This window comes from Sander vitreus, chromosome 9 (genome assembly GCF_031162955.1).
Source record: "Sander vitreus isolate 19-12246 chromosome 9, sanVit1, whole genome shotgun sequence".
NCBI classification, from domain to species: Eukaryota; Metazoa; Chordata; class Actinopteri; order Perciformes; family Percidae; genus Sander; species Sander vitreus.
The window spans coordinates 4,982,588-5,054,676 of record NC_135863.1 but is presented as its reverse complement, the minus strand read 5'-3'; the positions used below and the strand labels follow the sequence as shown (position 1 = coordinate 5,054,676).

At 41.1% G+C, this 72,089-nt stretch overlaps 3 protein-coding genes and 2 long non-coding RNA genes across 7 annotated transcripts in view; 3 read left to right on the top strand and 2 right to left on the bottom strand.

Annotated features, from left to right (window-relative positions):
• Window positions 1-18,036: 18,036 nt before the first annotated feature.
• ttc14 (tetratricopeptide repeat domain 14) lies at window positions 18,037-34,215 on the bottom strand. Of its 3 annotated transcripts, none has more exons than XM_078258416.1 (13): window positions 34,057-34,215; window positions 33,543-33,691; window positions 32,901-33,031; window positions 31,163-31,362; window positions 30,332-30,416; window positions 28,449-28,578; window positions 27,934-28,089; window positions 26,273-26,344; window positions 26,007-26,126; window positions 25,162-25,284; window positions 22,611-22,728; window positions 19,997-20,100; window positions 18,037-19,858 (listed from the first exon to the last, which is right to left on the bottom strand). In XM_078258416.1, the coding sequence occupies exons 2-13, from the start codon at window positions 33,674-33,676 to the stop codon at window positions 18,841-18,843; spliced, it is 2,391 nt and encodes a 796-aa protein (XP_078114542.1). In that variant the 5' UTR covers window positions 33,677-33,691; window positions 34,057-34,215; the 3' UTR covers window positions 18,037-18,840. The 3 variants fall into 3 exon arrangements, with proteins under 3 accessions (XP_078114542.1, XP_078114543.1, XP_078114541.1); XM_078258417.1 differs by having other exon boundaries at window positions 33,543-33,677; XM_078258415.1 differs by having other exon boundaries at window positions 33,543-34,215.
• Window positions 34,216-34,715: 500 nt separating this feature from the next.
• Window positions 34,716-40,575, top strand: LOC144523102 (uncharacterized). The gene is made up of 2 exons (XR_013502479.1): window positions 34,716-34,953; window positions 40,314-40,575. It is a non-coding gene; the product is annotated as an uncharacterized LOC144523102 (long non-coding RNA).
• Window positions 40,576-40,602: 27 nt separating this feature from the next.
• On the top strand, window positions 40,603-47,350 carry LOC144523101 (uncharacterized). Its single transcript, XR_013502478.1, has 3 exons — window positions 40,603-40,984; window positions 42,241-42,326; window positions 42,437-47,350. It is a non-coding gene; the product is annotated as an uncharacterized LOC144523101 (long non-coding RNA).
• Window positions 47,351-55,572: 8,222 nt separating this feature from the next.
• On the top strand, window positions 55,573-59,879 carry LOC144523097 (uncharacterized). The gene is made up of 3 exons (XM_078258412.1): window positions 55,573-59,131; window positions 59,553-59,638; window positions 59,790-59,879. Exons 1-2 carry the CDS (start codon window positions 55,662-55,664, stop codon window positions 59,611-59,613), a joined length of 3,531 nt encoding a protein of 1,176 aa, XP_078114538.1. The 5' UTR covers window positions 55,573-55,661; the 3' UTR covers window positions 59,614-59,638; window positions 59,790-59,879.
• A 1,701-nt stretch (window positions 59,880-61,580) lies between these two features.
• The window catches only part of LOC144523099 (uncharacterized), a 21,340-nt gene continuing 10,831 nt past the window's right edge, over window positions 61,581-72,089 (bottom strand). Inside the window, exons 12-15 of the mRNA XM_078258414.1 lie at window positions 65,876-66,021; window positions 65,304-65,545; window positions 65,021-65,130; window positions 61,581-62,096 (exon numbers count right to left, since the gene is read on the bottom strand). Of these exons, the coding sequence (XP_078114540.1) occupies window positions 61,899-62,096; window positions 65,021-65,130; window positions 65,304-65,545; window positions 65,876-66,021 (696 nt within the window). The 3' untranslated portion in view covers window positions 61,581-61,898. The remainder of the gene's footprint in view (window positions 62,097-65,020; window positions 65,131-65,303; window positions 65,546-65,875; window positions 66,022-72,089) is intronic.

Sequence of the window (72,089 nt, the reverse complement as noted above, 5' to 3'; positions counted from 1 at the left end):
TGCCTTGCTCCTGCTGTAGTCACACGCACACACGCACACACGCACGTACACACACACACACACACACACACACACACACACACACACACACACACACACACACACACACAGGAAGACAGATACACATGTTCCACATGTCTGACCCTCCACAGTTCTCACATCCCCTTTCACCAGTTTCAAGGACTATTATTTGGCCTTGATATATTCTCTACAACATCATCCGTTAGAGATGCCAGTTTGAAACACAGTGTCCCTCAAGTGGTTTAGAGAGCTGCAGACAGGCAGTTCTCCCACACACACACTTCAAACTCTCGCCTCCTCTTTCGCCCGCTTTTGAAAAAGGCCCACACAAATGTTCTTTTTCCAAACAAAAACATAATTTTTTGAAATTAGGCTAAATTAGATAAGAATGCAATTTTGTCTTTTTGGCCGTGATTATACTCAGACATAAAATCAAATGTAATGAGGAGACATCATTCCCCTTCTCTCTTTCTCTTTCCATCTCTGTAGAGTAAAATCACCAGTGAGCTGCTATATTAAACACCATGGCATTTATTGCTAATACACTCTGGATAGCATAGGCTCTTAGAAAGCTCACAAACAGAAAGAGGTGTATTGAGCATATGACTGTTTGCTCTCCTCCACACATGTCCAATTTCTCTCTCCAATCGGGAATGCATTATAGGTGTAATTGAAAATTAGTAGTACATCTTTTCTGTATGAGTGTTGTTTTTTTCGCGGGGTAATTTATCAGGCTTCATTGTTCCTGTGTGACACCTCCAGGGCCTGTTTCTAACAAGGAGCCTGTAGCACCGAGAGGCTTTCTGCTTGCCCAGGCCCCGCAGCACTTTCTCTGCTTTGTCACTAATTGTGGCCTCCTCTCCACTGAATTGGGATTCGGGTAAAAGAGCTTGTTGGCTCGATGCAGTGAAGCTGCCGGTGACGCTCTCACCATTATCAAAGATACTCTTGATCTTTTCAAAAGCAGGAAATAGATTTTTTTTCAAGCCCCTGTTCAATCACATGGGGGGGGGGGTAGTAATTTGCAATGCGTCCATTAGTTCTTCATTAAAGCAAGATTAAATTGCACCTCAAATCACATCTGCCTTTTCTAGAGTAAAGGGTGACAGTTTTAGGGCCAAAACTAATTACTAGTGCCAATGAATGAGAGAGGAAAACAGGGCTGTTTTTACATGAGATAGTGTGGCCTGTCATTATATTCAGACTAATTCCACTCTGCCTGCTCTCTTAATGAGACCAGAACGTCCTCACATCTCTCCCTCTCTCTGTATCTGTATCTGCGCTCGCTCCAAATGTATAATTTTGATAGCACTTGGAGTTTGCATTAATTAATTTTTCTGCGAGACCTGCTACAAGTGCCAAATCTGTGATGTTCTGAATTATCATTTAGAGAGAAAGAAAAGACAGACAGACAGACAGACAAAGACAGACAGACAGACAGACAGACAGTTGCTGAAACAGTGACAGAGAAGAATAAAACTGAGACAAACTCCAAATACTGACTTTAACTAGTTCTTCTTTTTCTTTGTCTGCTAGTTATTAGGTGTCATGTCACTGTGAATGCCTTAACTTTAACTTACAAGTGAGTAAATCATTTAATGTTTGGTGTCTTCAATAAATACAAACTTTGTGGCAGATACATAAAACAAAACGTAAACAGAAGGTGACGTCATCATTCATCTATCATTTTGCTTCATATGGATGTAGGATTTACTGCAGTTTAAAGTCAAACTCCGGACTATAGTAATTCATTAATGAAATCAAAGGCATTCTAACTCTACACCCCTTCAGATACTTCTGTTTAAGTTGCACATATTCTCACATTGCTATATCTTTGAGGAAATTACCATTGCATGTTTTGCAGAGAGTTATTGTTTTACAGCATCATTTGACAGTAATGATCTTGTGCAACAATGATTAAGTGATGGACATGTTTAATGCTCCAAAGAAACTTGATGCATAATGGTTTACTTTATTTAATAGAGCTGTGTCTTTAGCGTGCTACATTAGGTTGTGAAAGCAAAATTAAGAGTACAGCATTTTGTGTTCTGTTTTGCACAATTCTCTAGTTTCAGATTCTCAAATGTGAAGAATTGCTAATTTTATGTGTTTTATTACATATTGTTGATTGAAAATTTTGGACTGTTGGATGGACAAAACAAAACATTTAAAGATGTAACCTTGGGCTTTAGAAAAGTGTGATGGGCATGTTCTTAATATTCTGACCTGTTATAGAATAAATTATTGAAGTAATCGAGGAAATAAGCCCTAAACTCCAATTTGTCTCCAATTGTTGCTTTTTTATTCTTGTAAAGGTGACATGAATTTCTCATACAATGACAATTATATGCATTATGCAGACCGGATATGCAAAAATGCAAACCAATGCACAGCTAATGGCTACATGTGAGTTTTTATGCTATGTTATGTCATGTTAGGTTTTGTTAAGTTAGTTTTGTTGTGTTGACTATGTTATGCATTAAAAGAACTATAAAAGGTCAGCAGCAGATTCTGACACTTGATGATCTGAATTATGGGAAATGAAAGCAGTCTCGCTTTCCTTATGCAGTTAGCACTGCTGCCTTCATTAATGATTAGTTAGGCTATACAATCAGCTTCACAGTCACTTCATTGGTTGCTTTTTCATGTAGAGTAAATTCACTCTCTGTGTGAAGGACTTTTGTCTATTTAGTCAATTTTCTGCAAGACACACCGTACCATCTACTATTGTAAACTCTTATGAATGTACTTCAGCTTCATGTAAATCTAACAAAAATCCTGTTTATAGTAGTGTTACAAAGAACAGCTTTATTTTAAAATTTCACTGCACCTCAATACCAATACTAATTGTTTGGCCTCTTCCAAGCTGTGAATTGCCCGTCAGATGCTTAGAGGCAAACTACCTTTGCACTTTTCATTTGCAAACTACGCTGTTTCCTTAACCTGATGGCAATAATCTGAATGTACTGTAATGTATACGGCCCAGCGCCCCAGCTCTTTTCTCCCTCTCCTCTCTCCTCTTTGCTCAGATCGACAGACGCTCTTCTCCTGTGCTCGAGGTTCAGGGTGGTTAGATTAGAGCTAAGAGCTGAGAGCAGCCGAGTCTCACAAACAGGATTTATCATGTTGTCTCACAGTGGCAGCCCTGCCTGGGATCCCATGGCACTGATGAGCCCTGGGGCATAACATGCTTATGGCAGATACACTGCGATTTACAGAGACAGGAGAAGTGCAACGTACACCAACTTAACATGTGTGCATTTGTTAACAGTGCACAAAGTTGAGATGTTGGCATCTTTAAATGAGTCAACAATGTTGCGAGGCTTTACCTCTGCGCTGTGTATAAATCTCTTAATGCACATTACAGGCTTTTCAGAGTTGCCAGCTGATTAGCCCTCTCAAGAAGATTTTTGCCATCCTTAAAATATTTTTTTTTTTACATGCAGTGCATTTTTCTCTTCGTAAGGTACCAAACCTCCTTTCCTTGCAAAAAATATATATGCACTAGCACTAATTTTTTAAGCAGAGGAATCACCTCACTGGTTTCTGCTGAAGTGAGATTTGGCTGCAGAGACCGCGCTGGTTCCAGAAATTCAAACCTCATACCATTCCAGGCTGGGCTTATCCTAAGCTTGTTAGTATGTGTGATGCCGGGACCGATAGGGACCTCTACATTACCATAACGCTGCTGAATTAACTATGATCTTCCACTGCACCGGTAGAAAAACTGGCCCACAGAAGTTTTGCAATATGCTGTGCAGGATATTATGATAACATGCTATAATAAATGTTTATAATCTACTTAGTGGAGGACCAGGGTTCAAATATGTTTCTATATTAGGCTTATTAATGCTCCCACACATTTTCTGTTCCACCATCACAGTGGGCGAGTGAAATATGCTCACTTAACCAGAAATACAAAACCACGAAAATAAAAGCTCTCAGAGTGATGATTAATTAAAGTGGAGATTGTGCAGTGATACATGACCCAACAGAGAGAAGTGCTGCATCAAACACAACCATTGATGTTCTCTGTAGTGTCTCTGAGAGTTTGGGGGAGTTTACATTCTACTATTTTACATAAACTACACAAAATAAGTGTCTTAAAGCTTATATTTGGAGTAAATATTCATACTTGGCTGTTTTTAGGTCAAAAGTTAAATAAAAAGGGATTTTTTTATTTCTGCATCACGATTATATCCTGGCACTATAAAGAGAGCTCCCAGCCTGGTCTCACAGAATTCCGTGAAATGATCACGAACTGTTAACGAACTTGGTGGTGGCACGGAATGTGTGAAAATTCCGTGTGGCCACTACGGAAAACAATGCCAATGTAAAGTCAATGAGAAGATGACGTAGCATTAAGAGCGACTATGGTAGTGAGTAGTATGAAAGCCCAAAAATCCACGTAGGGAGGTTGGTTGGGGTGGTGGATGGGTCAAACAACACAGGACTTTCACCCAGGAGACCGGGGATCGTGTCCCGCGTGTCACATTTCCTAAACCCAACCGTTGCTTTCTTCTTTTACTAAACCCAACCGTCCCGTTGTTGTCCCGCGTCCCGTTATTGTTTTCCTAAACCCAACCATCCCGTTCTTCTTTTCCTAAACCCAACCGTCCCGTTGTTGGAAACGTAAGCCCACCCACGACCTTTTCCTTAACTTAAGGGGCCGTGTTCATTTCACGGAATTCTTCCGTGGGCCCATCACGAAATTTTTTGCGATTCTGTGAAGCTGCCACAGGTTTTGACTTAAGGGGCCGTGTTCATTTCACGGAATTCTGTGATTCTGTGAGATCAGGTTGGCATTTTGACCATCATGTAGGTAGGGTGATCACATTTACTGAAAATATAATTAATTTTTTAAAAATGTAATTAATATTTATAGAAATTACACAACTTTTTGAAGTGGCTAGTCGAAAATGTCAAGATATGTTGGCTGCACCATTGCATCAAATGGAAATTTTCTATATATAAGCACATTTCCTCAAGATTCAGTCTGACATCTTTGATATTTCTGGAAAGACTGGGATCTCCAGAAGAATTTAAAATAAAGTTCTGTGTGTTTGAACATTATTTGGCTGCACAGCACGGGTTTGTCAAGGCTAACCCATTGTTGGGTCAGTCAGGTTTACAGTATTGTTCAACATTTTGGTACATATGCGTATTTTATTTCTAGTCGATAGTTAGATCGGTACCGCTTTCAAGACACCAAGCTCACTATTTAACATGTTATATCTCTTTTGTTTAATCTGTTAAAAAAGGAAGTGTAAAAACGACGAGCTCATGGTTTTACGGGGGTTAAGGGTTAAGTTACTGACAATTTCCTGGCTTGACGCTCTAGAGATGCTGGTATCAATCTTCTCATCTAACTCCGCAAGAAAGCGAGTAACTGTATTTCCCAAAAATGTCAAACTATAGTTTTCAGAATTAAACAATGGCACTGTTCTTTTGTTTCATTTTGACACATTTTCAACACATTTATTCTTTACCTAAGGCTCACTGTTCTGACTGTATTTAAATGAATAATCAATCATTGCAGCAGTCCTCCTCTGACCTGCTTTGTTAATCTGACTGCTGGGTAAATGTTTCTGTAGAAATACCATAGGGTCTGTACACATTCAAGAAGCATTAGACGACACACTCCTAAAGTATCCTTATTATACTGCTCATCTTATTTTGATAAACAGTAATTTGGTGTCATGGAGGACAGTAAGGAGTGAATGGGACTTGTCTGTCTATCTGCCTCTCTGCCATTCACACCATTTGTCTGTTGGGTTAAGACTCTCCTCTCTCTCTCTCCCTCACTCTTTCTCTGTGTTGACACATATACATATCACACACCAGGATTAGTATGACGGTGACTGTAACAAACCTCTCTTTAGAAAAAAAAAAAAAAAAAAAATGAAAGAAAGAAAGGGGGGAAAAGCACCCTATTCTATAGTGGAGGTGCCCAGCCAGAAAATAGCATACTTAGACAACAATGGCGTGGTAAGTACCTTAGCAAGGATCAGCGCTGGCAGAGTGAAACACATTACAAAACAATGGCTGACTGCCTGCCTGCTTGGCTGCTTGGATGGCTGTCAGGATCTGTCGGGCTGCCATGAGCTGCCATGCTGTTATTTGTCAGGGGAGAGAAAAGGAGACAGAGACTCACATCATCATCTCAACTCCTCATCGCCGTAACGGCGAGTCTAATCCCGCCTGCAGACGGATCTCCCATGATCCCCCTCTGCAAAGTGTGGCGTGTGATGTTGTTGCACTACATGACAACAACATTGATGTGGATGCAGAGATGACAGGAAATGATTAAAAAAAAAGGGCCAGATGATGATCTTTGCATTTAAAGTAAAAGTGTTTTACGGATATAAAAAGAGATAGATTAGATAATACTCACAAGACAAGATGAACAGTAGAGCTACAGCAATTAGTCAGTTAATCTGCAACTAGTTAGATGATCAATTAATTGTTAAGGTCATTTTAAACAATACATGCCAAACATCCAGATTCATAAAAGTGAAGCGCTGGTGTTTCCTTTGTTTCATATCACCTTAAACTGAAAAGTTTTCGGTTTTCGACTGGTGGTCAAACGAAACAAAACCTTGGACTCTGAAAACATGTCATGGACATCATTCACTATTTTCTGACATTTTATAGACCAAACAATCAAACCGTTAATTGAGTTATAAAAATAATTGTTATTTGTAGCACTAATAGATACAGTATATGATGGCCAGAGGCCAGAATTTGATCAACTAGAACCAGCCCCAATCACTCTGTCACAAAAAAAGATTAACAATCCAAAACAAATTAAAAATCACAATCCTAATTTAAAAAAAAATGACAAATAATCCTGCTGTTGAATTATGCTAAAATAACACAAAGAATATCCAGCAATTATTAACCTCCATATCATGCGTTCAAAATTACACATTTATATTCCAATATTTTGATAGGATCTAAATCAGGAAGTCAAATATATTCCAGTTTTATTATTGGGCCAATAATGAGCAGAGATTGTTTAATGCCAGTTAAAAGAGGAAAACGGCTTCTGTAAGTAGAGGGGGGAGAGGGGCGTTACTAATGATATAAGCGCGAATGTTGGAGCATCTCCTGGAAATCTTGCAGAAATCCTAATGTCGGTCCTGTCCCCCTTTTAATGCAAACCAAATGAGCCTGCACTGTAATAAGAAGCTTCCCAGAATTAGTTTCCGTTTGCAGAAAATTGCAAGAAAAAAACCCTAGTACTTTTATCTATGAATTTCACTCCAGCATAAGCAAAGGGGCAGACCCTCCTCCGACATTATTTGGATGACGTTCCATCAGTAGCAGCAGCAAGAAATAACATTGTGCAAATTCTATGCATGTTAATGATAAATAGGAATCCACCTGCTCACAGATAAAATGAGTTTAATTTCCCCCCACCCACGCCCATGTGCCTGCCTGGCCTTTTAGAAATTACTTATGCACAGCTATTATTAAAATAGGGCCAGAGCAAATGAGAAAGAAGCGCTATCTCTGGAGAGAGTGGCTGGGTTTAGACTGCTGCTGCCAGGACTCTCTGCTTCACACAGTCAGCGTTTCCTCCTCACACACACACACACACACACACACACACACACACACACACACACGTGCACATATGCAAACACACAGAGTGATGCTTCTGTACACACACATACCTCACCACCTCTCAGCTCTTGTGGCATCTCTGACCCTGTGTTTACTAAATTAACCCAAATCCTTTTTTGGGGGGTAATTTTTGAAGTGTAATGGAATTTGCAAGCTTTGTGAGAACATCTATTTGTATGTGTGTCTATTTTGTGTGTATGCGTATGCTAATATGGGCTTGTGTACCAGTGGGCGTATGCATGTGTGTGTTCCAGTGTACATTTGTATCCTTGGGCGTGCATGCTTGTTTTGTATCTGAGTGTAACTTTGTTGTTGGAAGGAAATTTCCTTTGGGTGTACAATGTGCTTGTCCCTGCATCTTCAGAGTAGCTGAGGATGTAACAATTGAAATCTGAAGGCTTGGAAAATATCAGTCATAAGTGATGACTAGAATATTTATCTATGCATGGACAGAAAGGGAGGGAAAAAAGCAAAATTGGGAAAGAAGTGGAGAGAATGTAGGCTAGGTGTAAAAAGGGTAAAAAAAAACTTTGAAAAATAAGAGGTCAGGGCAGGAGTGTTTTTGCACACAGGATGCTGCTGTGTATTCTCTGCTATTACCATCTCTGGTCCATTAGCAAATCAACAGATTCCTCCCATCTCTCACTTTGGCCTTGAACACTTCCAGAACATTCATCCTTTTTATCCACGCAAACTGAAGGATGTTCTGATGGCTGGCTGCTCAGCCTCTCTCTCCAACCTGAACTCCTGCCTCTTCATTGCTCTGATTCAACAATGAGTGGAGGGAAGAAGGAAAAAAAAAACACCCTTAGGTGAAAAAAAATCTAAATTGGAAGTGAATCGAACACTGGAAAGTGACATCCTGACATTGTGTGAAATTAGAAACTGGCTGGCTGCTAGGAAAGACAGAAGAGAGTGTTCACCTACAGTATACTGACAATAGTGCTGTCAAAACTGTATGGCAAAAACAATGCTTTAAGCTTTGCACATTTTATATAAAAAAACAGTACCAAAAACAGTCTGTACGGTAAGAATGTTGAACACTGAAAGCCTCTGAATGAAAGAAATAAAATAATCTCAGAATACAACAATGCTGTGTGGACTGGTTTGCATTTTGTTTTGGGGCTTCCTGCTGTGTGTGTGCTTTCTAATGACTGCTCGTTGGGGGGGAAACAGCCTCTGGGGGATGTTAAGACTAATAAATGAGGTTCACTCTCCACTTCGTGCACTCTTAGGGCTCAGGGAAGCAATTATGTCAAAACAGTGTTTATAGTTGTAACAGTAGAGAACATTGCTTGACAGGTTTTCTTTATGCACGAGAGCACGAGAAGTTGAAATTACCATGGCACTTTGTGATGACACTACATAATGTTTCTAAATGATATACTACAGTTTACAAATACTATGGTTATTTTTATTACAGAGTGTGAGGACTGAACAAAAAAAAAACCTGGAGATATATAATTGGGTTGACACACTTCACCATTTGAGGCCTACAGCATATAGTTTAAGAAGGAATAATGTATGTATATACATATATTCTGTATGTAAACTGGTATAGGTACTGGTTAGGATCAGTATTTTACTCTGTGGCAACCTCTAATTCATCCAATGCAAGAGCTGCTGCAAATTAGTTCATTGAAGTGAATGAAGTCAAAACGTGTATGGACGGAAAGTGCATTTGTGGGTGTAAATACTGATTCCCCCAGTGCAACCCCCTCCCTCCCTATAAAACTCTGGCCAGTAGAAAAAGGCTGACATTTTCTTCATCTGTATTTTGTATATTAGTTTAAAATATGTATTCTGCAAATTTTCTTTATTCCTAGAAGACTTTCAAAAATGCTATTTCCAAGCCTTCCCCACAATAAACACAATTTTAGTGAAGACATATAAGAAAATCCCTTTTTTAAATTTAGTTTCAATTTATGTTTTCAGCCTAAAACAATTTAAGAATTTGGACCCCAGAAAGTATATGGATTAGTTTTAGAGACTAACCATGCATATTTTGTCTTGTAATAGTAGATTATAAACTCCTCCTCAGGTCGTTTAAAACCCCCAAATTTCCTTACAAAATACAGAGGACCTTAGTCTTCTCAATGCTATGGCCACATGTAATTATAAACCATATCAATTCTCCTGGATGAGTGCCCAACAGTATGAGAATTAAGAACAAGGCCAAGTACATGTTGGATTATAAAGTCAAATTGAAATTGTCTCTTGAAAATCTGTGTTGTGTTCTGGTTTTCAGAATGATGAAGATCGTTGGATAAACAATTTGATAGGATGTCGGCTTTTTTTCCCCTAGGCAACTGTCTACTAACTTTTTTTCGGAAAATAATCTTCCGGGCTGGGGGAGCATGCCGCCCGAAAGGTTTGGGCTGAGCCCTGAATGTTTCCAACATCTGGCTCCGCCACTGCTGATAGTTCTAATAAATGTAGTACAAGTATTAGTAGTAGAAGGTTAAGATTTAAATCCATCATGTAGACGACAGAAGAGCAATACGAATTATCAATCTAAATGGAAAAACAGAAATTAGTTCTTTATATGCCACGATTTTGAGTTGAAGTTTGTAAATATTAAGTAATTTACATTTGTTAAACTTTCATCAGGGATTCATAACGCTTCCAATTCAATAAGCAGATTCAGTGCTGGAATTGATAAACTGCTATTAAATCCAAAAACTGATGGAATAATGGTTGGCTATCTTGTTTCTGTTACTGGTGCTCACATTGTGTTTGTAAAGCCTTTGAGTTTCACGGTCATAGAAAATGTGCTATAAAAAGACATTTACTAGAGTTTCAAGAGTTTATTAGGAATATGGACCACTGACATTTTGACAGAGGGCTCATCTACAAAACAAGAAGCGAATACTAACCAGTCTATGATACTAACATTTACTGTTTGAGATTACAGTTTGATATTGTGCTTTGCAATGAATTAAGTGACTACAAACTCTTTGTCACACATTGTATTGCAAGTCTATAGGATGACACTGATAATAACACGGCCCCCCTTTTCCAACAAGACTTTTTGAACATCTTGAAACACTTTAAGACTTATCCTGTTGATAAAGATTTCCTGAGATAGTGTATGTACACTCCTTATCCTTGAAGCCTTTTCTCTTGTAAAAGAAATCCCTCAGCAGAACATGAATCCCACGTGTGTAGCTTTTCTTTTACTCACATACTCAGTGTCTCTTGTGAGGGGAATGATTTTCTCTGGCGTTTTTCTCTTTTTCAGACTGTATTTTTTATGTTTTATTTTCTCTTTTTGAGTGAAGCCAGTGATTCTTGGCTTCTTGGCACACGATTGGGTCCCTGTTCAAAACAGGTTACATGAGCCATCAAAAACTCCAGTAGGGTGGATACACTCGGCTGACTAACTAACAGACTAACGCACTGGAACTAAAACTCACTAGCTTAGCACCATTAAGGCTGAAAACACATTTTCCAGAAACAATATGGTCTAATTTTAGGAGGATATGATAATGAATATGTGGTCTTTGGGGGACCTTGATGGTCAGGGGCTTAACCTGTGCCTGGTTGTTTAATTGGGCCCTGGTTATCATAATGTACAATTCAAAGCTGCTAGGTTAGCATGATACTAAAAGGGAGCATTTTGCTTGATTAGCTGATGCCCCAAACCCCCTTAACTACAGAAATCTTTTTTTTTTTTAAAAAGGAAGAAGTTTGAGCCTCTGTGCAGTATTGTGACAGCGCTGCGACGAGGGCCAGTGACAGCAGTGGGGAATGATTCTGATTGAATGGCAACAGAGGACCGTACATCTTTAAATTCCTCATTATCCACTAACACACAGACACCACATCTGCTCCTATTCCATTACTTACTCCTCTGTATTGTCATGCTCCGAGAATTCAATGTAGTACCTTTTATTGTAGAAAATGAAAAATGTCATTTCCCCCTTCTCTCTCCCCCTCTCCTAACACTAATTTAAAATGTCTCATCTCCTTCTGCGTGTTCAACAGTCTGATTGCCTCAGTGCTGAAGAAAGAGGCCTTAGAAGAGGAATCCCCTCTCTTTGTGAAAAGGAGTCCAGGTGGGCGCAGAGGAAGAGCAGGAGGAGGAGGAGGAGGAGGAGGAGGAGAATGGAGTGGGATGATTCATGAAGGCGAGAATCTGCAGCTTCATCAGAGTCGGTCAAGCAGGACAGCTGCTGCCGCTGCTGACCTCCCGAACTAGTGGAGAGACCCACACCTTCAAGGACTAAAGGTCTTCCTATTCTTTTCCCTCCAGCAGTCACACCGCCCTCCCTCCCTCTGTCGTTCTTTCTTTTCTTTCTCCACCACTTTTTCACTCTCAGCTTATTGCAACAGAGCAGGGTCAGGACTTAAACCCCCCCTCCCCACCCACAGAAATAAAGTCCTTCAGGCCTGCAGAAGAGGACAGTGATGAGGTGTCTCTGTGCCTGGAATACAGTACACTATACACAAACATGCATTATTTAAAGGATGACTGATGGAGTGGTAAACACAAATACAACTGGGTCCTCTTGCATGAGGTGTAGAAAAAAGCAACATACACTAAAGATAGTTTGTCTTCAGAAAAACATGATTTATGTTTTTTTTTTCCTTCCCAAAAGGGCATACCCTCATAATTAATATTGATAATGTATGACTATGATATATAGGAAACCCATTTGCCATTTCCTCATGCCTAAAAGGTGCTTAAATTGAATACCCACTGGTTTAACCACCACTATATGAATATGGGATGCAAAACTATTACAGTTTGGTTTAGTGTGTTCTCTCACCATTTGATTGATACAAAAGTAGGTGCATAAATGTTCTGTTAAGCAAATATGCCAACATTTTCTAATTGTAGCCTCTCAAATGTGATGATTTTATACTTCTATTTGTCTTATATGATAATAAACTAAGTGTCAGTAGTATTTTTACATTAACACTCAAGCAAGAAAATGATTACTGCAGCCTTAGTATTTTTTCTTTCTTTCTGTCTACCTATCACTATGTTCCAACCTTATGTTGTTTGGTACTTTGTTTGCCGTACACATTATTTTAACATTTGCATGTTTAATCTTATTTTTTATTTCTCATTGTATTTTCATTATTATATTTTATTCTTAATGGATTGTCTGATTTTTGCTGTGATATTTGCACAGTGCCTTATCAAATGTATTTCAGGACTACGGCAGTTGTTCTGTTATTGCTTTGGTTATAGGATCAAAATCACTAACGATATTTCCCTCAATTTTGCAGTTTTTGCTGCACCCAAAAGTTACCAAAACAAATGTTCCGTGCAGGCGTGATGTGTTGAGTGGAGATAAAAACTTTACATAATTAACGGGGCCCAGAAAATAAATATATATATATATATATATATATATATATATATATATATATATATATATATATATATATGAAAGATTATAGATATTTTATTATAATGTTATATTTTGGAATCAGGGTCCCAAGTGAGATGTTTTAGGGACCCAGAAATTCTAGCAGCACGTCTGCTAACAACCACAAAGGCTGCATCTTTATTCATGAACCAGATTGTCTGTTTCAAATTGGACTTACAGATAGATTGAAACATAAATTTATGTAAAATGCAATTTCTTACTTAAACAAAGGCAGACAGCTCCGTCAGTATAAATGTGATCGGTTCCCTTTGCTAAAATCCACAGCTGGTGTACACAGACAGTGTTCCACTGCCCTCCAGTGGAGAGCTGCAAGACTGCAGATCTCATGCATCTGTACAGTGATGAGGAATTACGTTTCTTCTTTAATGCCACTTGGAATTTGAGAAACATTTAAGTGTTGGGTCAGAGGAGACTGATTTTTTTTCCCGGAGCAGATGAGTCAGTGTCTCTCTCAAGGAAATGAACGCTGTGGATACAAAGTTCAGACTCTAACTACGATGTTGACATAAATCCAAGAACCTCTAGTTTAAAATGTCTTAGTATATAGCATTTATTTCACGTTTTTATTTTGTGATAATGTTTTGGGCATTTTAGTCCTTTATTTGTATAGGACAGCTGAAGACATGAAGGGAGAAGAGAGAGGGGGGAAGCAAAGGGACGCTACGCTACGTGGAGGAGTAAACCTCTATATATGGGCACCTGCTCTACCAGGTGAGCTAACCAGGCGCCCACATTTATTTCATGTTACTACAAATCACTAACTGGAACTACATACAGGAAAATATAATTTTTAAATCAGCCTCTCGGTTTGGTTACAATGTCAGTGATAACAGTGAATTAACAATACTTTTTGTTTGTATTGTAAATATATAGTTATGAAAGCTAAAAGGTTGAGCAACCTCCAGGGGGAAAAAAATATAACAATTTGTGGACACTTTGGATGATCTTAGTAATCTTACTCCCACTTGTGACATTGTTCTCATTACTGCAAAGGGGCAGATGAACGACTAAGTTTTACTTTTTCGTTACATAAACTGAATGTGTGGTGACTAAAGGGAAAAGGAGAATATTTGTTGTTCTTGGTGACGTCAAGGGGTTTATATCAGATTTTTTCTTTTAAGGCACAAATACAAAGTTCTTCTTCAACTTCATATATCAACATATATGTCCCACTTTATTGGTCAAGATTTGTAGGCAAGGAGGGGGTCGACAAGTAATTGCAATTAATGTATTACAAATCTGGATGTACAAAATATTATTGCCATTACGAGACATCAGATTTCACTGTATGTGCTTCTGTGTGTTCTCTATTGTGTTTGACAGCTATAATTGAAAGTGTGGAGCAAACTCAGACGGAAATCCTAATGCCAGTCATTTTTAGGACCCATAATGGCATCAGAATAATCCATGTGCTCAGTGATGCGTCTTGCTCAGGACCAAAAACTCCTCCAGTGGCTCTTTATAGGACTAATGATGACCCACAGAGTAAGCACCAGGGAGGCCGGAGGAAATATGTCAGGATCTCCTGAAGTCAGTATTTATTAAGATTAAGATGTCTGGCGTCTGAGACAGAAAGCACAGGATCAGGAATCTGTGTGTACAGTATTAGATGAAGAGGCTTCTTTACTGCCTTTATATTAGTGGTTAATCTGCCCTAACAAGATAGACTCTAGCCTCTCCGCTGCATCGCTGATGATGGAACCAGTAATGGAGGAGAAAAGCAAGAGGTTGGCAGCTAAGCCTGAAGTAAGCTACTTTGGCAAGGGAAGGCAACGCACGGCTGGTCGCACAGCCACTAGTGCGTGTGTGTGTGTCCAGTTATTTAATCAAATGTGTTAACACCAAGTAGCTTAAAGCACTAATAAGACATAATGCCACTTTGGGTTTAATTTGCTTAGTTGAGGGATGAAAGACAACCAGATGTGTTTAGGCAATCACATGTTAGGGCAATGTTGCCTCAATTTGAACAAGAATAACATGAGTTAAACAAAATGGAAATATACAGCTGGCCAGCTAGGTACATAAACAGAGTGCTTCAGGTGCTCATTTGTGCCCACCGTCATCAGACCACAAGCCGTCTCATTCGCTCTGACCAGTCAGCCAAAATCACATGCACACAACATACACAATTCCCAGTGTTTGGCACTCTCCACTGGACTTGATATGCAAATATAAACACCAAATACAGTCAGGTCCATAAATATTGGGACATCGACACAATTCTAATCTTTTTGGCTCTATACACCACCACAATGGAGTTGAAATGAAACGAACAAGATGTGCTTTAACTGCAGACTTTCAGCTTTAATTTGAGGGTATTCACATCCAAATCAGGTGAACGGTGTAGGAATTACAACAGTTTGTATATGTGCCTCCCACTTTCTAAGGGACCAAAAGTAATGGGACAATTGGCTGCTCAGCTGTTCCATGGCCAGGTGTGTGTTATTCCGTCATTATCCCATTTACAAGGAGCAGATAAAAGGTCCAGAGTTCATTTCAAGTGTGCTATTTACATTTGGAATCTGTTGCTGTCAACTCTCAATATGAGATCCAAAGAGCTGTCACTATCAGTGAAGCAAGCCATCATTAGGCTGAAAAAATCTAAACAAACCCATCAGAGAGATAGCAAAAACATTAGGTGTGGCCAAATCAACTGTTTGGAACATTCTTAAAAAGAAAGAACGCACCGGTGAGCTCAGCAACACCAAAAGACCCGGAAGACCACGGAAAACAACTGTGGTGGATGACCGAAGAATACTTTCCCTGGTGAAGAAAAACACCCTTCACAACAGTTGGCCAGATCAAGAACACTCTCCAGGAGGTAGGTGTATGTGTGTCAAAGTCAACAATCAAGAGAAGACTTCACCAGAGTGAATACAGAGGGTTCACTACAAGATGTAAACCATTGGTGAGCCTCAAAAACAGGAAGGCCAGATTAGAGTTTGCCAAACAACATCTAAAAAAAGCCTTCACATTTCTGGAACAACATCCTATGGACAGATGAGACAAAGATCAACTTGTACCAGAGTGATGGGAAGAGAAGAGTATGGAGAAGGAAAGGAACTGCTCATGATCCAAAGCATACCACCTCATCAGTGAAGTATGGTGGTGGTAGTGTCATGGCGTGGGCATGTATGGCTGCCAATGGAACTGGTTCTCTTGTATTTATTGATGATGTGACTGCTGACAAAAGCAGCAGGATGAATTCTGAAGTGTTTCGGGCAATATTATCTGCTCATATTCAGCCAAATGTTTCAGAACTCATTGGACGGCGCTTCACAGTGCAGATGGACAATGACCCGAAGCATACTGCGAAAGCAACCAAAGAGTTTTTTTAAGGGAAAGAAGTGGAATGTTATGCAATGGCCAAGTCAATCACCTGACCTGAATCCGATTGAGCATGCATTTCACTTGCTGAAGACAAAACTGAAGGGAAAAATGCCCCAAGAACAAGCAGGAACTGAAGACAGTTGCAGTAGAGGCCTGGCAGAGCATCACCAGGGATGAAACCCAGCGTCTGGTGATGTCTATGCTCCAGACTTCAGGCTGTAATTGAATGCAAAGGATTTGCAACCAAGTATTAAAAAGTGAAAGTTTGATTTATGATTGTTAATTTGTCCCATTACTTTTGGTCCCTTAAAAAGTGGGAGGCACATATACAAACTGTTGTAATTCCTACACCGTTCACCTGATTTGGATGTAAATACCCTCAAATTAAAGCTGAAAGTCTGCAGTTAAAGCACATCTTGTTCGTTTCATTTCAACTCCATTGTGGTGGTGTATAGAGCCAAAAAGATTAGAATTGTGTCGATGTCCCAATATTTATGGACCTGACTGTACATAGCATATAGTATACATTATATTTTATGATATACTGTGTATACTATAGTATAGATACTATACTATATACTGTTATATTGTTGTACTACACTATATATTTCATATTCTATACTACCCTATACTGTTTAATTTCTCTATTTCATAATGTACCATATTATACTGCTAGTATGTTACATTGACTCACGCAATATATTCTATTGTAAGACTTAATCACAGCACTTTATCATGTCATCTGTCTCCAAATGGTCTGTATAGTTTATAATATACATAGTATCTAATATACATAGTATATTATACTATCTGTATACGTGTTGTTTCTGTTGTACTGCTGCAACAACCAAATTTCCCTACTGGTGATCAATAAAGGTGTAATGTATCTTCTTTTATATAATGCTTAAAAAAAGCCTGTTCATGTGAGAGTATACTGATTGTGTCATTTGGGCTAACCTATCCTTAGACAGTGTACCAGATCAGTGTGATGTTGCTGTGTGTTTTCCCTTCTTCCATTTTGTTTTCATTAAACTTTAAGTCTGGTGACCATGGAGGGAAAACCACACAAGCTAGCAGTGCTTGCTTATCCTAAAACTTCAAACAGATCTGGTATACAGTAGCTTCCATGGAAAATGAATCCTGTTCCACACATATTACTGAGCCAGAAGGGGTAGCATGCCTCTGCAAAATAGAGTGGCATTTCTCTCTCTGGCAGGTGTATAGCTGATCCTGTGCAAGACGCTTGAAACAGCCCCACAGCTGAATATTTCTACCATAATCATTGACTGGAGGTTTTCTGCACTGTTGCATTTACATCATCATGGACTATGTCTTTGAATATGCAAGCTCTTTGCAAGCGTCAAGTTAAAACGGACTCTTTTAACAGAGTAATGACCATTGGACTTCGGATGTTGTCCTCCATCATAGAGATGTTATTTTAACCTACTGGTCTCTTTATGTTGTTTTTGGTCTTGTGAGATAGAAAATGACTTCAGTTTTTTGAAAAATTCTCAGTAAAACACTTTCAATTTTAAATTTGATTTCACTGCAGCCTCCTGTACTCGACACTAGTAGCATTAACACAAAAGGGTTATATTAACTTAGTAAATATGTGATATTAGTTAAGTGAAGAAGACTAGCAAAACCTGGCATGTAGTTTTGACATTTTAAATGCTTTATTGATTCAGTTGAGTTTGTTTTACTGCAGGAGAGAAATATGTTGGGATACAACTGGAACATTTGCATTGCGTAAAAAGCTTGAAAAAGTACCGCTGTGGTACTAACACTAACAGTCAGGTTGTTTGGGATTTTAACAAGCCACAGAAAGAATGCACAAAATGGCACAAGGCAGTAAACGTAAGGCAGTGTCTTTTAACAGATACAAGTCTCAACTTAAGATGAACACATAACATGAGATATTAAAGCCGGAAGCAACTGATGTGATGTCAGACGTGCTGTATAATGTCATAACAGAAATTATATATCAATCAAAAATGTACACAAACATCTCTCCCAACTCTTAAAAGGAGAAATTGCCAAAGATGACCAAATATTGACTTCAGATGTAATATTTTTAGTCATGATGTTCTCGCATTTAGTTATTTCTCAGAAGATACAATAAGTGGAAATTGTTATTCTTTCTTATCACGTTGTTTTGGAAAGTATTTTGTTATGAACACTTCAATACATTTTGACCAGCTATTATCCAGCAATTACTACAGTTGCTCACAAGCCTTAAATCCAGCATAAGGACTAAGACATTTCAAAGTAAAATGACTCAAAGGTTTCTCTAACACTAAACAACTGGGGACATTCAATCAACAACACATTTGGCCATTCCTTCAGCAGTGTAAGCTTGATGCACTGTCCAGAACGAATGATTTCCTGGACAACAAACAAACATCCATTTCTTGTTTCACTAGTATTGGGCACATTCTGGACTTTTGGTTTCGAGTTATTATTTTGGCCCGACTCCTTTCTCCTTCTCAAACTGCGCAATCTGATTGAAAATATCTAACAGGTTAGAAGGGAGGTCTTTTTTAGGCCTTTCGACTGGAACTGAGGTCAAACTACTCTGTTTATGATTTCCAGCACCTTCTGAGTTTTTACTGTTTCCTGCATCTGACCTTTCATCATCTACTTTCCCCTTTCTACAGTCTCTCTTTGCCTCTTCTAGCTCCCGAATTTCCTCCCACCCTTTGTTTTCATACCTACCACCATCGAAGGAGTTCCACCTGGAAGAGTCATGTCTCATTCTACTCTCCACGTGTTTGGATGCAGAACCAGAGTTCCCTAAATACTCAGATTTGAAACTGGACTTCCGTGAATACTCAGACTCAGCTGACGAGCAAGATACTTTTCGCTTTCTGTTTTCGTCTAAGCTACTTCTCCTCTTGGAGTCACTGCCTCTCCTGTCTTTCCTGTAATCCTCCTTCCCTCTATCCCTGCTCTTATCCTCCCTTTCTCTACTCCTGCTCCCCCTCTCCTCTCTTTCGGGGCTTCTGCTCAGAGTATTTTTCCTTTTCCTTGTCCTGCTCTCCTCTCTGTCCCCTCTCTTCCTGTCTCTGCGTGAGGAGTCTGACTCTCCGTCCTCTGAAGCTGCAGACAAAGAATACAGTTGAGAGATCCGTCTATCTTCAGCATCCTTCTCCACTACCTCCTCCTCATCCCTCTCTCCAAACCCCGGGCCTCCCTTCTGGTTGAGAAAAGTGGCGGAGGTGTTAGGAGGAGCAGGATACCACTCCACCTCGTCCTCCTCTTTCTCCTTCCGGTCTTTCTCGCTCTTACCCTCTTCACTCCTCACTGAGGAGATCCTGCGATGGTGCTTACTTCCCCGCTCAGACCTCCTCCTCTTCTTTTTCTTCTTTTTGGACCTTCTGCGAGAGGAGGAAGACGATGAAGAAGGAGAGGAGTTCCTGGAAAAAGTGGAGGACGATGAAGAGGAAGAGGCTGATCTCTTCCGTTTTTTCTTCATCCTGTTAAAAAACAACAACATTGACTGAACATTGTATTCTAATAAAACAGCGGCTGCTTTAAAGTTATAAAATGACTTACATGCCTTCATCTGCAGCATATTTACCTGCCACACCTTTAAAAGATCAGAGCAAACTCACCTCTTATCCTCTTTTAAGATCTTACGCAATTTCTCAGCGCTGGTCTGGCTGCTCGTAGCTTTCTGCTCCTTAGCCAGCGCTTCTTCTCTCAGGCGAATCGATTTCTTTACGGTCGCCGGGCAAGGGAAGACATGACAATGGCAGGCAAAAGTCCATAGAAACATTTAAACACGCAATGACCCAAGAGATGCAACAGAGACCCCGAAATCGAGCGGTTATTCAGCCATTCATTCATTTAGTCAGCCATTCGTGTTGGGGCCAAAAGTATGGGGAGCAAGAGGGAAGTCAAAGGTTTTGAGAAGGACATAAGAACGTCACAATACAACAGATGACAGAATGATTGAGAAATATACGGAGAGTCAGATATTTACCACAGAAAAAGTGGTGTGATCCAAGAGAACGGTAGAGAAGCAGATTAATGGACAGAGGTACAGACAGAGATGTGCAGAGAAAACAAACAGCATTTGTTTCCCATTGAGACAGAGAAGGATTCAACGTTACCGTATTTGGACCGGGGACACGGCAAGTGTCCAGGGAAGGAGTCGTCGTCATTGTGCAGTTTTTATATTTTCACCCCCGCAAGGCAGGTGGACAAAGCCATGGCAGTTGGAGGGTCAACGGGCAGAGTCCCAGGGTTGCAGACACACACACACACACACGAAAACACTTCATCAGTATTACAAATCAACAGTGTCGGGAACATGGATGCATTTATGCACAAAATTCAGTGTATATTAAGGACATTGTTCAGAGCAGAACACCAGAAACATTTGTATTGAACGTATACATTTAGTACGTAGTATGGGATTGGTACATAGCAATTTTCTTATTAGTGGTGGTGACCATGGCTGACTGGGTCATTAGAAGAGAACAGCGTTCTTGTTAATGTTATTTGTAACACCTGTGCTCTTCCTACGATGACAAGTCAAAAACCTTTGCTGGGGAAAAGTCTTTTTTTTGTTCAGATAATAAAAGTAAGACAATGTTGTTATTGTGTTTTGATGTTGGATAAAATAAAATTAATTTACAATTTTGTAAAGGGAAACCCTAACCAGTTTGCATCTGTGTGATACTGTATATAAACACACAAAGCACGTTTCATGTTTTGATATAAATATTGAACTAACTAGTTTATTCAATCCTTCCTGTTTAACACAGAGACAAAGAGTGTAGAGTGGCAAACAGGGAACCAGTTTGACAGGCCATGCAACTACTGCAGCAGATGGACCTTGGACGTGCTTGATTTAGCTGCAAAATGTTACACCAACACTGCCTGTATCAAACACATGTAAGTCTATGTGTAAACGTACAGGTTTGGTCAGGTTTAATAGCCACAAGAGGCACTTTTTTATTGTAATGTCATCTTAAAAGCCAAACAATGAAGTTGTGAGTCTGCTGCATACACTTGATTGTAAAATTCAAACATGTCTCTGCTATAACTGTAGCTTATTCCATTAGTCTGAGGGATTTTAGCTGAGAGACAGAAGAGTCAAAGTTTCATTTGATCAAAGGGTCATGTTTTCCATACAAATGGTTAGGAGACAGAATGGGGGAAGGGGGGGCAGTTTCTTCTATATCAAAGGGTATTGTGAACTACATTAACATGACTTGTGATTTCTGGAAGGCCTCAGGAAATGTATATTGTATTGCCAGACTCAATCAACATCGTCATGAGTTTAGCATTTGTACCTTTGTTTTACTTGAGGATATTTAAGACTGAATGTCTGAGAGGACTGCATTCAGATGCCTCCCCTTAATGCAGCAGGACATAAAAGACTTGATTCATCACACCAGTGACTTTGTGATTTTTTGAGAACAAGGACAATTTCCTCCACTGTAAATTTCTATGACACTGTAACTGATTTTTGGCCCATTTGGGGGCAGCAGAAACAAGCTGTGAACACAAAACTGAAACATTATCACCTTTTAGGTTGATATGGGGAACTTGTTAGTAATCAGTTGCCCGTTACCTGGCAAATGTAAGTAAAATATTTGCTCTCCTTATAACTGTTGTTCTCAGTCTCCACCAACTCCTGGAGGAAATATCTGGCTCTTTAGCCGCTAAATACGTAATTATGTTCACCAGCTAGTCATGAACTTTGTGTGTCATTTGAACAGGTAGTGTACATTTGGGCTTTTAGAGCTTCCAGCTGCGGCTTAAAAGGACACTGATGGCCAGAAACCCGAAAACAGTGAGCTGAAAGATGCTAAAACGCTCCGTAGAGCAGCAGAGTTGGTGATTGCTAATACAAAAATATTAATTTTAAGCGCTTTATGAAACAAAGACTGGATCAAACATCTTTGTCACAAAGAAACACAAAGATGCTAAGTGATCTTTATTTGCTTCACCCGTTTAGTTTTTCTAAAGTCACAGTTAACACAACATTCATATGTAGACTTAAAGGTTTGATACGCCCATTAGAATCAGAATCGGAGAGGGTTTTATTGCCAAGTATGTTTTTTTAACACATACAAGGAATTTGTTTTGGTGTTGTTGGTGCACGTCACACATTCTCTAGATGGACAGATAGATTATTGTTTCCTTGTGCTTTAATAGTTAAGCCAAAAGTAAACATTGTGCATACCTGCCAACTTTGTGTGGGGGCCCACTCACCTGTATAGTGTCTGTGATCTTGTGCAGGGCCTCCTGCGCCTCAGGGTTTGAGTCATCTAGGGATAGAGCTCTCCTGTACAACCCCTCCGCTGTTACTAGTTTCTCCTGTTCTTCAAGCCTGGACACACATACACAACACACATAGTGGACCTCTGAGTAGGTTACGCATATTTTTCAGTAACATTTGTTAACAATATTCCCATAAACAGGAGAGTTCCTGTTGGCCTCTTTTAAATTATGAGAACAAACCAAACCGGTTGATAATCACACGTCTGTTCCAAAACAGCATTTCTGTCATTATTTTGTGAAGTGAATGTCTGCTTCCCCCTAAACATACAAGAACTACATGTTCTTGTTTTGGGCTGCAAACAAAACTTCCTCATTCTCCAAGATGGAGTTGAAGCACAGCCCTGACACTGAACTTAGGTTTTCTACTCAACATAAATAAAGCATTGAATTGGAGGAGCTTGTTGCAAGGCCTGGGAGTAAACCCTGCCTGACAACATCAGCTAAAGTCAAGAAAGTGTTTTAACCTTAAGTTACTTTAAATGACTGGCTGCCTTGCTGCTCGACTACCCAATTGCAGTTAAATGCAGCAGTGGCATAAAAAAGGATAGTCAAACCGATCTAATATGCCTCTATACTGACTAAGCGATTAGCTTTGCCACTCACTGTTGTGTGGTAAACTTGCAAATCCATTCATTCATTACACAAAAGTGTTTCTCTGCGTTTTTCTGCAATAGTGCCACCTAGTGGTGGATGTGTGTAATTTCTTTGAATCTTTGCAATTTTCACCAGTTGTGACCATAGACAGTATATAAGAATGAACCAACAGATCCCGTTGCTCTGGACGGAGACCAGTGAAGGATATTAGAAGCACTTTTCCGGTGATGGCTGAGCGTTACTGCGCAGCCTCCAACTGAGAGAGACGACGTAAATGTGACGTGAGCAACCTGTCTGAAAGTTGTAAGTCTTCTGGTAGCTGTGCCAAGAGAAATCTCAATCATTCCCAATCTTGCAGAGACGGAGAGCGTAGGTATATGTAAGGAGATAACATGGACACAGTCTACACACTAAAATGCTACTTAACATTAGTAATTAAACGTAAACAGCTAATGTAAGTCCAAACTGCCTGCGAGCTTCTCCTGTACTATACGGTAATTCCTCTACTATGCCACAGTAAGTCGCGTGGTTATGACACAATCGTTAGCCTATTTTTACAAAAACGTCTACTACGGAGCCATAACGTGAGGTACAAGGTAATGGAGCCTTTTATACATTGTCGTGTTTCTTTAGAAATAAACAATGGACAATTAAAGTCTTTAAACGCTTCAAATGTAAAGTTATTCGCTGTCAAAGTGGCGCCAAAATGAATGCCAGTCAATGGAATGCTAACGTCAGGTGATCGCTTTGTAGCATCAAAATGGCGCCATAGGAGGTTCGAGCTCTGAAGCGAAGCTTACCCCCTTATTGTGACATGTGTGCAAATCTTTTCGAGTTTTCGTGCATTCTAACACCCTCAAAAATGCGACGAAGGACTCGGAAAAATAATAATCTGACCAAAAACAATAGGGTCCTTGCAGTTTCACTGCTCGGGCACTAATAATGTATAAAGTCAAAAATTGAATGGTTCCAGAGTCTATCCAGAAGCAGTTTCAGATTAGAGAGAGCAAGTATGAACTGAGGGGAATGTGGATGTTCACAAAGATAAAGATTAGAACAAATGTAAAACAAAGATGTATATCAGCAAAAGGTGTAAACTTGTGGAATCTTTTAGATGAAGTAAAAATGTGTTACACATTACAAAGATTTAAAAAAAATACTAAAAAGTAGGATGATTAACAAATATAAAAGTGAGGCATGAATGGCAATGTGTATATGAATGGGAATGTATTTTGTTTTGTTTATTTTTATTTCTGTGCATATGGGTGATAATATGTATATCGAATATGATATGAAATCAGTGATAATACATTTTTTGGATAATAAAGGACCTAAGGATTAAAAAAACATAATAAAAAAGGATGTAAAAAGGGTAGGTGTAATAAACAAATGCTTCAACCTACACCTTTTCGATCAGTATTGATCATAAATGAGTTAAGATGTAATGATTATGTAAGTGATGTTGTCTATTGATGTGATTGATGATTGACTGAAATAAACTAAACATCATGAGTAAAAAGCAAAACGCACATAAATGTGTGTTGCAGGAAATTAACTCCCTTGAAGGTCCATTTCCAAAGAAAAAAGAAAGTGTGTGTGGGATGATTTATAACAACCTTAGCTAACAATCAAGCATATCTCTCATTGATTCTGGTCTTTTCAAACTAGTATGCAAAATAGAGCTGGAAATAAAATATAGCATTTTTTTTTTATTCACCAAAACAACCAGAAAAGATACCTTGTGAAGAATTTGCTACTGAGCGGTCCATAGCAATGCATTGAAATGGCTTGATTGTTATTATTTTACTTTTAATCTATTGTAGCAGTATTCAATTAAAATGTCTTACACCTCTGAACTATAATGAAAGCAAAAGGTAGCACTGCTTACTGCTTTCCTCTCTCCACCAGCGTCTGGCAGAGGTACTTCTTGGCGTTGCGGTGATCTGGACAGCTCACCAGGGCCAATTCAAAGTCTGTTATAGCCTTCATGATGCTGCCTTTGTTAGCATACCTGTGAATATCCAATGAGGGAAACACACAGTAAGAACAAAAAACATCTAAAAGGAGAATCCAATCATTCTATCTGCAGGAAGTATAACAACTGAGAAAAGGATTTATTGTCATGTTTTTTTTAAAGACTGTTCAATGGTATTACTAACTAGACTGTTTTAACACATTACTAATGCATACAGAGGGATTATAATGTCTAAGTTGCAGTGTAAATGCATAAAATAGACAATTATGTAAATAAATACAAGCAAATGTTAACGTTACAGCAATTTTCTGGATCATTTATCCATTATGCAATTCAAGGAGTTTGCTTTCTGTTATATCATCGCGCTTTATCAGGGTTTAAAGACATAAATGGCATGGGCTTGTAAAATTATACTGAGCAGGCACCAAGCCAAAGACAGCTTTTCCAAATTAATTGATATATAAACTTTCTTAAGCAATGTTTGTCAGTGCTGCCAACTCTTTTCAATTTAAAATAAAAAATATATCAACTATTTCTTTTAAACAATGACTGCAACTAATTAAAACATTAAATAAAAATGTAGAGTTGTAGATTGCTTGTGAAGCTCTTAAGTATGGGTATACAATGCATGAATGTGAATTCAAGATGTAGGCCCATGTAAGACTGGTAATTACTGGAAATCGTGACACCAAACCAGAGTTTTACAGTATTATAACATCCACAGTAGGTTGCATGACTTAAAATAATAATCAACTTACAGAGCTCCACGTGCCACCAGTGCTTCTACATTATTAGTGTCGATATGCAAAGCTTTGTTATATTCGTTCATGGCTTCCACATGACGACCATGTTTGAAGTGGTCCACACCTGCACGGACACTAAAACAACAACAACATAGATGGATTGGTAAATAGGTTTATATTAACATCAAGTCAGAAGAAGCCAGAGGATGAAAGACTATATAAAAGAAGATGTTGTGATACTGTAATAACAATGGGAGACCAATGAAACATTTAAGCATTACCACTTCAAGGCCCATGATGCAGACTGTTTCTTCCTGATTGCAGAGGCAAAATCCTCCTCTTGAAAAAGTTTACTGTGGAGAAAAGAGCCACAAGTAAGAACTCTATTGACCCTCAAAGATGTCGTCTCTCAACATTGTAGGCTTCCTTTTCCTATAGAGTACCACTATTTATAGTACCTGCCAACCTAGGAGGCTAATCGTTTTCATTTGGAAAGAAAATTATATATTATATGTAAACACTCAGAAGGTTTTGATTATAGAGCGTTCCATTAGTTGCCAACTGACCGGTAACGTTGCATGAACCAAAGACATCTATACATTAATTAGAATAGGATAAAGGTGTTGTCAATGTCCTTAATCTTCTTATAGTTTTCCAGGCCTTAAGTATCCTTACCATTACTTACTTACATACAATACTTTTCACATTACGCAACGTTCCTTAACATTTGGTAACAGGGGCGACACAATTTTGATTTTAAATTGAAACTGTCGAAATGAGCTTTCGATTTCGACTATCGAAATCAAATGCACGATCGGCGTTTCCTCCCAGTGTTTTTTTCTCTCCACCCCTGCCTACCTGCGCACTAGGGTTGGGCGGTAATACGGTATACCGCTGGATCTAAAAATAGCAACGGTATCAGTTTCAATACCGTCATTACAAAAAATGCAATGCACTTATATAGGAGACAAGGATTAAATATTAAATTGTGGTGACCCACAAGTAAGACTGAAAGAGACATTCACCACGGTACTGTACCTTTAAGGGAGAGGTGTTATGATATACGAGTTCCGGGTTAACGGCTGAATTATGTCAAACGACGACGGTGGTGAAAATGCTGTTGCTGCGGCACGGCTAATGTCGGTGCTATCTACGTGGCCACCATCAAGTTACCAGACTTTTGGCAGCACAACCCACGGCCGTGGTTTCAACACATCGAGGCCCAGTTCCAGCTGAGAGGAATAACACAGGACGTTACAAAGTATTTCCACGTGGTATCGGCCTTAGATGCATCAACAACAGCCAGGGCTATGGCGCTGTTAGAGGCTCCTCCGGCTAACGGCAAGTACGACGCACTCAAAACATTCCTGTTGGAAGTATTTGAACTGTCGGAGCTGGAGAAAGCAGACCGCCTGCTGTCCCTGAACGGCCTTGGGGACAGCAAGCCGTCCAAGTTAATGGAGAGGATGCTGGCTGTGCTGGGCGCGGCGGATCCCTCATTTGTCTTCGCCCACATTTTCCTGCGGCAGCTTCCAGCACCCGTGCGCACCGCACTGGCCTGCTCCCCCCTCTCTTCCTCCAGAGACTATCGGGCGCTGGTTGTGGAGGCAGACAGGATTTTCCTCGCCAACCGACAGCAGTTTGTCCACATGCTGCTGCCCCCACAGCACACGTCTGCCCCGCTTGCACTCCACAAAATATAATTTATGTAATTATGTGCGGTTGTCATCACGTGACAGTGTGGAGGAGAAAGTAGTTTTTTGTAAGTTGTTGTTATGTTATTATTGTTTCAGTATTAGTGTTTGGTATTCAGTTTCTGAACGGTGCACAAGCCAACAGTTTGGTGACGCCGTCTGACAATCCAACAATCAAACAAAATATGGTACTCTGTATACTGTATATTAAAATACTCAATTTGTTTAAAAAAAAAAACAATGTTTACCTTTGTAGTCCTCTCATCATTGATGGTGGGTGGGCGTCACTAACCCCCACCTTCTCCAGCAGGTAGTCCACGACAGATGGGTTGTGGTAACCATGGCAACTCTTTAGTATACACTCATAGGTCTCACTGGAGTCGGCGGCTGCACGAACGCTACGACTAAGAAAAGAGGAGTCAGACACGACAAGAGAAAACACTAAACACAAATTATTACAGTTCAGGCCACAATTAGCTGTGCTTAAAAGGCTGATTTATCTTCTCTGGTGATCACAAGGCGTCTACGTAGCTCAAAAAGAATATGTTTACATGAGCATTAGTGGTGAAAGCAGCGGATCTGTATTAAATAATGAAGAGCAGCCAGAATCATCTGAAGTACGGCATGACAGGGTGAAATAGTTAGTACCACCAACAGAGAGATTAGGTACATTTTGTTGGTCTGCAACTAAGTGTTAGTTTATTTAGTTTGGTAAGTCTGTCAGAGTTCAGTGTATTTTGTAGTGTTTTGTCATGCCATGTACCTGTAGTGTATGGGCAGCTCCTCCCGAGGAAAGACACCCAGTTTGATGTGCTCTAAGCTGGGAAAAAGAGAGGCCTGGTGGAGGGAAACTGTGATTTTCTCCTGGTAACGGTCAATATCTTTCACTGCAGCTACAGAACAAGAAAGTGCAGAATTTAGTTGAACACTTTTTCTGTTTAACTTGTGGAGTAACAAAAACAGCAAAAGCTCAGAAGAAATAAAGGCATGTTCTACCGACTTATAGGTAGCTATAACTTGAATAACACTTCAACAATAAATGGATTTTAGTGGCTTAAAAAACATAAGCCACTTTCCTAGAACCCTTTTTTTCTCGTGTTCCGACTGGACCAATTTGGGGATTTTTAAGTTCCTCTGGCCGCAGTTCCTGTAACTCTTTAAGCTCCTACTTCTAAGCAGGGTCTTTTCCCTTTTCAGCATATGAACCTAGGTCAACAAGGGTCGGGTTTCCGGTACGGACAGATCAACAACGGGACAATTTTAACATTTTTGCCATCAGCTTATTCATCACTAAATTCACTTCTGACAACGTTTTAGGCGAGAAACCAACTGTTAGATTTTCCGCTAGCTCGTCGCTCGGCCAGTCATGCTCAGAGACCCCGCTGTAAGCTCGAGGTCTCTCAGACCACTCTCGTAAATAAGAGGCTTTTATTTCGCCATTGGTGGTTTGTTTGTTTAAATATCACAACACATGTCCATCATAAGATTAACAGGAACCTTGTGGTTAACTGTCTTTTCGGAGTTAAACTCCACAAGTGTGCCATGCGGGCTTAACAAAACTCGCAGGCCAGCCGTCACTCGCACACACAGTCACGCACACGCACACGCACAGTCACACGCACACACACACACACAGCAGGCAGAGGCGGGGGAGAGAGCGATAGCCTACTCGTTTCTCTTCGGGAGACTAGTTTAAATTATGACAAATATGCTATATACATTAGATTTAGTATTTAGTTCATACTATTTTTGGTGCATTTGTTTTCTGATTTTAACGCTATAAAGACCGTTGCCGTGCTTACATCACTCCCTTACCCCTCCTATTGTCCCTATGGCCACTTGGCCAGTGCGAATGCAAAAGGTTTTGGGGGAGAGTAGTTAGTAGATCTGTTTAGAAGTGGACTTTTCCTATAACTAAGTTCCTGTAACTACTAGGTCGGAAAACGGCTATATTGGCATTTTACAGTGGAAGACAGCGAAAGCAGCTCTGTTTTTGCATTAGAAGGGGCATGTAATTTAAAAATTGTGAAATACAACCCAGGAAGGAGCTTTGAGGGAGAGATATAAAAGTTGGAAAGCTTATCAGCCAAATCACTGCAGTGGTTTATAATACTATGAGGAAGGACTAAACAACTAGTGTTTGATGGCCTCCACATATTGCTTACTGTCATATGAAGCCCTTTTCCCCCTAAACCTGTATGACAACTTTACGGGAAAAAGCCTTAAGTCTGGCTGTTAGAGGAAGTCTGCACTAGGGATGGGTATCGTTCCCTCCCCCCCGATACCTGTACAAATACTGTAACTTTGACACCAATTCCTATTAAACAAAAAGAAATTCCATTACACATTACTGCACAAATCTTTTTATTTACTTTTCAGATCCTACTCCTTGAGCCCTATCTCGGTGCGTAATTAAGTAGTTTTTCCTGCGTGCCTCTAGGACATATGTAATATGTAATGTTAATGTTATTGGCTCACTGACTGATGAGATTTACTGCTTAGGTATTGAAATTGGGGATTGAATGACGAGGCATTTTTCGATACTTTAGAAGCAATTCGGTCAGTGCCTAAAAAGTATTGAATTCGGTACTCAGCCCTAGTCTGCACATGGCTGATTGTTTATGATAAAGTGACTTAGACACTAACCTCTGATGAAGTCCCCGATCTGGTAGTAAGACAGAGGATCATCATGGCTGCCAGTGGATGGAATTTCTCTGATGTGACATAAAGCCTTAAGGTAGAAAGGAAAGAAATGGCTAGTTTACATATGTCTCCAGGTGTTTTCTGTTATTGCACCAGGTGAGTGGTCCGACAGGAAGTCACTAAAGTAACTTTATGGAAATACTCAGGAGCAGCACAACTGTGGATACGTAATGAAGGTTCGGGATATTACACAGAAGCATTTAATGAAATCTTGATCGACGAGAATTAGGAAGCTGTAGAGTTTAACCACAGTGCCATCCCAACACTAATCTATGTCTATTTCTAAGAGGCATATAAATCCTGCTAAAGCTGTCAAGTTTGGGTTATGCAAAAATATTAAATGGCACTATAACATAGGCATCACAAACACTGATGCTCACCCAAATCTTGTTCTTGAAATAGGCTAAGGTGTATGTGAGGCCCCTTTACCCTGTTTCCGCCCACCTTTAAAAGGAGACGTCCCGAACACACTTATCATAAAGACACCTAGATTTCCTAGACACACACGCACGCATGCCACGATGAACACGCTGACCACCTACAATATATGTGCACAATATAATAATCAATAAATAATATAAATGAGACCATGAACAACATACAGTATGTGGCTCCTACAACATGTACTCCCACCAGCAGTGTGAATTCCTGAGTGACTACTGGTATAGCTGGCCAACTGACAATCCAGGTCTTCTGCATCTACAATGTTTCGATCTGTTACGAGGTTTATGACATGGCTCAAGTGTATTTAATTGATTTAGCTTGTTGACATACCGACAACTCTAGGTCTTCTATGTCTCTCTTCAGTCCTCCTGCAGTGCAAAGCAGAGTGAGAAAGAAGCCATATTCTCTAATGTTGTTGATCCTCCCCACCACAAGGTCTCCTTTCTCCAAGTCCCTGTACAGCATGGCTCTTCTTTCATCATAAGACACCTTCATAAATAACTCCAATGGTGGCATGATGGCATAGGGCTCTGAGGAAGAAGAAGCAGAAAGCTGAATCAAACATGTCGCATATAAAAGATGCATTTCGTTATATTAGACTGAGAGTATATCCCCATTAACCCTCCTTACACCAAGCCATTTCTGAGCGTTTTTTGCTCCTGTCAGATCTCACTGTGGGCTCATTTCCCCCCTCTATTTGCAAGTCTTGTATATCAAATTAACAAGCACAACCATGGGCAGAAGCAGAAGAAGCTCCTAAATGTCTTTTGAGCAGTATAACACAGGCAATGGCATAAAACATAACAAAAAGGAAAAAAATGTAAGCTAAATTCCTTTGATAATTTATATTATATGTATATATATATATATATATATATATATATATATATATATATATATATATATATATATATATATAACAACAATATATAACAACAGTCTAACAGACTGATGTGACCAAAAACCTTTGAATTTGGTCCAGTACTGAGCGAGACTGCAATGACGGGCCGGCATGAACCGAGCTGCAGTGCCTTGCTTTTTGGCTATAGGCTATAATACATCCATGATTTTGTGTTCTATCTAAAAGATGGTTCATATTTGCTCATGTCTCACAGCACTGTTGAATAGAGTGGGGAATCCTCTGACGTGGTGACACAGTGTTGTGTCTGAGGTATATCACTGGACACATCCAGACCACAGATATCTGGCAGCAAAAGGTCCCACTCCTGACAACATATTATTTGGGCATATAGGGGCACAGCACCCAAGGGAGCACTATCAATATCCCGAGCCTCGCAGCCCTTCAGCCGCGCGTCTCTCTCTCTCTCTCTGCTCAAATGAATACAGGTGGTCATCGAACTATAACGACCTCATCCACATTGTCGAAATCATTTAAATATTGAGCGATGGCACTGACAAACGTTTAGATAACAGGAGCCTATAATTGCTGTAGCCTACTCCGAAACAACACCCCCTGAATGCCTTTTTCTCATCTTGCGTTCCAGTCTCCACACCGTTGTCTTCAGACAAAAAGTCACGTCCTGAGATCAATAATGTTGTCAGACACTTTTAGTAACAATCTAAGCCTGTCAGTAGCGGAAAAAAATCACTAATAGTGGACAAAAAGCAAGGCTGCACGATTGCCCCATTAGGTTACATTGCAGCTCGGTCCAGATTGAAAAAAAACGGTAGTTACCCTTTAACACCAGTGGTGGACTGTAACTAAGTAATTTACTCAAGTACTGTACTTAAGTACACATTTGAGGTATTGTACTTAACTTGAGTCTTTTCATGCCACTTTCTACTTCACTACATTTCAGAGAGAATTACTGTACTTTTTACTCCACTACATAAATCTGACAGCAACTTGATTGGCTTCAATGTTGTTGGCTATGATGTAAAGTTATGTTGTTTGCCAACTTAAAAGATTAAAAAGACTCAGAAGTGATTTGACTGTTTTGCTATTGTTCAAGTGTTTTAGTGTTGGCAGACACACTTTACAAAACAAATTAGATTTGACGGTTTAGTCTGGAAAGAGCCTGAAAGATGTGGTCAAACCAACACACACCTGCAGCGTCCTCCTCCTCATGCTGCTCCTCTTCTTGATGAGTGGCGGTCTTCCATGCTGGACAGAAAAGGATGTCAGCCTTCCTGGCAATGAACTGCTCCACAAGGGGGCTGTCCTGCCCATCACTCTTGCTGCACACAAAACATGTTCAGCAGAGGCTCTTTAGCAAATAAACTTTTGTCACATAAGTGTTGTGTACTGCACACTTGGTAAACAGGTACATAGAAAGATGAAATCAAGCAAAAAACTGAATTCTCAAACTAAGTTTATTAGAGATACAACTTTTTGGTCATGGCCTTTCATGAGGCATCACATTTACGATATGAAAACATCTTTATTCTGGATCCACAGGCTGCAACAACCAAAAAAAGTTAAATTGCCCACACCGGAGACAATTAAACTATATTACTAATAAAACATCCTTCAAATGGAGACCTATGGGCCTCATTTATAAAACTGCCTACGTGATCTTGGACTGTAGAAAATTGTGACAAGCACTTTTCACTATTTTTAGACAGTTTATTGATTTACACATTAATTTAAAAAAGTATTAAGTTGCAGCCCTAAAAAAAATTAAAGATTAGATGGACAATGAAAGACACGAGATTTAAAAACAAAACGTAACTTGCTGAAATAGCCTACCTTTCACACGTGGCCTTGCACAGGTCAGACACCACAGCTTGGAAGTCTGGGTTTTCTATTTGTTCACATTTCAGTTTGTTGAACAATGATTGTCCATGATATGTCAGACACTGCCGCAACAAGTCTCTATCCATTCTGCGTTTACAGAACTGCAGTCACATTATTGTAACGTTACAAGTCAACAAATACAGCAGGATATGGTTAAAACGACTTAACGTTAAGGGTCTTACATTTTAAGCAAATGTTACATTTGTCTTATGTCTAATGGCAGAGAGATCATGTATTTTAAAAATCGCTACATACATACATGTATCAGACTGTGCGACAACTCGCAAACTGTTTAATTATTTAGGGTCCGTTGAATACAGATTATTGGACATAAATTAGATAACAACGTTGCTCTACTTCGTAACGTAGCTAAACGTTAGCTAGTGTTAGCTAGCAAACAAAACGCTAGTTAGTCATGCTAACACACTGACACATTAACATTTGGAGTTTAGACTTGCAGACTCACAATATTCCAATTGTTTTACATATGAAAAGTCCCACCGTTTTCTATAGAATAAAACACAACTAACATTTTAATTACACAAAGTTTAGCTAGAGCAGCAAACTCGACTACTCAAATGTCCGTGCATTGCCACTACACATGCACAAGTGCGCATGCGCAGGGTGTGTTACATTGAAACTGTCAGCAGAAACTAAATCCACCTCGGAACTAATGAATCAAAACATTTCTTTAAAATACTTTAAACTGAACTTAATTAAAAAATATAATGTATAATGAATATAGGATAAAATCAAGCTCCACCACTTTCATACAGGATGTAGGATTATTGCCATTATTTACCATGCATTACTAAAGTACCACATTCTGTACTAGGATGCTTGTATATGTTGAAATCAAAAACATACTGACATTAAGACTCACTAATGAACTGTAAATGATGTACTGTATATTATATGAATTGTAAATTATATATTATAGTTTAGAATGTGATTTGGCATTCTTTGAGAAAAGAGTAATTTCACTGATGAAAAACCTTCAAACAAAAACAGTGTACAATAAGAGTGTACAATGACTAAGCAACTATCACAATCATGACTTACTAGAAGCTGACCCAATACAGTTATTAAACTAATTGCGATTTTTTCAAATGGATTGTTGGGCTAGCCACCAGATCTTTTCAGTGTTACCTGGTTTTTCAAGTTATAGCTTTTGTCACCATTGCCTTGTCACTCCCCCCATAGCTGAGGGAGGAGTAATTCACAAACTAATCACAAGCCACAATCACTGACAGAATACTTGCCTGTACATACCTGTGGTGAGAAGTAACACCAGTCATCATGGAAAGAAAAATCCTTTGTTTGATTTTCTTTTTTGGATATTTGCATGCATCGTCTGGACAAGGTAGATTTTTTTTTAACAGTGGTATTTTTATGGCTTTGAATGTTTTAATAGAAGCATGACTTTAGTAGTGTTAAGTATCAAACGTTTTTTTTCCACTGTTTCAGTCTATCTTTTACATTTGACATTCTACAAGATATTATCTGTTCCTTTAAGAGATATTTCCTGCTATTGATCTCTACTTGAAAACAATTTGCAATTGTTTTCTAATGAAATAAGTTTGTCAACAGTGTAAAATACTGTGGGATTTACTGCCTGTCTTTTGTCAAGATTATTGGAGAATAAAAAAAAGAAAAAGCTTAAACATAAATCTTGGTGTGGCAGATGAAAAGTTTAATATTTAAAAATGCCTGATTTTGCGGGAGCTTTTGTAAAAAATTGCGATAAAAGTTGCGATATCTTTTGTATGTTTGTTGCAATGAAGTTGCGGCAGACAGTGAAAGTTGCAAAAAAAAGTTTAGATTGTTTTTGTATAGTTCTTTAAAAATAAAAAGGAAACTTGTTTGGGGGAGAATAAAACTACTCTGGACTGAGTAACCCTACTAAAAAGGCTCAGGATGCTGCAAATGTTGGTATAATATGAAAATGGCTGGTGGATTTAAGACAAAGAGTAATCATTTATTTTCAAATATAAACATATCTGTCAGTGGCTTGTTGATCTTTACATTATTCATTTCCTAACCTGGCCTGGGACACACATTCGGTTTGATAAAGTACTTTTGGACTTTAACTTATCATTGCACTTACAATAACGAGAGTAGCTGTCCTCAATTTAGGTCATCGTGTCATCTCATCTCTGGTTTTTCCCTCCGTGTGTGTTTGTGTGTGTGTGCGCGAATCAGTAGCGGGGGGAACTGTATGAGCAGCAGCCCCACCTGCTGCAGACAGCCAAAGAATTTCTAATAAGGGAAGAAGCATAGACAGTATATAAGAAAGGACCAACAAATCCCGTTGCTCTGGACGGAGACCAGTGAAGGATATTAGAAGCACTTTTCCGGTGATGGCTGAGCGTTACTGCACAGCCTCCAACTGAGAGAGACGACGTAAATGTGCCGTGAGCAACGTGTCTGAAAGTTGTAAGTCTTCTGGTAGCTGTGCCAAGAGAAATCTCAATCATTCCCAATCTTGCAGAGACGGAGAGCGTAGGTATATGTAAGGAGATAACATGGACACAGGCTAATTATTGCTAACTAAAATGCTACTTAACATTAGTAATTAAAGTTAAACAGCTAATGTGAGACGAAACTGCCTGCGCGCTTCTCATGTACTATACGGTAATTCCTCTACTATGCGACAGTAAGTCGCGTGGTTATGACACAATCGTTAGCCTATTTTTACAAAAACGTCTGCTACGGAGCCATAACGTGAGGTACAAGGTAATGGAGCCTTTTATACATTGTCGTGTTTCTTTAGAAATAAACAATGGACAAATAGAGTCTTTAAACGCTTCAGATGTAAAGTTATTCGCTGTCAAAGTGGCGCCAAAATGAATGGCAGTCAATCGAATGCTAACGGGAGGTGATGGCTTATTAGCATCAAAATGGCACCATAGGAGGTTCGCGGTCCGAGGAGAAGCTTACCCCCTTGGGAAGAAGTTCCACTCTCTCGTTACTTCCGGCTTCTGAACTGGTTGCAGTTCCACCAGAGTTCCATATAGGGGGCGCTCACAGGCCAGTGCAGAATGAATGGGACTCTATGGAGCTATACCCCTCAAAATCCACTTTTCTCAGGATATAATTTTTTGTCTAGTAATTTGAATGTTGCATTCGAAAGGGGAGGCTAAGAAAATACACACTGCTGGGTGTTAGATTTTTTTTAAGTGGTTTTTTAAAAGTTTTTTTTGTTCTAAAAAGCCTTTTAAAATGTCAATGACCTCATACACATATACGGCCAGAGATACTGCTTTACAGCAAGCTCTGAGTCGCTTCCTTTGTTCTCTCGAGGCATCGACAACACAGCTGACAGGTTAGGCTCTCCCTGTCAATACACGTGCTAGAAAGAGGTTTGCTAATGTTTTAAAGACCACGCCGAAATATTCACTCTGACATTCTGGTTCTGCTTTGGATACCGTCAAGCGGGATCTCCGATCGTAATCAGTCCTTCACTGACCAATCAGCATTCATTAGTAGAATGCTAGGGTGTTATGGGCAACAACGACTCAACCTGTAAGAAATCGAAAGGACATAAGTACTCGTTCATTAAACTTTCGACCTATAATCCATGTTGAACTTGCAAAAACTACAATCAAATCTGAGATTTCTCAATGACAATCAGGCGAAAGAGACAAATGTAGCCATCTAGCTCCATAGAGTCCCATTCATTTAGCACTGGACCGCGATCACCCCCAGTGGAACTCTGGTGGAACTGCAACCAAATTCAGTACAATGGGGCTGAATAGGGAGTGGAAAGGCTCTCCGTAGACGGGCTTTGAGACAGCTGACAGGATTGAAACAGCAGCCGTTGACTTTAGAGTGAAAAAACGTTCCAGTGTACATTGATGTTAAAATGTATACAGGTTGGCAATGTTTTGCATGGTCTTTCGTTGTACGTTTTGTTGGTAAATGTGAGATGTTCGAGTCTCGTCTTCATATTGGAAACAAGCTCTCTCTCACTCCCGCTTGGTCAGTGGCACCAAAGACAGTATATATAGACAGTATATAATGGACCAACATGTTATCTGTTATCAATGTTATCTCCTTACATATACCTACGCTCTCCGTCTCTGCAACATTGGGAATGATTGAGATTTCTCTTGGCACAGCTACCAGAAGACTTACAACTTTCAGACAGGTTGCTCACGTCACATTTACGTCGTCTCTCTCAGTTGGAGGCTGCGCAGTAACGCTCAGCGCTCACCGGAAAAGTGCTTCTAATATCCTTCACTGGTCTCCGTCCAGAGCAACGGAATCTGTTGGTCCATTATATACTATCTATATATACTGTCTTTGGTGCCACTGACCAAGTGGGAGTGAGAGAGAGCTTGTTTCCAATATGAAGACGAGACTCGAACATCTCACACACAAAGACCGTGCAAAACATTGCCAACCTGTATACATTTTAACATCAATGTACGCTGTAACGTTTTTTCACTCTAAAGTCAGCGGCTGCTGTTTCAATCCTGTCGGCTGTCTGCAGCAGGCGGGGGCGGAGCTGCTGCTCATACAGTTCCCCCCGCTACTGACGCGTACACACACACACAAACACACACGGAGGGAAAAACCGGAGATGAGACGACACCATCCATCCATCCATCCATCCATCCATCCATCTTCATCCGCTTATCCGGGGTCGGGTCGCGGGGGTAGCAGCTCCAGCAGGGGACCCCAAACTTCCCTTTCCCGGGCCACATTAACCAGCTCCGACTGGGGGATCTCGAGGCGTTCCCAGGCCAGGTTAGAGATATAATCCCTCCACCTAGTCCTGGGTCTCCCCCGAGGCCTCCTCCCAGCTGGACGTGCCTGGAACACCTCCCTAGGGAGGCGCCCAGGGGGCAACCAGATGCCCGAACCACCTCAACTGGCTCCTTTCGACGTAAAGGAGCAGCGGCTCTACTCCGAGCTCCTCACGGATAACTGAGCTTCTCACCCTATCTCTAAGGGAGACGCCAGCTACCCTCCTGAGGAAACCCATTTCGGCCGCTTGTACCCTGGATCTTGTTCTTTCGGTCATGACCCAGCCTTCATGACCATAGGTGAGGGTAGGAACAAAAACTGACCGGTAGATTGAGAGCTTTGCCTTCTGGTTCAGCTCTCTTTTCGTCACAACGGTGCGATAAATTGAATGTAATACCGCACCTGCTGTGCCGATTCTCCGACCAATCTCCCGCTCATGAAAGTGAAGGAGTTCAAGTACCTTGGGGTCTTGTTCGCGAGTGATGAGACAACACGATGACCTAAATTGAGGACAGCTACTCTTGTTATTGTAAGTGCAATGATAAGTTAAAGTCCAAAAGTACTTTATCAAACCGAATGTGTGTCCCAGGCCAGGTTAGGAAATGAATAATGTAAAGATCAACAAGCCACTGACAGATATGTTTATATTTGAAAATAAATGATTACTCTTTGTCTTAAATCCACCAGCCATTTTCATATTATACCAACATTTGCAGCATCCTGAGCCTTTTTAGTAGGGTTACTCAGTCCAGAGTAGTTTTATTCTCCCCCAAACAAGAATTATACAAAAACAATCGCAACTTTTTTTTGCAACTTTCACTGTCTGCCGCAACTTCATTGCAACAAACGTACAAAAGATATCACAACTTTTATCGCAATTTTTTACAAAAGCTCCCGCAAAATCAGGCATTTTGGGCTGCAACAATCTCAAAGAAAGGCAGTGAAATCCTGGAGGGACTGATAACCCAAACTTGACAGCTTTAGCAGGATTTATATACCTCTTGGAACAACACGCAGAGTTGAGATGGCACTGCGGTTAAACTGCGTCTTATTCTCCTGGATCGAGATTTCATTAAATGCTTCTGTGTAAGTCATCTAAGTCCCCCGAACCTTGTTCATGTATCCAAAGTGCTGTTGCTGAGTTTTTACATAACACAGCATATGTCACATAAATGAATCAGAAATGCTGCAATTTGCTTTAACAGGCTATAGGCTATATTTTGCCATTTATGCTTATGTTATTATGTTGGAATTTCCAGCTTATAAACTCATGCTATTCAAGTTGAGACAGTGGTACCCAGGTGTCATTCAGGTCAGTGTCCAACACAACCTCATAACCTTTCCAGGCAAGGAAGCAGCCAACTTCAACTCAAGTGAGAAGTAGCAGCTGTATGATAAGACAGTGCTGCTCACCCAAGGCCATAAAGAAAGTAAAAACATAACACATTTTTGTCTGTGCTAAGATATTTGGGCGCCCGCAATATCTTTGTTTACCTTGAAGGTTCAGCTAAACTTAACACCTCCATCACAAGTTTAAAAACACCTTCAGGGAGACAGGAACTTCAGAGAGTTGGGACGGCACAACACGATAACACATCGTGGTTAAACTGTACTGCCTGCCTAAATTCTTTCCTCAATTGACTGCTCATTAGCCTAAATGCTATTGTGTAACTCATCAAGCTCTCTCTTCTTCACGTATGTGAAATGAGTTGTGCTGCTCCTGAGTTTTATAATAAAATACAAAGCTATACATAGGTTATTTACGTGTTTACAGTAGGATAGCACAGATATAGAAATACAACAGTGCTAGTCCCTGTCTTCTGCATTTGGCCACAAGTTCTCATCCTTATCACACCGTATCCTCTCTTACAATACACCTAAAAATTGCAGTGTAATTTACAGTAATGTTGTGTTATGTTATATGTATGGCTGTCACCACTTCAACTCCGGCTGTAACCACTTCACCTGCAGCTACCACGACTCCACCTCCAAACACCACAACGGAAGCAACCCCTTCTCCAGCTCTAAACACCACAACGGAAGCAACCCCTTCTCCAGCTCTAAACACCACAACGGAAGCAACCCCTTCTCCAGCTCTAAACACCACAACGGAAGCAACCCCTTCTCCAGCTCTAAACACCACAACGGAAGCAACCCCTTCTCCAGCTCTAAACACCACAACTCTAAACACCACAACGGAAGCAACCCCTTCTCCAGCTCTAAACACCACAACTCTAAACACCACGGAAAGCAACCCTTCTCAGCACTAAACACCACAACGGAAGCAACCCCTTCTCCAGCTCTAAACACCACAACTCTAAACACCACAACGGAAGCAACCCCTTCTCCAGCTCTAAACACCACAACGGAAGCAACCCCTTCTCCAGCTCTAAACACCACATCGGAAGCAACCCCTTCTCCAGCTCTAAACACAACAACTGCAGCAACCCCTTCTCCAGCTCTAAACACCACAACTCTAAACACCACAACTGCAGCAACCCCTTCTCCAGCTCTAAACACCACAACTCTAAACACCACAACTGCAGCAACTCCTTCTCCAGCTCTAAACACCACAACGGCAGCAACCCCGACTCCGGTTCCAATCATCCTAACACCCCTGCCTTCATTTGAAACCACCCCAGGTGAAATCATCATAGATCCTACTTTCATCATAGATACTAGGCCTACCTCCATCATAGAAGAAACCATGGCTTTGAACGTGAACTGTACATACACAGTTTTTGGTAGCGCTGTGGCGGTCTAGCAATACGATATACGATAAGCGTTTTAGTCTCCCTTAGGAGAAACTTGTCTTGGGCATTCAAGGGAAGATAGTGACAGCCCACAGCATAGATATACACACACACACACACACACAATACATCTGTATATGTACAAACAAACTATAGTTAAAATGCAGTAGCTAACACACAAAGACCCATATACACAGAACAACAAAAAAGAGATGATCAGGGATTCACATTATTTAGCTTTAAAAGCCTTTTCTTTTCCTTCACTGATCATGTCCTGGTATTTCCTGTAGTTTAAGTTAAGTTTTATTGAAAATCCGAAGCTTTTATGAGGCATTTCGACATCAGTAATTAAGGTTACACAATTTGTTTTTAATAGCCTAATGTAATCATCATTACTGGACGCCGCTGCCATTGTTTTGTAAATGGTAATGTTTATTAGGGAAAAATGTCATCATGTAAATTAGCGTCAATCTGTAAAATTAACGTTACCAACATTAGGTCATGCACATTTACCTTAATTCTGCATAATGACTGTTTCCCAAATAAACTCTAACATACGTATGTATTTAATTGGTCACTGTACTAATCTATTAATATTAGCTTGTTTGTGATCGCTGTTTACTGTCCATGGTTCTGAAGTGTCTGTTGCTGGTGCATGGTCACTTAAAATGTGTGCGCGCTAATGATGTGTGGGCACATGAAATGTAGAAATGTAGTAGGAGGGGGTCGCTGTCATGCACCCCAGCCGGTTGTGCACACACACAGCCTGTGTGATGATGCGATTTTTTTGTTTGTTTTGGCGATTTTGTTTCATTGTTAAGGCTGTTAAGGCTGGACTAACGTCTTAATTATTGTTTCAGGGCTGGAATTGTCAAACATATTGTATGCAGTAGGCTACTACAAGAGAGGACACAATAAGCTAGGCTTGTAGTTAGCTTTTTTTCTCGACAAGGGAAGGAGGGTCAGAGGGCCAAGGGTTAAGAGTCACGGTTCGCTAATGACTTCCTGTAACATTAGTAATGGAACTTCAATACTTTTACTATACTAGATCTTCAAGGACGTACCATTTATCATTGAGTTAACAAGTCACACATTTTTAATTAGTCTTTTATTTCCACACATAATGTTTTTTTTAATGCCAACAGGCTTTGCCTCACTGGCATATGTGGAGATGAAGATGACTTCCATTGGAGAGGTCAGCAATGGAACCATCGTTGAACTTATTGAACAGGTATGTAAAACAGAATGTGTAAAATAACTGTTTTGTGAAAGTTCTTCAGCTAACATTATCAATAAATAACACATACAGAATACAAATATCTGTGTTTATTCGCCATTTAGTTTGTTAGAGAACAGCTCCTGAATGGAACAGCCCAAACAGTCACTTTGACAAAGATTCAAAGGGTTGGAGCAACAACTGTAGCCCCCACAACTCTGGCTGTAACCAATTCAACTGCAGCAACCATGACTCCAACTCCAACCACCACAACTGCAGCAACCATGACTCCAACTCCAACCACCACAACTGCAGCAACCACTACTCCAGCTCCAACAACCACAACTGCAGCAACCACAACAATACCAGCACAAACCACCACAACTGCAGCAACCACAACTCTGACCACAACCACCACAACTGCAGTAACTACCACAACTTGAGCCACCACAACTCGGACAGCAACCACAACTGCACTGCAGCCTCCACATCTCTGGCTAAATAATGTTTATAGATGCTTTACAAAGTATTTACAGTTTTTTCAATTGTTTATGCACATTTTATGAAAGCATACCTCATATGGTCAGAACACACAAATCCAAAAACACATAAGCCGAAACACCACAAATCTTCAAAATGAAACTGCCTTCCTTCAAAACAATCATATGTCTCCCCAAATGTCATTTTGTGTTAAAATGACACACACACACACACACACACACACACACACACACACACACACACACACACACACACCATCATATGAATAGACAAGAACCAATTGAACACTGATGTGCTCAATGTAAAACACTACTATGAATGGCAAACACTATTCGTTATCAGGAGACCTGTGTCTTTTTCACTGTTACTCCTACGAAGTCCGTAAAATTATATAATATCAAATATATCTGTAAAAAATGTGCCTGTTTTTATACTCAAATTCAAACACACACACATATAATGTTATTTTCCCACAGAATATTTTATACCCCCCCATCATACATAAAGCTGATTGTATAAAATGTTCTATAATAGAAATATGCTGTATACAGTAAAAAAGACAGAAAGAAGAAATTAGGCTGCATCCTGTCTTCTGTTTTGGGCTGGCCACCTGGCTCCTTATCAACTTTGCAGGCAATGTTCTCCCTGGTCAAGCAACAGGGGAAGTTTCGCCCAGCATTTTGAACCCAGCCCTGAAAAGTTTCTATAGCTATGTCAACACATTCTCACTCCCATCGCGTAAAATACTGACACTTGGTCAGTTACCTTTGGCGTTGTTGTTGACGCTAAAAGTCTCCTTTAGCGTCATATCTAAACGTGCTTTATTTAAACGCGCTTGGTCGGAACTATTGGCGTCACTTTTGACGCAGTTAGGTTAAGGAAAAGGTTGTGGGTGGGCTTACGTTTCCATGACACGCGGGACAAGAACAGGACAGTTGGGTTCATGAAAAGTATAACGGAACGGTTGGGTTTAGTAAAAGAAGAAAGCGACGGTTGGTTTTAGGAAACGTGACACGCGGGACATGATTCCCGGTCTCCTGGGTGAAAGTCTTTTGTTGTTTGCTCGATTTTCGGGCTTTCATACTACTCGCTACCATACTCGCTTTTAATGCTACGTCATCTTCAAACGCCATGTAGCTGCTGCTCTCCCCGGTACAAACACGGTGAAGGGCGCTTTGTCGTATCTGACGCTGACAGCCACTGCCCAAACGTCCGTATTTTACGAGTTTGGAGTGAGAATGGGTTGTCTATGTGCACACGCATCTTCTAAAACTTGCAGAAGAGGTATACGCATATGTGAATTGCGGTCATAGGCGTTACTGTGACGCTGCTCAAGTTTAGTTGAACTCTCTGACCAGCCTCCCCCATTTTAGACCAAAGCCAAAGCCCGAATCTCATCAGAGATTATGGCCCAACTTGGTCTTGCTCCTTGCTCTCTCTCGTCTTCCTTCTCTTACTTTACTCGCACTCCTCTTGCCTCTCTCTTCTGTGTTGGCTTAAACACATTTGACCCTTTAAAACTCTGATTGCTAATTGAACAATTGTGCAAAATGTGTTTGCCCATGTGGGAAGTCAGAGTGCATAGTAGGAAATTTAAGTTTAGCATTTTGAATGTTTTTTAAGAAGACCATGCCAAATGTAAGGAATTTTGTGTTTTGAAAAAAAAGTGTGGTTTTGAACTGCAATCGCAGTGTAAAGCAGGAAATGTGCTTGTATTTTAGCAGTATTGGTTCAGGGGGTGTAAACAATTGAGAAAAACTGTATTTACCATTAACAAGGTCAATTGATGTTTTACAAATGATTTCTTAAAGGGTTACAAATCATTTGGTAATCATTAGGCAAGGCAGCTTTTTTCAGCAACAGGGCAATTCAAAGTGCTTTACATGAAAACAGATTAAAAAATTAAAAACAGATTTACATGAAAACAGATTAAGAACAGCATCACTGTTATTATAGTCTAACCAGGTTTCAGTTAAAAACATGAGGTCAAGATTGTGCTTAATAATAAAATCATTGATTAAAAATGATTTACCCGCCAGAGACTTGACGTTTAGTAAAGTAATTATCTGTCTCGTTTTTTTGGGACAGGCTGTGGCTGACGAGGAATGGATGCTAAATTTGCTAAGTTGGCTGTCAAGTGTTTCTTTTTCTTACTTAGCGGATTCACCATTCTTTTTCTATTACCTATCACAACATAGATTGATGAAGAATTGAATACACAGGGCCCAGGCTTGTCCTGGAAAGAGTCATGAGTGCCACTAGGCATGCAGCCTGGGCCCAGCACATATCAGTTAAAGCTTGTTGCATTTTGTACACAAGCATACTTAACAGTCTGGTGAGAAGGAGTTAGCTGCTGTCCTTGAGGGGGCAGAGGTGCCTGGCGTTTTACTTTCAGCGGTTCAGTCAACACAGGGTCACTTTGATGCTGGGGGCGAATGATGGGAGAAGGTTGTGGGGCAAACTTGATTCCAGCATCTACCAGCTGCTCCATCCGGTTAGTGAACCCCAACATGTGGCAGGGGGAAACAGGGGAGAAGGCGGATGGGGAGAGCAATGGATCCTCAAAGGCGTCAGTGTTGGTAAGGGGGTTTGAGGAGTGTTGGATGGGTGAAAAGGAGGGTTGAGATTTCTCGTCTCCATTCTGTGGTCCTCCATGGTCAAATCTTTGCTCAGGTGGGGGCTGTGGTGGATCACTGCCGCACTTTGTTGTGTCTTCCTCTTGTTTTGTTTGTTTATCTTGTCTCGTGTCCTTGGCCGAGGGAGTAGATGTGTGGTGCAGAAAGTAAAGTAGGCTAGAGGTGAACAGCTTTACTCCTGGCTTGTTAAGAAAAAGTCCATCTGCTTTAAAAAGATGTCTGCGGTCCCAGAAAATGTTAAAATTGTCAATGAACCGCAGAGAGTGGACGGTACATGCAGTTGAAAGCCATCTGTTCAGTGCCAACAGCCTGCTGAATCTCTCAGCTCCTCTTCTGACTGGCGGTAGTGGGCCACTGATAAACACCTCTGAGTTTAGGGAGCTGACTGTGTTCAGCAGATTCATAAAGTCACGATTCAGCACTTCAGACTCTTGCTTTCAACATCATGTGACCCTATATGCAGTATAATGTTCTTCACAGTTGGGTGTGCTACCACGATATCTGGGATTCTTTGGGCCATGTCAGACACCATGTCTTTGGGAAAACAGAGTATTTTGGTGTTTTTATTGCTTTTTATGTCTTTTACAGCAGAGTCACCAACAATCAGAGTTTGGTGCCCAGTCTTTAGCTTTCCCTGTAGCTTTTTACTTTTTGAATTGCTCTCAGTCCTTACCCTGCTGTGTGACGATGAGACGTAATCCAGGTCATGTCCAGGGTCCTGCAGCAGAGGAGCAAATCTGTTATCCAGTTGCACACTCAGTTGTCGGGCAGGCATTTTGTTGCTAATTCTCCCTTTTGCAGCTGTCCACAGCTGTGTCCTACTGAGTACAGGGGTTGAAGAGGCGCTCTGCCTGGATGATAATGCAGGCCAGCCGGTCGTATCACAAATCTCAGGGCGCGGTGCCCTGCCCGTTAGTCGTCCTCCCATTTCCCAGGAAAATGATTTACTCTTAGGCTTTGCACCAAACGAGTTCCAGGGAGAACTACCACTTGTTGATTTATTACCCATTTCACAGCCCTGCTGTTTGTTTGTAGTCTTGCTGGTGCTAGTTAGCTGTGTGTTGGCATGCTTTTGTCCATTGTTTTGGGTCAATGGTAAAGTGGTGTCATTTCCACATGATCCGTTCACTTCCACATTTACTTCTAACCGGTAAATTTTGGTTTCCAGAACTGCAATCTTCTGAAGGGGTTTGTAGTAGTCCTCCATGGACAAGGGAGGCATCTTGCTGCTAATTACCTTTAGCTACAGTCACTTTAGGACAGGCTTGAGCTATTGGTAGGCCACGCTCACGCAGAAAAATGTTGAAATATGGCAATAGCCTACTATGTCTACAAAACATGCATAGTCCAGTGATGTATAAGTATCCAAGAGCCGCTGCTCATAGTTTCTCTCTGAGGAAAAGCAAGATTATCAGCAGAAATATGCAAGCAGAGGCAGGAGAGGCAGGAGCAAGCAGCAAAGCGTCTGCACCACACAAAGGTGCCATTACAGTCTCACATTGCCAGACCTAACTCCACTGTGTGTGCAACAATAAACTGTTAAAATAACATACATTATAGCATTACTTTTATTACTAAACATAAATATTATTTTGTGGCTGTGGATCAGGTGGTAGAACAATCGTTTACCAATCGGAAGGTCGGTGGTTCTACCACTGGCTCTGCAGTCCCATGTCAAAGTGTCCTTGGGCAAGAAACTGAACCCCCAATTGCTCCCGATGCTGCGTCATTGGTGTGTGAATGTTTATCTGATGAGCAAGTGGCACCTTGTATAGCAGCCTCGGTCACCAGTGTATGAATGTATGTGTATGTTGAATGGTTCTTGTACTGTGTTTTTCTGATAAGTATGTTTTTTATTAGTTATTTGACGCTATTAAAACAGGGTGAAATTGTTGTGATTCACTCACGATTTGTCGAGTGGTGTATAGGTGGGACTTCAACATTACGTTTCCAATGCCTGATGACTACTGTGCAGACTCTGGCTTAAAAAAAAAGAGGCAGTGCCTGTATCCATGACATTTTTGCTTCACTTTTGTACAGTGGGAGATTTTATTATACATCCATGTATGGGCCATGGGCCCCATAGTGCGGAAGCAGCGCCAATAATCGGGGTAATTTAATAAGAGAAAGTTATTTTTTGGCTATATGCGAAAAAAAAATCTAATAATATATCGATGTTCATGCGCAATAGAGCCACTTTCAGTATCCAGATTTTTTTTATACATCCATGGAGGAAGTAGAGACCTTATACCATTATTTTATTTACCATTTATTAGTGATGGTTATTTAAAATGTTGATAAAAAAGTTTTAAAATTCAGCTTAATTCAAAATCAAATGTAAAAATGTCTCAGCTATGATAAAGTAGGCTACCAGAATAGGCCCTGCATCCTCTTTAAGCAATTATTTTAAAAGTAAAATATTTAGCCCTACAAACAGCCTTTAAATAAGGGCTTTAGCACATGTTCCAATTTTTTAATTAGAGTTGAAAGCATAAACAGACGATTTGCATTTATAGACTGTAAAAATAATGAAAGGAGTTTCCGTGTCTGAAAAGTGAAGCCAATGTTTAAATACTTTAAACCTGCATTCTATCTAATTTCCAGCAGGGGGCTAAGTCTGGTTGCAAAAAGATTCTGGCTTCCATAGAATTCTATGAGAAAATGATCCTACTTCCAACTTGATATATTACCACAGGAAACATTTCCATGATTAATAAAACAGCATGATGTTCATTTAATAAATTATGGTCCCATTTATTTTAAAATAGACTATAAAGCATGGGACGCTTTAGGGGCGGGGCTACTCACCGACCTGTCGATCATGCCACTACTTTGTTGGATGTATTGTGCTACCCTACAGTACTTTTCACATAAATGAAGCAGAAATGCTGTAATACACCTCTATATGCTTTATTTTTGACATCTTATTAGAGTAATTCCAAGAGCAGAAGAAGAAACTACCGTTTCTCACGTTCTCTCGTTTTTCACTGCTTTTTTTGGTTGGTGTTTACAATAACAACCTTGGTCTGAATATGTTGTGGCTACACCTGTTGGGATTGATGGGCTGGTTGTAAGCTATATAATTAACCCCACCTGTGGAATATTGTTTGTTTGTTATTGCCTCTGTAACACACTGAGGAAGGGTGCTGCCCGATACGTTTGTGCGGCAACAGATACGTTTTAATTGGAATGCTGTCCTAAGTACCTTCAAAATATTATCATCCACATTAAAGATCTATTACCCAGACCTCAAAGAATTCTAAGTTTCTATGTGAGTTGGGCGTGTGAAGTATTATTTTTTAATTAATTTTTTATAAACATCATAATCAAATACATATTCACGTGTATTGCTACAGATAAAGAAATACAACACTACTAGTCATTAATGTCTTCTGCATTTGGCCACAAGTTCTCATCCTTATCACACCGTATGTCCTGTCTTACAACACACAAACAAGTCTGTTAGCATCTCTCATTCAGCAGAATGTTACAAATTGTAGTCTAATTTACAGTCATTTTGTGTTGTATGGTTTTTGAACACAGACTGCATATACACAGAATTGATAGAGCTGGGGAGGTCTGGCAAAACAATATGATAAGCCTTTATTGTCTCCCTTATTACACAATAGAATCTTATCTTAATCCTGTTTAAGTGTTTGTTACGGTAACATGTGACATCATGAATTAAATTATAAAATATATCAAGAAATCAACTTGCATGAATGAATGAATGAATGATTTATTTACTTTCATGTCTGGCCGCTTACATGGCCCATCTATTATATGATTATTCAGACCCATATTTATATGTATATATTTGTTTATTAGAGTTGATTTTAGACATCAAAGCATGTGGATGTATTTAAAGTAATGATAAAAGTAAATTGTTAAGGTATAGTAAACAATATTAAATAACTTTTTTGTCAAATTAAGCGAATCTCTCTCTCTTAGCTCTTTATTTTCTGTGTGTGCTGAAAACAAATCTGGTGTTCCAACACAGCCATGGCTGTGAAAATGCAAAACAAAAGAAAGGGCCAAACAAGTAAAAATGTAAAATAGTATTGTTTGAACTGACTACAAAGCAGAGAGAGCAGATGAAAACATAAATTGCATCACATAAATAAGAAACCTGTATGGCAACATTGATGGGGTTTTCCAACAACAATTTGGCTTTGGCAAGAGCCCAACAATGGCTCACAATTTTCATGGGTGATGACTTTCCTTTCTGTTTGATTTATTTTCACTTGGTACAAGATATGTCAGTTCTAAAACCAAGGTGATCCTCAGTGGATTATTACATTTCAACTATGATTACCTACTTATTTGTCCTGTGTTACTTAATCATTCCCATGGCGAAAAGAATGCCTGTGTATTAAATCTATGGCTGAGCAAAAGTATTCCACTGTGTTTGAAGAATAGTAACACATTAATAAAGTCCAAAAAATCATAATAAATATAGGATAATTATTAAGCTCTGCCACTTTCATGCAGGATTTAAGGTCATGATTATGGTCCTGTGGTGTTAGTACCACATTCTGTGTAAGTAATCCTTTATCTGTATTGTAATTAAACACATTCTACCCTAAAAACTAAACTACGCCTACTGTAAATAAGCATTTTCCATCTTGGCTATAACTTCAAATGTGAAATGTAATTCTTTGAGAAAAGAATAATTTCACTGATGTAAAACATTCATACAAAGACCAAGTGGGTAAAGGCTCTACAACCTTCCAAAGCATGACTTACTAGAAGCTGACTCACACAGCAATTACAACAAACTATTTGCCAATACAATACAATACATTTTTTTAAACAAACTGGATTATCAACCCAATGCTGCTTGGTGTAAAGTTACTGCAGATTTCTTTCAATTGTACAATGTGTTTTAGCATTTAATTATAGAGTCCTATATTTTGTAGAATAGTTTTTTGTATGTGTCCGTGTTTCCTGGGTTTTCAGGTTATAAGAAAGTAGCCTCTGTTGCCAATTCTCTGTCACTCCCTCCATAGATGAGGGAGGAGTAATTTACAAACTACGCACAAATTAAAATCACTGACAAAACACTTCCTTCTGTACCTGGAGTGGTGAGAAGTAACACCAGTCATCTTGTAAAGAAGAATCCATTGTTGGATATTTTTGTTTGGATATTTACACACATCCTCCGGACAAAGTAACTATTCCAGTGCTAATTTTAGGTCTTTGAATGTTTGGATATGCTAATATTGCTATTTGGTACAATGTTGTGTCACATTAGACTGGAGAAATGTTTTTTAGGATTCAGGTTTTTACATTTAAAGCTGTTACTGCCTACACTTGAAAAATGTTTTTATTGTAGTTGGTTAAACAAACTGAAACATAATTCCAACAGTGTAAATCAAGAACAAACAACAAATATTGGTTAATTGCTTTGGTTAATTTCCAATGTGGCATTTAGCTCTGTCAAGGACGTTGGAGAACAATAAACGAGCATAACAGAAATCCTGGCTGGCAGACAGCATCAGGTGTCACTGTATGGCTTTTAAAAAGTTAGTAAAAAAAATAATACAAAAAAAAGGTTGAAAATGAAATATGCTTTGTAGCAGTCTTAGTTACAAATAGACATTGACATCTAAATATTCTATTCAGGGACGGATTATCATGACCACGGGCCTTGGGCACAAAATCGGAATGGGCCCCCCTCCATTCCCTATACCCACACACACATGCAAGTAGTAGCCTACACGTCCACCAGTGTTGGGCAAGTTACTTCCAAAATGTAATACATTATAGATTACTAGTTACTGTCATTTGAGAGTAATTAGTTATATTACAACTTTACTGTCTCTGAATGATTTACACTACTTTTGCATTACTTTTGAGTTACTTTCACCAAAATAACAGCGGAAGTTTGACTTGGCAGGTAGCTTGTGAATTTGACCACCGGATCAATAAAGTCTCTTCTTTATCCACTTTAATACATAATTGATTATGTAGTATTTTGTATAATTAATATGATTATATGCATGATGAATATGCATCACAGCTGATAAAATGCAATGGTATTTACGTGTAGCAAGCCTAAACATTAATTCCCGACATGTTTATATCTGTCAGCAGCTCGGACACACCGCTGTCCGCGCTGACGTACCGTCACCTGTTGGGACACAGATGTTGTCTGTACCGTCTCTGGTTCTGCGCAACATGTCATTATCAAACGAGCGAACTCGACCACCTATTCCAGTCTCTTGCTGATGCGGGGTATTTAGCTCCTCTGTTGTGAAATGAAGAGGCCCCTCTTTCAATGAGAATCGTTTTTTACTTTGTTACTGTATATATTTCCCCACATTGCAGAATCCTTAACAGTCTCACACCAAGAGTCGTCATCAGCCCCCCTCTGACATAGGCCTGTAGTCTGGTTAAAGAAACTGTAACCTCTGGGCATGTTGTCTGAACAGACTGACAGGTCAGTGGAAAGCGAGGCCTCAGCCGTTTTAAGTGGACAGCTCCTCGGAGCGAACAAGCTTATTAAAGCAATAAGCGTGACTTTTTTTTCACGCACTCGAGGCTGCTGCTGCAGACCCCTGAGGACCTAGCAAGCACAGCAAACAAAAACGTGAAAGAATAAACGCCATAAGTCTAACGTTAATGCTAACTAGCTAAAGTTATTCAAGTGTCTCCCCCATAGACTAGTTAAGGCTAAATGACAGCATTTAAACAGGCTTGTATCATGTGGACGCGCCAACAGTGTTGTTGCCATTACTTAGACTTCCTCATGGGGGTGACAGAAACTACCTATTATAGCTTTAAAGGGGTGATAGAATGATTATATAGGGTATTTCACACTGTTCCTTAAGGTCTCCTAATAGGGTATGTAACATTGGTTGGGCTGAAAATGGCCTGGGCATTGTTCTATGCTCCCTAATGCAACCCTGTGAAATAGCTCTAGAATGAAACAAGAGGTTTTCTCCCTTATATGGTATGCTCATGAATATTTAGATGCGCTGCGCGCAACGATGCAGTGCTGCTGCACATGAGGAGAGAGGGAAGGAGCTGCTCCTCTCAGCATACGGCACTGGCTCCTCTGCTCATCCTGGCTCCTCTGCTCTGAGTCACAGAACAGAAGAGAGAGGTTACTGTTTTGGCGGCCACAGGAGAGAAATACCTCATGTGCTTGACAATAGTGGCGTCTTTTCTACAGAAAGTCGCCAGATTTGTCGCTGGTCGCTTTTGTGAAAAAAGTCACTAAACTCATCAACTAATGTTACTGTACAAAGCACCAGAGACACAGTTTAGTTACAGTTTAGTCATCCTCCAGTGTGTCGCGCACACACACACACCAATGCAAAGTTTCAACACTTTCATTACAACTAGTGTTTTTGTAACGTTACCCTTGGGACATAAAAAAGCTCCACTTCCAGACAAGGAATCACAACTCGCGCTGTAGCGGGGACATTTAGCGGAGAGTGAAGCCCACAGGTACACAGACAGAGAGCAGCACAACAGCAGCAGCAGCTCCAGTAGCGCACTCATTGCAAGTCCTCTGCACCGCCGTGTTGGATCCACAACTCCCGCTCCACTGCCCGTGGCCGGGCAGCCCGCGGCCACTGTCCGGCCGCATGTTTGGAAGTCTATCGGTAACGTTACCAGTATGTGACAGTGTGTGAGTCTAATGATGCTCGCTGCTGCGGCCCGCCGTACGGGTTGAGCAGAGGCTGCACAGTTTCACCAGCGGGCAGCGGCCACACACCAGGCCGCTGGATGGTGTTGCTAAGAACTTGAATATCAGACCGGCCCTCGCGGCCACGAAACACTACCAGCCCACTGGGAAAAATCCCGACAATCTCGATTGCCACTCCTGCTACTGGTTAAGTGTAAATTCTTTGGCAATTTACTATAATGCCTGACTATCAGTAAGATGTAGTATAAATACAGATTTGAGTTAGTTAATGCTATTTAGTTGCCACTGCTTAACTGAATCTAACAGAAATAATAAAAAAAAAGCATTTTTTTTCAACAGAAAAGCATCTTTCCAAAATGATGAAGATCTGTCTCATTCTTCTTCTTCTGTGTGTTGGTAAGTTTCAAAATAAAATATGAGGAAAAGTTTTTTAAAAATGGGGGATACAAATATGAATGTTCTAGCCTATGCATCTATGACATTGTTACAGCCTCAGAAAATGCACTGGAAAAGACCACAGTGGCCTCAAAAATGTATGTTATTAAATTAGTTTGAAAAGTGGAACTGAATATGAAACCGATCCAACAATTTCTACTCAAAACAGCCACTGGCAATGCACAGTTAAACGCCACAGCAACGACAACCACAGCTGCCCCAACAACAACCACAGATGCAGCAACGACAACCACAGCTGCCCCAACAACAACCACAGAAGCAGCAACGACAACCACAGATGCAGCAACGACAACCACAGCTGCCCCAATGACAACCACAGAAGCAGCAACGACAACCACAGCTGCAGCAATGACAACAACAGCTGCCCCAACAACAATCACAGCTGCAGCAACGACAACCACAGTTGCCCCAACAACAACAGAAGCAGAAACGACAACCACAGTTGCCCCAACAACAACAACAGAAGCAGAAACGACAACCACAGCTGCCCCAACAACAACCACAGCTTCAGCAACGACAACCACAGCAGCCACGACAACCACAGCTGCCCCAACAACAACCACAGATGCAGCAACGACAACCACAGAAGCAGCAACGACAACCACAGCTGCCCCAATGACAACCACAGAAGCAGCAACGACAACCACAGCTGCCCCAACAACAACCACAGAATCAGCAACGACAACCACAGCTGCCCCAACAACAACCACAGAAGCAGCAACGACAACCACAGCTGCAGCAATGACAACAACAGCTGCCCCAACAACAATCACAGCTGCAGCAACGACAACCACAGTTGCCCCAACAACAACAGAAGCAGAAACGACAACCACAGCTGCCCCAATGACAACCACAGAAGCAGCAACGACAATCACAGCTGCCCCAACAACAACCACAGAAGCAACGACGACAACCACAGCTGCAGCAACGACAACCACAGTTGCCCCAACAACAACAACAGAAGCAGAAACGACAACCACAGCTGCCCCAACAACAACCACAGAAGCAGAAACAACAACCACAGCTGCCCCAACAACAACCACAGCTTCAGCAACGACAACCACAGCAGCCACGACAACAACCACAGAAGCAGCAACGACAACCACAGCTGCCCCAACAACAACCACAGAAGCAACAACGACAACCACAGCTGCAGCAATGACAACAACAGCTGCCCCAACAACAATCACAGCTGCAGCAACAACAACCACAGTTGCCCCAACAACAACAACAACAGAAACAGCAACGACAACCACAGCTGCCCCAACAACAATCACAGCTGCAGCAACGACAACCACAGCTGCCCCAACAACATCCACAGATGCAGCAACGACAACCACAGCTGCCCCAACAACATCCACAGAAGCAGCAACGACAACCACAGCTGCAGCAACGACAACCACAGCTGCCCCAACAACAACCACAGAAGCAGCAACAACAACCACAGCTGCAGCAACAACCACAGAAGCAGTAACGACAACCACAGCTGCCCCAACAACAACCACAGAAGCAGCAACAACAACCACAGAAGCAGCAACGACAACCACAGCTGCCCCAACAACAACAACCACAGAAGCAGCAACGACAACCACAGCTTCCCCAACAACCACAGAATCAGCAACGACAACCACAGCTTCCCCAACAACAACAGAATCAGCAACTACAACCACAGCTGCCCCAACAACAACCACAGCTGCCCCAACAACAACCACAGAAGCAGCAACGACAACCACAGCTGCCCCAACAACAACCACAGAAGCAGCAACGACAACCACAGCTGCCCCAACAACAACCACAGAAGCAGCAACGACAACCACAGCTGCAGCAACGACAACCACAGCTGCCCCAACAACAACCACAGCTGCAGCAACAACAACCACAGCTGCCCCAACAACAACAACAGCTGCTCCCACAACAACCACAGCTGCACCAACGACAACCACAGCTGCAGCAACGACAACCACAGCAGCAGCAACGACAACCATAGCTGCTCCAACAACAACCACAGAAGCAGCAACAACAACCACAGCTGCAGCAACGACAACCACAGCTGCCCCAACAACAACCACAGCTGCTCCAACAACAACCACAGCTGCTGCTATGACAACCACAGCTGCCCCAACAACAACCACAGAAGCAGCAACGACAACCACAGCTGCCCCAACAACAACCACAGAAGCAGCAACGACAACCACAGCTGGAACAACGACAACCACAGAAGCAGAAACGACAACCACAGCTGCTCCAACAACAACGACAGAAACAGCAACGACAACGACACCTGCACCAACGACAACCACAGCTGCAGCAACGACAACCACAGCTGCCCCAACGACAACCACAGCTGCCCCAACGACAACCACAGCTGCTCCAACGACAACCACAGCTGCAGCAACGACAACCACAGCTGCAGCAACGACAACCACAGCTGCCCCAACAACAACCACACCTGCCCCAACTACAACCACAGAAGCCACGACAACCACAGCTGCCCCAACAACAACCACAGAAGCAGCAACGACAACCACAGCTGCAGCAACGACAACCACAGCTGCAGCAACAACAACCACAGCTGCAGCAACGACAACCACAGCTGCCCCAACAACAACCACAGAATCAGCAACGACAACCACAGCTGCCCCAACAACAACCACAGAAGCAGCAACGACAACCACAGCTGCTCCAACAACAACCACAGCAGCAGCAACGACAACCACAGCTGCTCCAACAACAACCACAGAAGCAGCAACGACAACCACAGCTGCAGCAACGACAACCACAGCTGCCCCAACAACAACCACAGCTGCTCCCACAACAACCACAGCTGCAGCAACGACAACCACAGCAAAGACAACAACCACAGAAGCAGCAACGACAACCACAGCTGCCCCAACAACAACCACAGAAGCAGCAACGACAACCACAGCTGCAGCAACAACAACCACAGCTGCCCAACAACAACCACAGAAGCAGCAACGACAATCACAGCTGCCCCAACAACAACCACAGCTGCAGCAACGACAACCACAGCTGCAGCAACGACAACCACAGCTGCATCACCGACAACCACAGCTGCTCCAACGACAACCACAGAAGCAGCAACGACAACCACAGCTGCCCCAACAACAACCACAGAAGCAGCAACGACAAGCACAGCTGCTCCAACGACAACCACAGCTGCCCCCAACAACAACTACAGCTGCCCCCAACAACAACCACAGAAGCAGCAGCGACAACCACAGCTGCCCCAACAACAACCACAGCTTCAGCAATGACAACCACAGCTGCTCCAACAACAACCACAGAAGCAGCAACGACAACCACAGCTGCCCCAACAACAACCACAGCTGCCCCAACAACAACCACAGAAGCAACAACGACAACCACAGCTGCAGCAACGACAACCACAGCTGCCCCAACAACAACCACAGAAGCAGCAACGACAACCACAGCTGCTCCAACGACAACCACACCTGCTCTAACAACAACCACAGCTGCCCCAACAACAAACACAGAAGCAGCAACGACAACCACAGCTGCCCCAACAACATCCACAGCTGCAGCAACAACCACAGCTGCCCCGACAACAACCACAGAAGCAGCAACGACAACCACAGCTGCCCCAACAACCACAGAAGCAGCAACGACAACCACAGCTGCAGCAATGACAACAACAGCTGCCCCAACAACAACCACAGAAGCAGCAACAACAACCACAGCTGCCCCGACAACAACCACAGAAGCAGTAACGACAAGCACAGCTGCAGCAGCGACAACCACAGCTGCCCCAACAACAACCACAGAAGCATCAACGACAACCACAGAAGCAGCAACGACAACCACAGCTGCCCCAACAACAACCACAGAAGCAGCAACGACAACGACAGCTGCAGCAACAACAACAACAGCTGCCCCAACAACAACCACAGCTGCAGCAACGACAATCACAGCTGCCCCAACAACAACCACAGAAGCAGCAACGACAACCACAGCTGCCCCAACAACATCCACAGCAGAGGCAACGACAACCACAGCTGCTCCGACAACCACAGCTGTTCCAACAACAACCACAGCTGCCCCAACAACAACCACAGCTGCCCCAACGACAACCACAGCTGCTCCAACGACAACCACAGCTGCATCACCGACAACCACAGCTGCCCCAACAACAACCACAGAAGCAGCAACGACAACAGCTGCCCCAACAACAACCACAGAAGCAGCGACAAGCACAGCTGCAGCAGCGACAACCACAGCTGCCCCAACAATAACCACAGAAGCAGCAACAAGCACAGCTGCAGCAGCGACAACCACAGCTGCCCCAACAACAACCACAGAAGCAGCAACGACAACCACAGCTGCCCCAACAACAACCACAGAATCAGCAACAACAACCACAGCTGCCCCAACAACAACCACAGTATCAGCAACGACAACCACAGCTGCCCCAACCACAGCTGCTCCAACAACAACCACAGCTGCCCCAACAACAACCACAGCTGCAGCAACGACAACCACAGCTGCATCACCGACAACCACAGCTGCTCCAACGACAACCACAGCTGCAGCAACGACAACCACAGCTGCCACAACAACCACAGAAGCAGCAACGACAACTACAGCTGCTCCAACAACAACCACAGCTGCCCCAACAACAACCACAGAAGCAGCAACGACAACGACAGCTGCAGCAACGACAACAACAGCTGCCCCAACGACAACCACAGCAACGACAATCACAGCTGCCCCAACAACAACCACAGAAGCAACAACGACAACCACAGCTGCCCCAACAACAACCACAGAAGCAGCAACGACAACCACAGCTGCTCCGACAACCACAGCTGCAGCAATGACAACCACAGCTGCCCCAACAACAACCACAGTAGCAGCAACGACAACCACAGCTGCCCCACCGACAACCACAGCTGTTCCAACAACAACAACCACAGCTGCTCCAACGACAACCACAGAAGCAGCAACGACAACCACAGCTGCCACAACAACAACCACAGAAGCAGCAACGACAACTACAGCTGCTCCAACAACAACCACAGCTGCCCCAACAACAACCACAGAAGCAGCAACGACAACGACAGCTGCAGCAACGACAACCACAGCTGCCCCAACGACAACCACAGCTGTTCCAACAACAACAACCACAGCTGCCCCAACGACAACCACAGCTGCCCCAACGACAACCACAGCTGCAGCAACGACAACCACAGCTGCATCACCGACAACCACAGCTGCTCCAACGACAACCACAGAAGCAGCAACGACAACCATAGCTGCCCCAACAACAACCACAGAAGCAGCAACGACAAGCACAGCTGCTCCAACAACAACCACAGCTGCCCCAACAACAACCACAGCTGCCCCAACAACAACCATAGAAGCAGCAACGACAACAACAGCTGCCCTAATAACAACTACAGCTGCAGCAACGACAACCACAGCTGCCCCAACAACAACCACAGAAGCAGCAATGACAACCACAGCTGCTCCAACAACAACCACAGCTGCAGCAACAACAACCACACCTACAATCCCAACAACTGCAGCCCAAGGTATATTATTTATAACCCATGTTAATTTTCCTTTTTCATTCATCATCACATCCGTGGTGTAATACAGGATGTTCACAAAATATGTATGGCTCAAAGCAATAAATGAAGGGTTAAGCTTATCCTGACATAGATCTTTTTTTTACCAAATTTGTCTTCCATTTTGATAGGTCACAAATTGAAACTATAAATATTGTCAATTTACTTGACATAAAATGGATTAAAAGCCATAACTTTAGGCAGTTGAAATGCATTTGTATAGCTTGGTTAAAATATATGAGTACGCATTTAACAATGGTATGTTTAAGGACATAACTTCCCCAACAACTCACAAACACAGGAATTATTTTACATTGACATACACAAATCCCATTGTTTTTTTTAATCACTTTACACATGTAATCTTTGTTTTTTATCCCTACAGGCTTGGAATCACTGGTACATCTACAGATGAAGATAACGTCTATTGGAGTGGTCAGCAATGAAACCATCATTGAAGGTGTTAAGCAGGTATGTTAATCAGATTGTTTAAAATAACCATTTTTGTGAAGGCTCTTCAACTAACATCAATGACATAAACTATAATGCATACATAGAAGATAAAGGGTGGGATGAAGTGAATGCGATCTTCTGATGTTTATTCTGTTTTTTCTCCATTAAGTTTTTCAGAGAACAGCTTCTGAATGAAACAGCCTACATGGTCACCGTGACAAACATTCAAAGGGTTACAGTTGCTCCATAGAAGCTGCTTGTGGATATATAAAGTCACCTCAACCTTTTTGATTAAACATGGAGGTTTAGATTTTAGGCTCAGTCCCCTTTTACATATCTTTATCATCATTGTCAAAAACAACTCTCTACTAGGCAACATTAAGACATTTTTCACTGTATAATCTTCAAAAAATATTTTCATTATCACACTGTTGGCTTTAATTCCCAGAAATATGAATAGTGGAGATGTCCATTTGGCTGAAGTATCAAATTACTTGCACACTACAATGAGAAGCTCAAACCAAGCAATCTGACCTGTCAAGAGGTTTTTAAGAGTATCATACATGGATGGGGAAACATTTTACATAAAAGACTGGCATAATAATGATAATAATAATGATAATCTTGGTGAGTGCCTCATACCAAGTGTAAGACAGTTGTACCTCGAATCAAGGAAATAAATGTGGTATAACTGACAAAAATGCACTGTCTGTTTATTTAATGTAAATCCATTTAATCTTGTACCATTAAGAACATTTTCATGTACTTTTCCAATTCACTGGATAAAAAGCACTGTGTGTATGTTGTGTGGTAGGGGCTCTGCTATTAAACAACACCTTGAACTTACTTTAGTTCAGAGAAGGAAGTCCAAGAAATTCTGTGTGCAGGTTAACTTCAAAACATTTCTGTAACATGGGCTTGAGGCATACTTAAATGATTAAGGGTGGATTAGGGTGTGGCATAAGAAGAAATCGTAGACAGTAAATGGTAGAAATGTATAATAAAAATGTCATGTGTTTAAGTAAAATTTATAAAGCACTTTTCACAAGTCTCAAAGTGCTTTGCAGGGCCAAACACAAGAAACACAATACAGAATGCACGATGAGTATTACGCATTGTTAACAATTTGTAATCCTTAGGCTTGTATAAATCATTTATTTTTTGCTTGCTGCTAGGTTTTGCAGCAAAATGTTTTAGCTTTTCACCTGCAGATATAATGTATACCTTCTCAACATCACTGATTTATATATTCAAAATATTTATCGCAAATTATTTTTTCACTAAAATTGTTATTGTTCTGATGTAAGTCTTTCAGACTTAGAAATGAGTAATAAAAGAGACATATATATTTGAAGTGGCTTCTTTGTCTTCGTGTTTATTTAGTCTTACTAGTCTACTATGCTTTCACGGCAAAATAATTAGAAAATTGAATATAGAGAAACAGCAGCAAAAGCAGCATAAGTCTTCAGTGTTGGGGTGTATAAATAGCTAAATAACCAGATCTTGGTAGTGTTAGAAAATATTGAAACGAGAATTCAATAATAATTTTTTAATGACTAAAGTTAAGCTTAGAGTTCAAAGCATGTGCATGTAATTAAAGTAGTGATACCAGTAAAACAAAGTAATAATGTAGAACAGTAGAGTTTATACTGACTGCAAAGCAGAGAGCAGATTAGTCCTGTAAAAGTGTTTTGTTACAGTAACATGCGCCTTTATGAATTAAAATATATCTTTGATCAAATACAAGAAACCCATTTTGCACTGCTATGCAGAAAAGTCCTACCAAACAAATATCAATAAAAACTCCAACTTTTTCATAAAGGACATAAAATGGTGCCATTAATTACCATGCATTACTATAGTACCACATTGTGTTTTTTATATATATATATATATAAATTTCCCCCCCCCCCAATCATGACATACGTGTATGCGTTTGCTGGTTTTTCTAGTGGTGAACAAATAGCGGCTCAAATTATATTTTTTTTAACTAAAATTGACATGTATTGTTCTGATGTACTGTATATCAGACTTATGAAAGAGGAATAAAAGAGACATATTTAAAGTGACGTCTTTGTGTTCATTTCGTGTTCTTTAATAAATCCTTTGAAAAGAAATTCAAACATTTAACTTTGTTTTCTAAAGCATATAGAAATATATAAACATTGATTGTACATTAACTGTTCTTTTGAGTCACATTTTTCACATCCTGCAGAAACCTTTGAGCTCCACAAAGACAGCTTAAGCAGAACCTGAAGTGTCCAGACGGGGGTCCACTTCATAAATTTGTCATCACTTCTATGCAGCTGCCCTCTCCATCTCCCTTTGTCTGGTAACGTGTACAGCCGAGGGCCTCATGCACAGCTCTGCTCAGCAGCACCATCAGGTCTGCAGCCCCTGCCGCTCCCCTCGGCAGAAAGAGCTCCAGAGCACAGGTGGAGGCGTGCGGCAGATGCACACCTGACATGCTGGCATCCTAGAAAATGAATTCAAGGCGAGGGAAATTTGACATGAAGATTTATCTCAAAACAGAAGAAAACATACGGAAGCAAAGAAAGGCCGTGGTAGTTTTAATCTTACAAGCAACTTAATATCAAATTGTGAAATTCAACCACAAAAGAATACTTAAGATTTTAATTTGTAGGCTATACCATTGCCTTTATAGCATAATGAATATCTTACTTTGAAAAACCATCTATCTGAATTTATGCGGTTTGAATTCACCTCTTTGAAAGTCCAGTTTCAAGTTTTACAATTTCAAAAATGTTTTTGGGAGCAAGGTTCATGAATTTAGAAAAGACCAGTGATGGGAATAACGGCGTTAAAAATATCGGCGTTACTAAAGGCGTTCCTTTTTTCAGTAACGAGTAATCTAATGGATTACTCTTCCCATCTTAAAAGGGATATTTCACCATTGGAAAGATGAATATATCTTTAAATTGGGTCACTTATGTAGCAGAAATGTGAAAAAAATCTTTAGAAATTGGTGGCTTCTAGGCCGATTCCCAAGCGTCTACTCCCAAGCCACACCTACCGTTATAGACAGACAGACAGACAGTCAACTCAACTTTAGTGTGTTTTATTGTCATTTCAACCATATACACGAAACAACGTTTCACCGTTGCTCAATTGGTTACACAATTAAAATATATGAAAACGACATACGAAACAGGCTACATTTAGTGCACACGCATGATATGCTCCGTAAAGTTCAGCTAACACATAGCTAGCTACTAGCATTAGCGCTTGGTGGGCTGTATCACCGAGTATACAAATTTGCGTGTAATGTAGAATGGTCGGCATTTAACAGTCAAACTCCACCAGCAGTTAGCAGTTAGTTGGATACAAGCACCAGTCCGTGTTAACACATCCCACCTCCATTAGTCTTACCCAGCGATCCAGTCCAGTTTGTTGTCTAATGAGCAGACACTTGCAAGCAGGACTGATGGAACAGGTGGCCGGCTAACGTTAGTTTTCCACCCGCAAACTCGTTCAACGCTCCCCGCTGATGATGTCCCTTTATCGGCCAGAGGCTTCGAGCAACACCGCTGGTCTCCATAGCAGGCGGGCGAAGCTGTGTCGAGTATTCGGTCTGTAATAAAGTGTCCTGCATATTCTCCGATCTGTATCAATGTATACCGGTGGTACACGTGTGCGGTAGTTTGAATGCACATAATTGTTGTTCTAAAATTTCCTTCGGGATGAATAAATCCGTTTCTGCTGAGAAGCTAAGCAATGATTCAAGATGGCTCGTTTTAACCTTGGCAATCTCCGGAAGAAGCCGACATCCAATCCCATATGGGCTATGCGGAAGTAGTGGCTGTAGTCCTTTGCCTCTGGAAAAATCTATACCAATGACGTAAAATGACTATTTTTGCGTCATCGATATAAATTTTTCCAGACCCACAATACAGAGATCTCTCCTCTCAGGGGGACATGAGGGAGGGAAGCACGGTCATTAAAAAATACTACCGGGTTTCTACTGATACAAAGCTTAATGCTAAATCGGTGAAGTATCCCTTTAATAACACCGTTACCGTAACTGCGTTACTATAACTGAAGCGTTTTTTTTCCCATCAGACCAACTAGGTCTCTGAGCCGAGAAGCAAAGACTTTTTTTTACTGTTCTTTCTTGGTTAGTGGGCAGTGCACAAGACAAGCGCATAAATGCTGACGATTGGCTGAGGTTGAGTAAAATTTCATGGTAAGCCAATCAGAGGTAGAGTTGGGCAGATGTTCGAAAGCACACAATGTCGGACACACAACGAACACAAGCAGGTCAGTCAACTAGAGACATGTATGGCCGTGCCCAAATAATCCCAAAGTAGCCTTCTCTAATGGAAGCATGCATAGTCGGACACACAACGAACAACACAAGTGAGTCAGTCAACGAGAGACAGGTATGGCAAGCCCAAATAATTCAATTTTGCCCAGTTGTGGCCTGTTGAGGGGCAATAAATATCAAAAGTTCCAAAACATCTATTGTGTTATTTGTATCGATCCACTATATAAACATAATATCTACATACATGGCATTTGATTGAAGGCTAGTCTCACTTTGTCCCACAGCAACATTAGAATAGTTTAAATTTGTATACATTGTTTGTTAATAATGTATTGTATTAAGTGTCCATTTCATTATAATATTCAGATTTATCATAAATAATTGAACATGCACATGTATTTTAAGTTCCGTTAAAGAGGGGTGGAGGTGGGGTCACATTTGAGCATTTAAAAATGTACTTGAAGGGGCGGCCTCTAGCTCACCCAGTATAAGCGTGCGTTCCATGTAGGCCGAATCCTGCAGCGGCCCAGGTTTGAATTCGACCTGCGGCCCTTTGCTGCGTGTCATCCCCCAACACTCTCCCCCTTTCGTGTCTATCCACTGTCACTATAATAAAAGGAAAAAGCCCCAAAACTAATCTTAAATAAATAAATAAAAATAAATAAATGTACTTGAAAGTAACGCAATAGTTACTTCCTGAAGTAACTAGTTACTTTTATAATTCGTAACTGAGTAACTAATTTAGTTACTTTTTGGAAGAAGTAACTAGTAACTGTAACTAATTACTTTTTAAAAGTAACTTGCCCATCACTGGAAAAGACACATTGCAGTTTGAAAGTGTCCTGTTAATGACAGAGCAGTATGTATTTTATGTTTGTAGCAAGAAGTCTCTCTAAATGGGTTCAACATCAAACAAGATTTTTTTGTAATATGTTTATGCACAAGTATCTCTTCAAGAGGTGGAATGTCTCACTCTGTAAAAGTCACAGCTTTCAGTATCACATTGGTATGGTACTGGTTTCAACTGGGATTTCTACATGTAACTAGAAGTGTGGGCACCGTTTTCACAACATTTTCATATCACCTGTACAAGTGATTATCCGACAGATACCAACCTGGGAGTAAAAACGCAGGGAGATCAATCTTGGGAACCCAAGAGGAGGCAGATGATCAGCTCCAATGATGAAAGCAAGGAGGTCTTCAAAGGAAAGATCTGCCTCACCGTCTGAGTGTGCACAAGGACACATTTTAGTTTAAACGTTCTCATAGTAAACACTGAAACACTTCTATCATCGTAATGCCCCTTTAAACATTTTTATTATATCCCTGCCTGATATAAGAACCACAAGAGTCTTTATATTCTTCACTTTAATCCTCCATCCATCCCTCCGTTCCTACCGCTGATCAAGGTGAGAACTGTTTCCCAGTGTCCAGCTGTTGCCTCCTCAGCCACCCTCAGCTGGCTGTCTGGACAGCTGTAGCAGATGGTGAAGAGCGGTTTAAACTCTTCCAGGGTCAGAGGTTGCTGCTGTGCGTTCGTCATCACTGGCACAAACTCCTCCCAGTGGGACTTTACTGTATCCCACAATCCACCACAGCTGTTCAGCCCCTCTGTGAACTGGGAGATCATACTGGCCACCCTGAAGGACAACACAGGGCCTGAGTGATTGTCTCATTGGCTAACTATCCTGTGTTTTGCTAAAGAGTGAGACGGCACTATACAATACATTCATATCTTTCTTTGAAATTTATTGTGAAATTGTAAAAAGGAAAACAGAAAATCAGGCCATACAGAAAATACTATAAATAACAGATAAATAATAAAAACATGATTTTTCTTTTTCTTGATATGTCCAAAAAGGAGTGAAAAGTAGTATCTATCTGAAAATGAAAATAAACACTCTACAAACCACTGTATGGGAGGGGTGTGTGTGTGTGTGTGTGTGTGTGTGTGTGTGTGTCCGTCCAACCTGTGATAGATGTAATGTTTGACCAGGCGGATATAGATTGATGGTATTTCATCAGAATGGGCTGAATAGACTCCAGGGATCCCACAACGCGACACCCAGTCACACAGACTGGGAGAAAGCAGCTTCACATCAGTACAACTATGCAGCTACAAGAGGAGCAGAGGAGTGTTATTTGTGTGTGTGTGTGTGTGTGTGTGTGTGTGTGCGTTTACCAAACCGGTTTGGTAAACCTATTTTGTGGTCAGTTTCTCTCTCTCTCTCTCTCTTTAGGGTGGAACATTGTAAAGTAAAAACAAAAAGTCCTGGAAAACATTTGCTCATCCATACACATAAATAGATTTATTCAAGGCACAGAAAAGAATGTCTTCGTTTCATACCTTCCTAAAAGCCTTGTAACATAATTGACCCTTTGCTAAGCCCCACCCTCCTTAGTTACTGTTGCTACGCCTATCAAGCTTTCGCGCCTGGCACGTCCATTACAGTATGTATGCACCGGTGTCAGACATTCCCAAGGAGATAATTAGTATTTTTTTGGCAAACAGGTGAAATATCTGAGAGAGCAAGACAAAAAAGGAACTGCAGTATGCATTCGAGGGATGTATCCACGACATAATATGCAACCAATGAGAAAATAATTGAAGCTAAAGCCTATAGGTCATGCAATAATGCGAGCCGCCTCATACGCTGACCATTCAAATGGGAAATACAAATTGAGGAACAGCTATGTTCATGCACAGAAGGGTAGTGACATTTGAAAATAATATAATAATTATAAATCAAACAGCTTATCCATAAATCTTGTGAAATAAACACAAGACATTAGCTTGAACACTTTGGAATGATAACATTCTCCTGCTTATATTTTTAGCGATTAACAAATGCTGAAATATTTCAAAGTATGTCAGAGAGCCTCCGTCTTGCCTTTAATCATCTTAAGGATGGGTTAATAACAGATGTGTACCCACTCGATCGCTCTCTGGGACATGTTTTCATGCTAATCAAATGTGTTTGGAGCTTGAAACAAGCTAGCGCGGACCGCTGATTAGCTTACAACGCTAGTATTCGGGGCAGAAACACAGTAGCTCCCAAGACGGCGGCCACCTGTATACGAGAATGCGACTGTCTTTATAATCTCTTTTTAATAAACTGTCTGTACACTTACAAAGTTCTCAATGCTTTGGTTAACATTTAGGGACCCTCATTATGCTACCGTTGAAGTTTGGTGATATTTTGAGCCTCTTTAGTGGTATAGATAGCGATTTGTTTTTAACTTTCCCTGTGCCCCGAATACTAGCGTTGTAAGCTAATCAGCAGTCCGCTCTAGCTTGAAAACATGTCACAGAGAGCGTGTGGGTACACATCTGTTATTTAACCCTAGGTTCGTTTGGCGCCAGAATTGTCTTTATTTTATGTTCAAATATATGCATTATGAACAAAGAACAGTCATTATTTCCAAGCAATGCTGTGCTGAGTTAGCTAGCTAGCTGGCTAACAGTGTGTTCTTGCCTTGGAGAAAAGGGATGCGTTTCTGTTAATACTGTCGACATTTAGCTAGTTGTGAATGGGGCCTCCCACACTGCTTGATCCACGCCCGGCCTTTCTCCTCTTGGGTTTTAGGTTTCGGGAAGGGAAAAATTCCACCACCCTGTCCAAACTTTTAGGATACCGGGTATCGGATTTGCACAACGCTTCGGTGTACGGTCTTTCCCTCGCTCGAAAGCTTGACAGACCTCCCGCGCCTAGTTACGGTTGCTAAGCCACGATTGGCCTGTGGCGGTTTTCAGGCGTGGCTTAGCGAAGGGTCAATTGCGGCGCGACAAAGCGGAAAGAGGAAACATGAACAAGCTCCTGTGCAACCAGATGCCAGGACTCTCAGAGTGAGTCTCTCTTGTAAACTCACTGGGTTAAGAGGAGTTCTTTTATGGTGAATGAAAGGCTTGAGCCGACGAAGTAGCTCATCAAATCAAATTGAAGCATTGACGTCAATGCTGCTGCCAGTTCTGCCGTTGTTTACCCGTTTCTTCTTCTTCTAGTCAATAGAAAGAGCAACGTCGATAGCCTTTCCTCATTAGTGCCACCTCTGTTCAGGAGAAGACTGCAACTAGTGTCGCGACCACCAGCGCGAGTATAAATCATAGATCCCGTTGCTCTGGACGGAGACCAGTGAAGGATATTAGAAGCACTTTTCCGGTGAGCTCTGAGCGTTACTGCGCAGCCTCCAACTGAGAGAGACGACATAAATGTGACTTGAGCAACCTGTCTGAAAGTTGTAGCCGTGCGTTCATGGACATCGGAAAAACGTTTTTCCGAGTGAAAACATCATCATTCGCGTCACTTCCTGTGGGAATCAGAGGTGGGAAACTCGGGCCAGATTTTGCTAATCGAGTTTTCCAGTTGTTGACGCATTGTTGACAACTGACATTTGATGTAGGCGACTTTGGTTCACTGAACATATGACAAACTTATTTATTGTGGACAAACGCCTCTGCTGAGAAACATACATAGACATAACAGGTTTCAAATTATTCATAAATAGGCCTATGTATAAAAACAAAAACACCTTATCCGTGTCCTTTCTCGTTCGTTGTCCTGCAGATAATACAAACACACCTGTCCATGTGCTGTTTCTATGCTCGTATAAGAAAACAGCAGCAAATCCTTTGTTATTGTGGTCTCCATGTTTTCACACACCTGATGCTCTAGGCTACGCCCAACAGTTGGTGGCAGTCATGCAACAAGTTGTTATGGCAAACGCCAATACAACAGAAGAAGAACACGCATCCTGACCATCCTAACCATGTGAACGCTGGTAGTCGGAAAAACAACATAATCACGGGGGCGGTCCCTGTTATTCCGAGGTGGCATGAACGCGCCATAAGTCTTCTGGTAGTTGTGCTAAGAGAAATCTCAATAATTCCGAATATTGCAGAGCCGGAGAGCGTAGGTATATGTAAGGCAAGGCAAATTTATTTATAGAGCACTTTCTCATACACAGAGGTCAAGTGCTTTACAGGCAGAAACAACAACAAATATACAATTGAGATACAGGAGAAGACAAACTTGTAAAGGCGTAACATTTTAAAAACAAATAAAGTAATTAAAATACCATCAAGCAAGCCTAATTAAAAGCTCTGGAGGAGAGAACTTTAACTTTTTTTAAAAATGGTTACAGTTTGTGCATGCCTTAAATCCAGCGGAAGCTGGTTCCAGCAGTGGGCAACATAATGGCTGAAGGCCGTTTCACAACTCCTGGAAAGAACTCTGGGCACCACCAACTGACCAGTACCTGCTGATCTGAGAGACCTACTAGGTTTGTAGTCATTAAACATGTCGGCAATATATTTTGGGCCTAGACCATTGAAAGACTTGAAGGCAATAAGTAAAGCCTTGAAATCGATTCTGAATTTAACCGGAAGCCAGTGCAGTGATTTGAGAATTGGGGTAACGTGCTCTCTCCTCTTGGTGTTTCTGAGTATTCTTGCAGCAGCATTTTGGATGAGTTGCAGCTGTTTTATGGTCTTATTAGGAGCCTTAGTAAGAAGCGCATTGCAGTAGTCTACCCTACAAGTAATAAAAGCATGAATGATCTTTTCTAGATCATGTTTTGATACAAAGTTTCTGATTCTCGCTGTTTTTAAGATGCCAGAAAGATAACTTAGTTACCGCTTTAATGTGATGACCAAAATTTAGGTCTTCAATTATTACACCAAGTTTCTTGACTTTGGTACTCGTTTTTAGTCCTCTAGAGTCAAGGTAAGTACTAAGTGACAGTCTTCCTTTTTTGTTGCCAAACAGAATTATTTCTGAATTATGTCTTATCTTCATTTAGTTGGAGGAAATTTTGTTGCATCCACCGTTTTATTTTCTCCAAACAAAGACAGAGTCTATAGGAGCATAGTCATTTGATGAGAGTGCAAGATAAATCTGGGTGTCATCCGCATAGCTATGATAAGAAATCTTAGGGTGCTGCAGAGTGTGACAAAGAGGAAGCATATACAAATTGAATAGAAGGTGCCCAAGGATAGATCCTTGTGGAACTCAATATGTCATGGTCGTTGCATATCCCCTGCCATCTACAGTGGGGCAAAAAAGTATTTAGTCAGCCACCAATTGTGCAAGTTCTCCCACTTAAAAATATGAGAGAGGCCTGTAATTTTCATCATAGGTGCACTTCAACTATGAGAGACAAAATGAGGAAAAAAATCCAGAAAAATCACATTGTAGGATTTTTAATGAATTTATTTGCAAATTATGCTGGAAAATAAGTATTTGGTCAATAACAAAAGTTCATCTCAATACTTTGTTATATACCCTTTGTTGGCAATGACAGAGGTCAAACGTTTTCTGTAAGTCTTCACAAGGTTTTCACACAGTTGCTGGTATTTTGGCCCATTCCTCCATGCAGATCTACTCTAGAGCAGTGATGTTTTGGGGCTGTCGCTGGGCAACACGGACTTTCAACTCCCTCCAAAGATTTTCTATGGGGTTGAGATCTGGAGACTGGCTAGGCCACTCCAGGACCTTGAAATGCTTCTTACGAAGCCACTCCTTCGTTGCCCGGGCGGTGTGTTTGGGATCATTGTCATGCTGAAAGACCCAGCCACATTTCATCTTCAATGCCCTTGCTGATGGAAGGAGGGGTTCACTCAAAATCTCACGATACATGGCCCCATTCATTCTTTCCTTTACACGGATCAGTCGTCCTGGTCCCTTTGCAGAAAAACAGCCCCAAAGCATGATGTTTCCACCCCCCATGCTTCACAGTAGGTGTGGTGTTCTTTGGATGCAACTCAGCATTCTTTCCCAACACGACAAGTTGAGTTTTACTCTATTTTGGTTTCATCTGACCATATGACTTTCTCCCAATCCTCTTCTGGATCATCCAAATGCTCTCTAGCAATTTCCAGACGGGCCTGGACATGTACTGGCTTAAGCAGGGGGACACGTCTGGCACTGCAGGATTTGAGTCCCTGGCGGCGTAGTGCGTTACTGATGGTAGCCTTTGTTACTTTGGTCCCAGCTCTCTGCAGGTCATTCACTAGGTCCCCCCGTGTGGTTCTGGGATTTTTGCTCACCGTGCTTGTGATCATTTTGACCCCAAGGGGTGAGATCTTGCGTGGAGCCCCAGATCGAGGGAGATTATTAGTGGTCTTGTATGTCTTCCATTTTCTTATAATTGCTCCCACAGTTGATTTCTTCACACCAAGCTGCTTACCTATTGCAGATTCAGTCTTCCCAGCCTGGTGCAGGTCTACAATTTTGTTTCTGGTGTCCTTTGACAGCTCTTTGGTCTTGGCCGTAGTGGAGTGTGACGGTTTGAGGTTGTGGACAGGTGTCTTTTATACTGATAACAAGTTCAAACAGGTGCCATCAATACAGGTAACGAGTGGAGGACAGAGGAGCCTCTTAAAGAAGAAGTTACAGGTCTGTGAGAGCCAGAAATCTTGCTTGTTTGTAGGTGACCAAATACTTATTTTCCCGAGGAATTTGCAAATAAATTCCTTACAAATCCTACAATGTGATTTTCTGGATTTTTTTTTCTCGTTTCATCTCTCATAGTTGAAGTGTACCTATGATGAAAATTACAGGCCTCTCTCATCTTTTTAAGTGGGAGAACTTGCACAATTGGTGGCTGACTAAATACTTTTTTGCCCCACTGTAAGTATGACCTGAACCACCTGAGGACAGTGCCTGAGAGCCCCACCCAGTTTTCTAATCTATCCAGAAGGACTGTGTGATCGACATTGTCAAAAGCTGCAGTGAGATGTAACACCACCAGGACTGTCAAACTACCAGCATCATCATTCATGCGAATATCGTTTAGAATCTTTATGAGAGCAGTTTCTGTATTGTGATGTTTACAGAAACCAGATTGATTGCTATCGAGGATGTCATTTTTTTGCAGGAATTCATTGATTTGATAAAAAGCTACTTTCTCGATAATTTTGCTTACGAAGGGTAGATTCGAGATAGGCCTGTAGTTGTTAAGTATGGAGGCATCGAGATTTCTCTTTTTCAGAAAGGGTCGGAAATTGCAGTTTTCAAGGATGCAGGGAAACTGCTTGTGAGTAACGAGCCATTTACAATAAGCAACAAATCCATTGCAAACGCACTGAAAACTTTTTTGAAGAAACTAGCAGGCATGATGTCTAGAGAGCACTGGGATGGTTTAAGATTCAGCACGATTTCTGTGAGTGTTTTACCATTAATAGCA

What these genes read in the sequence shown, in the direction of transcription:
- LOC144523097 (XM_078258412.1), top strand. Translation starts at nt 55,662, where the DNA reads ATGACAACCACAGCTGCCCCAACAACAACCACAGAAGCAGCAACGACA. An exon ending in CCCAACAACTGCAGCCCAAG is followed by an intron (nt 59,132 to 59,552) that starts GTATATTATTTA and finishes TTATCCCTACAG; the next exon opens with GCTTGGAATCACTGGTACAT.
- ttc14 (XM_078258415.1), bottom strand. Translation starts at nt 33,676, where the DNA reads ATGGATAGAGACTTGTTGCGGCAGTGTCTGACATATCATGGACAATCA. An exon ending in GCATCATGGGCCTTGAAGTG is followed by an intron (nt 26,127 to 26,272) that starts GTAATGCTTAAA and finishes TTGTTGTTTTAG; the next exon opens with TGTCCGTGCAGGTGTGGACC. An exon ending in AGATCACAGACACTATACAG is followed by an intron (nt 20,101 to 22,610) that starts GTGAGTGGGCCC and finishes GCGACCGTAAAG; the next exon opens with AAATCGATTCGCCTGAGAGA.